The following is a 72,089-nucleotide window of genomic DNA, read 5'->3' as shown; positions in this document are numbered from 1 at the left end:
CATTTTATGCCCGTTTTGAGGACAATAACACCACCCTCGCGGAGAGAGCACTCGCTGCTGACGCTACAGAGGTTAATTCACTCTCTGTCTCTGTTGTGGATGTAACCCGATCCTTCCGACGGGTGAACATCCGTAAAGCCGCGGGTCCAGACGGCATTCCGGGCCGCGTCATCAGAGCGTGCGCGAATCAACTGGCTGGTGTTTTTACGGACATTTTCAATCTGTCCCTCTCCCTGTCTGTAGTCCCCACATGCTTCAAAACATCAACCATTTTGCCTGTACCGAAGCAAGCCAGAATCACTTGCTTAAATGACTGGCGTCCTGTTGCTCTGACCCCCATCATCAGCAAATGCTTTGAAAGGTTAATCAGAGATTACATCTTCTCTGTTCTGCCCCCCTCTTTGGACCCATTGCAGTTTGCCTACCGCAACAACCGCTCCACTGATGATGCCATTGCATCTACACTACACACTGCTCTCTCCCATCTGGAAAAAAGGAACACATATGTGAGAATGCTGTTTGTAGACTACAGCTCAGCATTCAACACCATAGTGCCCTCCAAGCCTGATATGAAACTCCGGGCTCTGGGCTTAAACAGCTCGCTGTGCAGCTGGATCCTGGATTTCCTCTCAGGCAGACGTCAGGTGGTTAGAATGGGCAGCAACATCTCCTCATCACTGACCTTCAACACTGGAGCCCTGCAGGGCTGTGTTCTCAGCCCACTCCTGTATTCCCTATACACGCATGACTGTGTGGCAACACATAGCTCCAATGCCATCATTAAGTTTGCCGATGATATGACGGTGGTAGGTCTGATCACTGACAATGATGAAAGAGCCTATAGAGAGGAGGTGCACACTCTGACACGTTGGTGTCAGGAGCACAACCTCTCCCTCAACGTCAGTAAAACCAAGGAGCTTGTGGTGGATTTCAGGAGGAAAGACGGAGAACACAGCCCCATCACCATCAATGGAGCACCGGTGGAGAGAGTCAGCAGTTTCAAGTTCCTCGGTGTCCACATCACTGAAGAACTCACATGGCCCGTCCACACTGAGGCCGTTGTGAAGAAGGCTCACCAGCGCCTCTTCTTCCTGAGACGGCTGAGGAAGTTTGGAATGAACCACCACATCCTCACACGGTTCTACACCAGTACTGTAGAGAGCATCCTGACTGGCTGCATCACTGCCTGGTATGGCAATAGCACCGCTAACAACTGCAAAGCCCTGCAAAGGGTGGTGCGAACTGCCAGAAACATCATCGGAGGTGAGCTTCCCTCCCGCCAGGACATATACACTAGGCGGTGTGTGAAAAAAGCTCGGAGGATCATCAGAGACTCCAGCCACCCGAGTCATGGGCTGTTCTCACTGCTACCATCAGGCAGACGGTATCGCAGCATCAGGACCCGCACCAGCCGACTACATGACAGCTTCTTTCCCCAAGCAGTCAGACTGCTGAACACTTGATCTATCACGATCAATAATTAGCACTGCACTTTATTCATCTATAATCTCACACTGGACTGTCAACATATTCTCCTCAATATACTACTTCATATATATATATATATATATATATATATATATATATATTTCATATACTCTTTACTTATTGTGTTGTATATTGTGTATTGTATATTGTGTGTATTGTTTACTGTACATTGTATATAATTATTGTGTTGTGTAAGTATGTGTACATTTGATTTGTAAATTGTGTTGTGTAAGTATGTTGTTTACTGTAATTGGTATATGTCTCGTCACTGTCACGACTGCTATGTTGCTCGGAACTGCACACAAGAATTTCACCTACTGTTGCACTTGTGTACATGGTAGTGTGACAATAAAGTGATTTGATTTGATTTGATTTGATGTGTCCAGCCTCTGTATTATTTGAGGTATCTTTTCATATCATTACAAATGAATAAATTGTGGATGTTACATATATTAAATAATTAGTTTTTTTCAGTAATTACTTAGAAAAGAAAAGTGAAAATCTTGGTTAACCTTTAGTAATGAGTCAAGTGTTACCACATACATATGAAGGAATTACTAATGATCTGGAACAGTATTCTAAAGTGATGTCCATGGTAATGCATTACTAATGAATTATACCTTATTGTGTCCTTGTGAGTTAGTGGTTATCTTGAACAGTATTATAAAATGACTTTAGTAACTGAGTAGCAAAGGTAGGAATTGAGGTGTTACTTGTCAAATAATAGTGAAAGTTTACTCACTAGACAAACAGTAAACTGGCATTGGCAGTTGTTTGGTTATATGCTGTAAAGACAATTTGTGTTAAACATGTATTACATTGGAAGTTTGATGCAGGTCCAATGAATCCTGTCACGTCTAGTGAACAGCTGCCAAATCCAAATCACTCCAGTAGAGTGTGAATTTATGTCCTTTTCAGTTTTTCCAAATACCCGGCAAACTTTCATATTATTTCTTCTCATTCATATTAGCATACTAAAGGAAGCAACTGGAGCACCACAGGTACTGTATATAGTGCTTTGAAAGGTACCTACGCCTTTGTCTGAAGGATGTCTGAAGGAATATTGTTATTTTGCAGAACAACAATATCGTCAAACACAAAACCAGGTGAAGGGCAAGTCTGGCACATTGTATGAAGGTGGCTATAAGTTTTAATGCTTTAGATATTTCAGAAAATTGCACATCTTCATAGGTATTGTGTATTCCTTAATAGTTTTGATAATCTGTATGTTCTCAGCCAATCTTTCATTTGTTCTCAGTGTAGTAAAGAGAAACTTCAATTTGATGATGATCATTTAGTTGAGGAAAGAAACTAACTGGTGTTACATGTGATGTGCAATCTGAAGTATAATTTATTAATAATAGATGTCTGTTGGAATTTACAATGTTCTAAAGCCATTTTTTGTGTAGGTTTACTACATTTATGCACAGAAGCCCATTATTATAACTCTGCATGCAGACAAATATTAATAAAATCCACTATTGTTGTGTCATGTTCCAAATTATGTTTTTGTAATTGAAACTGAGGCTAACTATTTGATATGGTTTTGCCTATGTCTCAAGCTGTTGAATGATTTTATAAGCAAATAATTAATTAATTTGTTTAAGAATCTTGGTTCGACCACCAAAATAATGTAGGGATGTATATGTAAGATAAATGACAAATGAGTAGGATAGAAACCTGACTAAAATTCTTCACAATTAAATATTTTAATACGACAGGCTCGTTGTATCTTCTCACAATTTATATGCAAGAAATTTAGCTCAAAAGAGGAATTAACAGTTTATTTGGGGAATATTCAAATAATCAATGTTTACATCTGATCAAAGTCTTCGGCCAGCGATGAGTTGATCGGAACGTAAGATTAATTCTTACAGTAATACTCCTTTCATGGCCATTGAAAATAATATCACAAATAGATCAAAATACTTTTTATGAGCGTGTAGCATTTAGGATCGACAGATTTCATGGGACCGATAGGATTTAATCAAATACACACTCAACTACTCTTGGAATACAAACAAGACTTTATTAACTAAACTAAAACATACAACTAAACTAACAAACATAACATAACATAAGTTCGGGTTGGTTAGTGAGTTTTGACAGAAGATAAATTGAAAATTATTTGTAACAGAAAAATTAACTTTAAGGAGTCTATAGACCTTGATTTAAATCACCAATACTTCATGTAGTATGGTGTGATTTGAGATCGGGTTCCTCAAATTATATTAAAGAGACACCAGCACTTTCAGCAAAAGTTTTGAGCTCTGCACTTGAGTTAATTTGTATAGCGTTGAAGTCCTTGATGTCCTTTGGCTTGACTTGTGTCTTTGTCTGTTGCGTCGATGGATGGGTGATGGAATGACCCTCGAAAGCAAGGACTCCCGCATGGGAGAACTCCCCGAAACCAGGGATAATAATTCAGTTATAATGCATGGTAAAACTTCCTACTATTTAGTTTGTTCATTTTAAGCATGGATAATACATTTCTCGTTATGAGAAACATACTTGTCAGGGCTATCATCTGCATAAGATGCATTTGTCATTTTTTGGTAAAATCCTACACATGGCTGTATATTTGGATTGTGGTGAAATAAGGAAAGTCCAAAGTCCATGTCAAATGTTCATGAATTAAGCTTCATGTGAGAGTGCAAGCCAAAAACATGCCTCATAATTAGTATAATAATTTTAAGTGTAGAGAGTTGGTTATATTGAAGAACAACGGAATGTCTTTGGTCTGAAATTTCCATGGCAACCATGGGGAAGTTTCATAAGCAAATGGAGAGGAGAGGGTTTTTGCTGTCACACCCCATTTTAACTGAAAAGTGTTGTGGATCTATCTGAATGGCAGGTGAAATACTCATATTCAAATAAAAGTACATCAAAACCAATATATATATATATATATATATATATATATATATATATATATATATATATATATATATAACACCCAAAAAAATGAAGCCTTTTCCACCCATGCCACAGTCATTTTCATCTTCACTTATCATGGTCACTCACTCAACACAGGTATATGTTTATCCAAAGCAAAACAAACTGAATAAACAAATGCCATGTTCTTAATCATGCATGCAAACAAACCCTTCTCCAGTTGTGATCTTTTCTTGTCCTCTATCTCAAACCATTTAATTTATTATTATGCTTTTAATAACAATTTGTTGTCAGTTTTGGTCAATGTAAATGAAACTTTCCTTAGGCAGCTTAAAAAAATTAGGAACGTGTGACACTATAGAAAATTCATGTCATGTACATACTGTATAATGTAACATTTCCCTCAAATTATTTTTTACATTTGCATCAATGTATTCCCTCCTCTGTAAATGAGATTGATATTCTTGTTTCTGTGTGTCCACACAAACAGCACTCATGCATTGCAGGAGATACATAACTGAGCATGGGTTCAATCAGAAAGAAAGTCCCAGAAATGTGTTGATGCAAAATGCAATCTTGCAATACAATTTCCCTCAGTCGCATCCAACACGAATGGAGGGACTCATGAAAATTGAACCAAGGATTGCATTTATGCCAGCTCATATGACAAAATAAAATAAAAAATAAACTCCTAATTGTATATTTTTTATGTGTGGCAAACAACATACATATAATGTGTTTCAATACTCACAAGCTTTTGGTTAAGAGGGAGTTTTAGGGCACGCAATGTGAAGTTCTGCACGTTGTAAATTTGGCCCACCCCTTTTGTTAGATTGTGTCCACAGTATGATCCTGCCCTCATCAAAGAATCCCCTGGAGGCTAATATCCATTTTTATTACATGTTGTCTTTCTTCTCCAAGACACTACAGAGAATTCTTTGGCAAATACTGCAAGAGAGTGACAATAAAGATACTTATGAGTAACCTAGGGGATTGAAAATCATAACAGTGAGCTGATCATCTCATATTGTCGTTTTCATTTTCCCTATGTTAACATATTTTTTTCTCTTTTTGATATGCGGAGACAAGTGTAAGTAAACCATTTAGAGGTTGATTCCACCAGAAGTGTAAACATTGTAGCTCTATGGACTATCAAAACATTGCTCTGTTTGCATCCCATTCATCCTGGTAGCAACATTTTCTCAACCAATGATGTGAGGTTTGGGCAGGACTTTTTTTTGTTTGACTATGACAGACTGGGGGAGTGTTTAAGAAAGCTGTTTAAAAACAGTCATTATTTTCTAATGTTTGCTTTGTGATGCATCACCTTCAGGGCTGCTACACACTAGTGCTTACGGTGCATTAGCGAGCCCTTGAAATAAAAAATCCAGAGGGCAAGTGCAAGGGTTTACAAAAGTGGTGCTCTGTCATCAGACTGATCTCACTGTGAAATCAGAAATGATTGGTTGACTTTTCTTTAGCTGAAATCGGTCTGTGTGACTTCCTATGTGATCATTTTGCCGTCATTGTGGCCTAAATTCACACTTCTCACAGTGCCTCACTGACACTGACCCTGCTTTTCCCACACCAAAAAACTGAATCTCATGCATTCCTATGTGTCAAATGCTAAAATAAGTTTTTACCAGTGTGTAGATGCCCTTTAAGACACAAAAAATAGAGTGAATGAGAGACAGAGGATAAAATAGACAAAGAAAGACCTACCAAGGAAATTACTTTTACATTGAGCAAAGTCCCCATATACTTCAGGTTGGGCAGCACCTTGTGGGAAAGATTGTATGCCGGTTTACTCATTTGACATTAGTGTGGCTTTGTTGGGGATAAACCAGTGGGAGGTGATAGAGAAAATGGGATTTAAGCAAGTGGAGGGGATTTGTCCAAGGTCTCTTTCTGTCCAGCTCATGAAAGTAGGGTATATGTTACTCTCGGTCACAATTAAATTGCAGCTGTCAGCAGTCGTGATATAAAACAAGTGAGCACAGCCCTCTTTACTCCGACCTTGGTAAAGGAGAGAATAAGATATGGGGATGGGGTGGGGGGTGGGGGGGCAGTTATGTATTCTAATACATTCGATTTTCTCCCATGCAATTCAAAGTGAATTTGCTCTCTTCAGTCTACAGTACATAACTCAGTCACTTAGGTCTCATTTCACACAACAAGCACACACAGGTACACATAGACACAGCTGATGTACACACAAACTACTTACAAATGTCAACAGCTATGAAGTGGCACACGCTGCAGCATATACAAGGACAATGCCCTAGTGTCAACACACACTGGCACATAAGAACAATATCAACCTCCTTTTTTCACCTTGGCTGCAGACCACTAAATCTTTCAAATAATAAAATGGTGTGTTAGGACAGGGGTCGGCATCCTATGGCACGCGTGCCAGCATTGGCACACAGAGGGGTAATCACTGGCATGACAGCAACAACGAGAGGGGAATAGACTATTTTATTTATATAAATTCTGCACATGCATTCCAATCTACATATTGATGTAATCCTTCCTCATTATCACACAGCTTGTTTTCATGAGCTGAATGGAAGGCTTAACAAAAAGTAAAAATATACCATTGACCAGGAAAATAAAAAATGTCACTTCATGTCAAAAAGGTTGCCGACCCCTGTATTAGGCAATATTATTGCCTTAGTGAAACTGAATCTACTGAAAGTAGATTTTCATTATTTCTTCCATTGGCTTTAGAGTAGGGAATAAGTGTAGTGAGAATTTCATAAAAGTCTACATAAAAGTGTTCTAAGCCATGAAACAAATAACCAAATCAGAGGTAAATCACAACATATATATTTTTTTTAATTCTGAAAAATAGACATAGGTACAAGACTGTGTACTTACTGAGTTTAATAAGGGAATTAACTAAAATCCCATTAAGCATGGACACAACAGAATCTTGTAGAACTATTGATGAACAGAATAATGTATTCTAACCCTAAAAAGGGCAAGCATATAAAGGTACCTCTGAAAATATATTCATTGCTGTTTCCCAACACATTGGGGCCCCTAATAAGACATTTCATGTTTGTTTTTTTGTCAATAGTACTGTTTTTATTTAAAATTGTATAGCTTGTAGAAATCATAAAAAATAAAAAAAACTTTGAAAAGATAGGAGCTTCTACTTTGAGGTCACTTGTCTTCTCAAAAAATGCAGCCTTTTTACTTTTAGATTGTTAGTTGATGCCAGCCTTTTATACAAAGCTGGGACTTATTAATATTTTCAAAAAATTTCGCCCAACTCACTCATTGCTCCTCTACGGAAGAGGATTAGGGCCAAGCAATAATAAAAAAATAAAACCATCTCGAGAATAAAGTCATTATAATGCGAGATTAAATTCGTTAAATTTCGAGAAAAAAGTCGAAATACAATCTTGAGAATAAACTCATTAAATATCGAGATTAAAGTCATTATAATGCGAGATTAAACTCGTTAAATTTCGAGAAAAAAGTCGAAATACAATCTTGAGAATAAACTCATTAAATATTGAGATTAAAGTCATTATAATGCGAGATTAAACTCGTTAAATTTCGAGAAAAAAGTCGAAATACAATCTTGAGAATAAACTCATTAAATATCGAGAATAAAGTCATTATAATGTGAGATTAAACTTAACGAGTTTTTTCTCGAAACACAACGACTTTATTCTCGATATTTAATGAGTTTATTCTCAAGATTGTATTTCGACTTTTTTCTCGAAATTTAACGAGTTTAACCTCGCATTATAATGACTTTAATCTCGATATTTAATGAGTTTATTCTCAAGATTGTATTTCGACTTTTTTCTCGAAATTTAATGAGTTTAATCTCGCATTATAATGACTTTATTCTCGATATTTAATGAGTTTATTCTCAAGATTGTATTTCGACTTTTTTCTCGAAATTTAACGAGTTTAATCTCGCATTATAATGACTTTAATCTCGAGATGGCTTTATTTTTTTTTTATTATTGCTTGGCCCTAATCCTCTTCCGTACTCCTCTCCCCAGCCTCTTAAATATTTGTATGCCCCAGGATACAAAAAAAAAGAAAAACTTTTTAGGGTTAAAGAAAAAAATTCTCTCATCATTTACTCACCCTTATGCCATCCCAGATGTGTATGACTTTCGTTCATCTGCTGAACTCAAATTAAGATTTTTAGAAGAATTTCTCAGCTCTTTTAGGCCTTACAATGCAAGTGAATGGGTGCCAAAAATGTAAACTACAAAATGCACATAAATCAGCATAAAAGTAATCCATAAGACTCCAGTAGTTAAATATATATCTTCAGAAGAGATATGATAGGTGTGGGTGAGCAACAGATCACTTTCACATTCTTCTTCTTGTGTTTTTGGTGATTCACATTATTCATGCATACCGCCCCTTACTGGGCAGGGAAAATAATTTCAAGCAAAAAATGATTTAAATATTGATCTGTTTGTCACCCACACCTATTATATCACTTCTGAAAATATGGATTAAAACACTGGAGTCATATGGATAACTTTTATGATGCCTTCATGTGCTTTTTGGAGTGACAATATTTTGGCACCCAATTATTTGCATTGTATGGACCTACAGAGCTGAGATATTTTTTCTAAAAAGAATAATTTGTGTTCTGCAGAAGAAAAGAAGAAAGAAAGTCATACACATCTGGGATGGCATGTGAGTAAATGATTAGAGAATTTAAATTTTTGGGTGATCAATCCCTTTAAATTTATTGCAAAATGTTCATATATTTAAATATAGGCTATAAGTAGTTTGAGAGATTATGGAGAACGACACTTCTGCATTCCTCGCTTTGGGGGGTGCCCCTCGCAGGGTGAACTTACTTCCAGTATCAACAACGGCCATTTAAATGTGTGCAAGATCTGCTGAAATCAAAGTCTTCCCACAAATTAAAGTGTGTGTAAATGTTTGATCTGACTCTTTGCTTTTTGTCAAATCTAAAGAGCTCTAATAAGGATATTGATTAAGGTAAAGAACAGATTGACAACTTTGAGGAAGGCATAACATGACTGAATCCAGCATATTCAGTTAGCAATTCGAGCTGCTAGGTGCCCTAGACTACACCAGTTATAAATAACTTATGAATTTGCTGTTATTTAATTCTCTGTGTCTGTTTGGGTCAGCTTTACATTATGGCAAGTGAAAACAGCATTTTTGTGTTTGTAGAAAATCATCAGCAGCGTGCTCCCCTCCCTGTACAGCTGATCCCTTGCACAATGGACACTTTCATAAACAGGGACACTTTTGTCATCTCTCTCTCTGTTTCATCTTATTCAAATGCTTCTGACACCATAACAAAACTGAGAGTGATAAAGTTAAAGTTTGAGTTGACAATTGGGGGTAGTATTCATAACTCTGTGCTTTTCACATCATGAAGCCAAACCAACTCAGATATGCAGGTACATCTGTTTTTTATAGCACACGACACAGATTTTCTTTTTTTTTTATCATCCTTACAAATAAAATAATAGATCAATGACTGAAATGTTCTAGAGAAAGATCCATTGTGACTGTTTCTTCATGAGATTTTGTTTTCTTCTTCTTTTTCTAATTTTTTATTTATATTTTCAATTTAGCTAATATTCTTACTCTCTTAAACTGTAAAAGCCCTTATGGCTACTCATCATCATCATAAACCCTGTAAACCTGTGCTGTAATATTCAAGTGCTAACTGCCCACATTATGTAAATGTTGTTGTTATAATTAGTATTAAATACAATGTTTATTGCACAGTTCCTTATTGTTGTCTGTTGATCTTTTACTGGAATGGCAGGGTTAATGAACATTTTACATAATTTATAAAAATAGGTAAATACATTTTAAACGGGACAAGATGACTCAGATTCATTACTAAATTTGATTATTCTTACGAGTTTCATATGAGGTTCAGTTAATAATATGAATTTTATTTGTATTTTTGCATCTGTGCTGGGAGTATATAGAGCTTTTTAAAAATGTATTTCCTCTGATACGGTGATGAGAGTAGGGAAATGGTTGAATGATTATTCCTGTTAAGACAGGAGCTGGCAAAGAAACCAGTTGGGAAAAGATGAAAAATAATTTCTGTGTATTTTATGTTGTGACTTGTTGAAAAACCAACCATACAGAAGAGTTAAGAAACATAATTAAAGGCAAATGTAAACAAAAGCGATAGCTGCAAACTCGTAGCTGAAGTAGATTTAACCTGTTGTGTCATAATTTCAGATTCTTGTGAAAAAGGCTAATTGAAAAAGGCATCAATCACAGCACTTCATGGAATTGGCCTGTCATTGCTGAGCTCGTTTGCAACAGCTGGTATGCTGCGACTCTGATTGGTGGATCTTTGTTTTCAGGATTCACAGGTTGTGCAGTTCATCACCAGGAATTTCACTATTAAACAAGTTTTAAAAAAAAAAATTGAAATAAAATTGACTGATGGCTTTAAGAAAGGGAAAGAGAAAGCATATACTTTCGATTAACAACACAGCAGGTCAATTTTTAAAGCTTTATATGTTAGCATTAAAACTTAATTCCCCTATGGTAAAAAAAAGTATAATAATAATAATGGAATTTTTACTACTGGAACCAGACTGTTGTGTTCTATTATATTTTAGTCTGCTATCAAATTAACAATTTTAAACTGCTATAAACGTATATAATATACGTTTTGTGTTGGTGAAGCTATCATTATGAGGACTCTCCATAGACATAATGATTTTTATACTGTACAAAATATATATTCTATCCCCTAACCCTAACCCTACCCCTAAACCTAACCTTCACAAAAAACTTTCTGCATTTTTACATTTTCAATAAAACATAATTTAGTATATTTTTTAAACAATTTGAATTATGGGGACACTAGAAATGTCCTCATAAACCATATTTATAGCATACTACCCTTGTAATTACCAGTTCCCCTTCTGTCGCTCTCTCCACGTTGTGTCGGAGAAGCGACACTAGGGGTCTCTCTTGAGCGCCGATATCCACCTCTGATCTATGAAAAAAGGCCAATGAGAGTTGGCAGCCGGTATTTGCATGTCCCGCCCCCGGACATACGGGTATTTAAGCGGTGCAAATACGGGAGTTCATTCAGAAAATTTCTTCGGAGCCGATGGTCTTTCTGCAGTTTGCTGCGAGTTACACACCACTTTAAACATTCCTGTTTCCTCTGACGATCTGCATGCTGTTGGATCTTGACGGCGCACAACAGCGGCTTTCTCCTTCACATTGCACGGCGTGCATTGTTGCCCCTGAGCGCTTCGACAGCGCAGACACACACACATACTGTGTATTAAAAGAGTAAATTCCTATTAAAAGAGTAATTTCTCTAAAAGAGCAAAACACAGCGGCGTTGAACATCCTTTTCAGGACGCGTCTTTTTCAAGATGCCCTTCCGCCCCTGTGTTGTTCCTGGATGCGGTAGAGTGCTCTCCGCTTCAGACGGCCACAGGCGCTGTCTCGTGTGTTTGGGCCGCGATCACACCGAGGCGGCGTTTGTGGATGGCTCATGTTCTCACTGCGAGAACATGACCATGACCACGTTGCGGTCGCGGCTTGCTTTCAACAGAAAGCAAGCCACCCCAGCTGCACCCCGCATTGCTCCTTCTTCCCACGGGATTGAGGACAATGCGGTTGGCGCTGGGGGCGATTTGGGGGCGGCAGCGGGTGCAGTTTCGCCGGGTAGCCCCCCGCGAACCTCCCGTTCCCCGACACGCTCGCTGGTCCCCGTCTACGCTCGCGGCGATAGCGGCTCGCCTCATGGCCCGGCTGTCTATCCTCCCGAGCCCGAAGCAGATGAGCTCGCCGCTGCATCGGAGAGTGTGATGTCTGATGCCGAGGACTCCCCTGGACTGCCGCCTTCGGGCCAGCAGGCCCAGGCTGAGGCCGACGCTCAGATGTCTGACATGCTTTCCCGGGCCGCCGTGAGTGTGGGGTTGGATTGGAACCCTCCATCCTCCCCACAGCCTTCACGGTTGGATGACTGGTTCCTGGGGACAGCGCACCGTTCGTGGCCTCGCATCCCCCCGGTTCCGTTTTTCCCAGAGGTGCATGACGAGCTGACGTCTACGTGGAGAGCCCCGCTCTCCGCCCGTCTAGGTGCCACCCGCTCCACTCTCACCACCCTCGATGGTGGAGAGCGCCACGGATACGGGGCGATTCCCCAGGTCGATAGGGCAGTTGCGTACCATCTATGCCCCGGTAGCCCTACCTCCTGGCGTGGCCGCCCCGTACTCCCATCCAAGCCCTGTAGGACAACATCCTCGCTCAACGCGAAGGCCTACAGTGTGGCTGGACGCGCTGCCTCCGCCCTGCATGCGATGGCCCTCCTGCAAGTCCATCAGGCCAAAGCACTCAGAAACATGCACGGGGGGTGGACCTGATCCTGATGTGCTGCAGGAACTGCGCTCAGCGACCGACCTCACCCTGAGAGCGACGAAGGCCACAGCGCAGGCACTCGGACAAGCGATGGCCACCCTAGTGGTCCAGGAACGCCATCTTTGGCTCAATCTGGTCGAGATGCGTGAGGCCGACAAGAACCGCTTCCTGGACGCACCTGTCTCTCAGATTGGCCTTTTTGGCGACACCATCGAGGACTTCGCCCAACAGTTCTCCGCGGTGAAGAAGCAGATGGAGGCCATCTCTCACTTCATGCCCCGCCGCAGACCTTCCACTACGGGCCCTGCCCCGTCTGCCCGCCAAGGGCGTCCCCCTGCGAAGAAACCAGCTCCTGCTCTGCCTCAACCCGGGCCCAGCTCTCAGCCCCAGCATCGAGCGCCCCGCAGGCGGCGCACGCCCCCTGTCTCACGAACCCCCTCTAGGACCCGGAAGGCTCCCAAGCGTTCCTGAGACAGCCGACCCAGAGCCGAAGACGTTAGCTCCGGAGGTGGTAAGACCGCTCCGTCCCCCGGTGGAGGGCCGGGAGGAGAATACTTTGTTTTTTCATTTGCTACACCCCCTGACGGGGGCTGTGGTACCCACATTCTCAATAAAAGAGCTATTTCCTTTGCCTCTGGGTCACCTGGCCCGCAAATGCCGTTCTCACGGCAATCTACTTTCAGATTACGACAGTCCCGGTACACCGGACGCGGCGATCCTGCCTTCCGCCTGCCCACGACTGTCCCCCGGCCGGCCGGTTCAGACGAGTCCAGAGGACGCCAGCATCAGACCTCCTCCTTAGTCAGGAACCCGCCCCCTGCCGGGTGCGCGGAGCAAGGTAAGTGCTTTGAGTCTATTCTCAGCACCTCAGCCTCAGGCCGCAACGAAGCCGCCCCGACGCTGCACTACCTGTTCCGCCCCGCTGCGAGGCCCTGCCGGGTACGTCCAAAATACTCGTCCCTTTGGTGCTCCTAGCGCAGAGCTGGGAAGCGTGGCTTTCGCTTCCCAACGCATCACGCTGGCTGCACCGGACCATTCGACTCGGTTACGCAATTCAGTTTGCCCGGCTCCCGCCCCCCTTCAGGGGCGTACGCTTTTCCGCAGTACACGGCGAGCATGCCAGTTCCCTGTGCACGGAAATCGCGACCCTCTTAGCCAAGGGCGCGGTAGAGCCTGTCCCTCCAACCAAAATGAGGAAGGGTTTCTACAGCCCTTACTTCATTGTACCCAAGAAAGGCGGCGGCTTACGACCAATCCTGGACCTGCGAGTTTCCAATCAGGCCTTGTTAAAACTCCCGTTCAAAATGCTCACGCAGAGAAATATTCTGGCTGGTGTTCAGCATCTAGATTGGTTCGCAGCGGTAGACCTGAAGGACGCGTACTTCCACGTCTCAATTCTGCCATGACACCGACCCTTCTTACGGTTCGTGTTCGACGGCCAGGCGTTTCAGTACAAAGTCCTCCCCTTCGGCCTGTCTCTGTCCCCTCATGTCTTCACGAAGGTCGCAGAGGCGGCCCTTGCCCCGCTACGAGTAGCCGGCATCCGCACAGAGACCAGGTGCTCCGGCACCTCAGCCGCTTGGGGCTTCATGTCAACTGGGAAAAGAGCAAGCTCACTCCGGTTCAGAGCATCTCTTTTCTCAGGTTGGAGTTAGACTCAGTCTCAATGACAGCACGTCTCACGAGCGAGCATGCTCAGTCGGTGCTGGACTGCCTCGCTTCCCTCAAGCCAGGCACAGTGGTCCCTCTAAAACTTTTCCAGAGGCTCCTGGGGCATATGGCATCCTCCTCGGCAGTCGCGCCGCTGGGGTTGATGCATATGAGACCACTCCAGCACTGGCTCCAGACTCAAGTCCTGAGACAAGCATGGCACCACGGCACGCATCGGGTAAGGATCACCCCCGCCTGCCTCAAAACACTCCGACCCTGGACAGACCTCTGCTTTTTATGGGCAGGAGTGCCCCTGCAGCAGGTGTCCCGACGCGTTCTGGTCACAACCGATGCCTCCCGGTCCGGGTGGGGTGCCGTGTGCAGCGGGCACGCAGGAGCGTGCCGTTGGAAAGGGGCCCCGCTGCGTTGACACATCAATTGCCTGGAGTTGCTGACCGTCCTTCTTGCTCTCAGGAAGTTCCTCCCGTTAGTTCGGGACAAACATGTCCTCGTGAGATCGGACAGCACCACGGTGGTGGCATAAATAAATCGCCAAGGCGGCGTACGCTCCCGCCACATGTCACAACTCGCCCGCCGTCTCCTCCTATAGAGCCAGCAGCGACTCAAGTCCTGCCCGCTGCCCGCTCTGGTACGCCCTAACAGAGGCTCCCCTCGGGACAGACGCGCTGGCACACAGCTGGCCCTCGGGGCTGCGCAAGTACGCATTTCCCCCAGTGAGCCTTCTTGCACCGGTGCTGTGCAAGGTCAGGGAGGACGAGGAGCAAGTCACGTTAGTGGCCCCCTACTTTCCCACTTGGACTTGGTTCTCGGAACTCAGACTTCTCGCGACAGCTCCTCCCTGGCGAATTCCCCTGAGAAAGGACCTCCTCTCTCAGGGACGGGGCACGCTCTGGCACCCACGCCCAGACCTCTGGAACCTCCACGTCTTGTCCCTGGACGGGATGCGGAAGAGCTAGCCGGCTTACCGGTGACCGTTGTGAATACAATCATCCAAGCCAGAGCCCCCTCTACCAGGCACCTTTACGCCTTAAAGTGGCGCTTGTCCGCAGATTGGTGTTCTTCCCGAACTGAAGACCCGCAGAGATGCGTGATCAAGTCAGTGCTCCTGTTCCTACAGGAGAGGCTGGACAGGAGGCTGTCCCCGTCCACCCTCAAGGTGTATGTTGCTGCCATTGCCGCCCACCACGATCCTGTAGATGGCAAGTCTTTGGGTAAGCACGACTTGATCCTCAGGTTCCTGAGAGGCGCCCGGAGGTTGAATCCCTCCCGGCCAGGCCTAGTTCCCTCCTGGGATCTCTCGGTAGTCTTGGCAGGACTCCAGAGACCTCCCTTCAAGCCGCTTGAATCAATTGGACTCAGGGCCCTCTCTCTTAAGACGGCCCTGCTGATCGCGCTCGCCTCTATCAAGAGGGTCGGGGACCTGCAAGCGTTCTCTGTCAGCAACACTTGCTTGGAGTTCGGTCCGGCGGATACGTCTGTGATCCTAAGACCGCGACCGGGCTATGTGCCCAAGGTTCCTACCACACCCTTCCGAGATCAGGTAGTGAACCTGCAAGCGCTGCCCCAGGAGGAGGCAGACCCAGCCCTTTCGTTGCTATGTCCAGTGCGCACCCTGCGCATTTACCTGGACCGCACACAGAGCACCAGACGCTCTGAGCAGCTCTTTGTCTGCTTTGGGGGACGGCAGAAAGGGAATGCCGTCTCCAAACAGAGGCTCGCCCACTGGGTTGTCGACGCATCACACTGGCTTATCACACCCAGGCCGTGCCCCTACCCTTGCGGGTCTGAGCTCACTCAACATGGGGTGTTGCGTCCTCGTGGGCACTGGCCAAGGGCACTTCCCTAGCAGACATCTGTAGAGCCGCGGGTTGGGCAACACCCAACACCTTCGCGAGGTTTTACAACCTCCGCGTCGAGTCAGTTGCGTCTCGTGTTTTGTCAGGTCCGAGCCCGTAGAACTCGGTAACACGTAGACCGACCGGCCGGGTGGATCGCTTGCGCCCAGCGCCCTTTTCCTGACGTCAAGGTAAAGTCGTGCGCCTTCTTCCCAGGGCGCCCCACTCCGAGTCGGGACCCTGGTCGATTCCTCCCCAGCCCTCCGGGTCCGCGGTTCAGCGGAGGAACTTGCCGACCCAAGCCACTGAGGGTACCCTGATGGCTACCCTGTACTGGTATAGGTGCTCCACAGGTAAGGCCTCCTGCTCGGACTCCCCCTGTGTGTAATTCCACGGTTCTGTCCCCTTACGAGCGGACCCCCGTGTCTCCCTTGGGCAGTTACAGCTGCCCCGGTCGCCGTGCTGTAGCAACTCCCCCCTTTCGAGGCTGGATCCACCACCGCACCATACTTTCCACACGAGCCCTAAGACGGCCGTGTGACGTGTCTACCACTTTTCCTCCCCAAGAAAAAGGGCAGGTGTGGTCTCCGCAGGGTCTGGGTAAGACCCCCTTCACTATATGAGTGTAAGGGCCCCGGCCGTGATTGCTCTATGCGAGAAACATAGAGAGAAAAGAGGCCCAGCCAGGCTTGTACAGAAGGGGAACGTTTGGTTACGTATGTAACCTCCGTTCCCCGAGGGAGGGAATGACACGTTGTGTCTTTCCTCCGCCATGTCGCTGAACCGAGCCACTGTTGTGGCCGGACCATTTCTGGCTCCTCAGAAAAATCCTGAATGAACTCCCGTATTTGCGCCGCTTAAATACCCGTATGTCCGGGGGCGGGACATGCAAATACCGGCTGCCAACTCTCATTGGCCTTTTTTCATAGATCAGAGGTGGATATCGGCGCTCAAGAGAGACCCCTAGTGTCGCTTCTCCGACACAACGTGTCATTCCCTCCCTCGGGGAACGGAGGTTACATACGTAACCAAACGTTTTTAACCTAATAAATTGTCCTCGTAAACCACATAAACATTCCCACACACACACACACACACACACACACATATTATTATAATCGTCATTTATTTATTTATTTATTTTTTAAGATACCTTGGCTTACTGGACTGAATAAACATTACTATTATTATACATTCCAACCATCAAGGTTGCAGGGAAATGTGTCATTTCTCCCAATTTCCACAAAATTGTGATGCTAAAGTAGTAACTTCAGTGGATAACTTTGTGGAGAAAAGTCCTTGATTATTTTCTTTGAGAGACTGGTTTCCCTTTGCCAATGATCCCTCAGATTTTGTTTTTTTCAATGCTAAGCGTTGTCCATATTAATTAGTCACTGTTACAGCTTACCCCACAGCATCTGGCACACTTACCCCCAACAACTGCTTTGGTTTTGTGCATTTAAAAGGTGGGATTTCTTATCATATTTATTTATTTATTTGAGTGCCAAGTCCTTTTGGAAGAAATTCTGCTTCAATAGCAGCAATGAAATTTCATAACAACAATTTGTCTTTACAATTTCATAATCACTTATGGAACAATTTCCTCTATTTTCAGGAAACAGAGCCGAGCCCCCATTCATTCAAGGAACTGAATGATTTCCTTGAAAGAGTGAGGAAAAAGGCTGTAAAAATCACTCTGGATCCCACTCACCCAGCCCACTAAATTTTTGAACTGTTGCCTTCTGGCTGACGCTTCAGAGGGCTGAGCACCAGAACCATCAGGCACAGGAATAGTTTTTTCCCTCAGGCTATCCATCTCATGAACAGTTAACTTGCCCCATTGAGCAATAATTATGTGCAATACACAGTTTAGTCTTTTTTATATTTATCCAACACATCTACCTGTTCTGCCATTTCTGTCATTTCATTCCTCTGAAAAAAAAAGAAAAAAGAACATTAGCACTGTACATAACAGATTTGTATTTTGCACTGTACATAACAGATAACAGACTATGTGTGTGTGTGTGTGTGTGTGTGTGTGTGTGTGTGTGTGTCTGTGTGTGTGTATGTATGTATAGGTATAATTATTTTTTATTATGCTGTTTTTGTATTGTTTTTTGTATTGCTGTGCACTGGAAGCTCCTGTCACCGAGACAAATTCCTTGTATGTGTAAACATACTTGGCAATAAAGCTGATTCTGATTCTGAATTGACAGAATGATAAACATATTCATCTAAATGAAAGTACCACCTGGATCATGACATATCTGCAGCGAGTGTGCAGTAAACCGCTGGTACAGACGTGTCTTTTTGCAGGGAAGGCTCTCGAGAGCAGCATCTCACAGAATTTGATTCAAAAGGCCCAGTGGCTCTGAAAAACTAAATTTTCCTAATCACTGGTGCAGTTTCTGTCTGACTGCCTGCAATTCCCCTCACATAACAAAGCAGCATACATCTCACTCTACAAAGGCAGCCAACATGCAGGCAGATTCTCAGCACTGGAGAAGCCAGCAGTCACATCTGATTCATATTTAGCAGAAATACCTGTTCATGATAATGTGGTGTTTGATCACACAAAGTAAACTTTGAGAGTTGTAAGAAAGCTGAGGCTTTAATTAGACACTAGCTAGCTGTAGAGCTGAACATAGGCTCACTGGGGCAGTGGTGGCTCAGCGGTTAAGGCTCTGGGTTACTGATCAGAAGGTCGTGGGTTCAAGCCCCAACACCACCAAGACACCACTGTTGGGCCCTTGAGCAAGGCCCTTGAACCTATCTGCTCCAGGGGCGCCGTATCATGGCTGACCCTGCACTCTGACCCCAGCTTAGCTGGGATATGTGAAAAATAAATAATTTCACCATGTATATGCAGAAATGTATGTATAATGTGTGACAATTGGTCAAATTAAATTAAATTAATTAAAACCCAAGGTACTTTTTGTTAAATGCCTTTTTATATTTTCTCTATTTTTATTATTTATATCTTGTTTTGGCACATGAGAAAACAACTTTCCTCTGTAAATATTCCAACAGTTTTCTATAAGTGTGGTTCTTGTGTGATTATTGTAAATCTGCTTTAACTATAATTTTGTTGGTTTTGGACCTCTAATCTGATTCAACATGCAGTGTCCCAAGACTGCTGGTATTTAGTATAACAGGTCTCAGACATTTTTACTGTTTGTAATTCTCTACTTATTTATGTCACTCCAGGCAGGATGATTGGATGTGCAGTGCTTGATCTGGCTTTAGGTTTGGAACTATTTTCGTTTGCAAAGCAAAAAGAGACAAACTAACTGGGCATATTATGTCTAAAATGTAAAGTAATATTTACTCCTTATTTATAGAACTGTTTCACAAAAGTGATAACAAATTGTACAATGTTTGTCTTCTGATGTCAATGGAATCTACAAAAAGCTATCTGTGATTAATCAACTTGCATTCAGCATTCACAGCTAACACATTTCAGGTGTGTCAACCCTGTATAAGTATGTGTAATATATATATTATCCAAACAGTTCATATGAGTGTGAAAGGGGAGAGCTTTTTTGCCTGTGTAGGCTTAATGCATGATTTTTAATGTTGACTGGCAGCAGCAGTAGTGCTGAGATTGTGGCACACCCCTGTCAGCCTGAAAAATTGAAAAATGTCAGCTATGCCCTCAGGTTTGCATTCAGAGTGTGCGAATGAGGCATGGTCTGTGGAGCAAGCTGGACTGACAAGATGGAGAACAACCAAAGACATAGCTACCCCATACAACAACACTCAAACTGACAACAAGCTGCATACAGTTTACTGTATATGTGTACGCAGGGGCATAAAAATGGGGTATGCAGTATATGCAGTGCATGGGCTCCATTGTGCACGCCATTGTGAAAATCTTAGTTCATAAAACGTTATAAATAATAATGAATAAATAATGAAAGAAAACATGTTTATTTAACTTTTGTTTAGCATTTTAAATGAGTTCAAAAATTTATTTTATTATGTCAAGTGATTACATATCAACCACTCACCCTCTGACATTACTCACAGACACAGTCACATGACCAAAATGGATAGCGGAGGGAAGCGTTGTGGGGCGCAGAACAGAAAAAGAAAAAGAAAAACAATGCATTAAAATGAGGACAGTATTGTTCAAGTTGCTAAAATTGTATCACTGTACATTTTGAAGTTAATCAACATTTAACATTGTTGCCTGAGAGGGCAAAGTGATTAACATTAATATCAGTTCATTTCCGAGTATCTCCGTCACTCAAATAATAAAAAAGTCATGGTATGTTTGTGAATGGCCGTTCGATTTACATTCGAGACAAACAGAGGCGATTGTTAAAATTGAGCCTCCCAACACTAAACACAACCTAGTTATTGGGCTTTTCACCTCATCCTCCGTTAATGCAGATGAGCATGTTATGTCTTGCAGTTTGCAGTCAAACACAATATCAGGAACCATTGGATGTGGTGTGAGTAAATTACCTCATCCAGTTGTAATAATAATTCCAGATGCTAAATCACTGACTTGTGATTGAGAGGTTGGAACCAATCATTTGGAACAATTATGCATTTAAAAATAAAAGATAGGTCTTAAAGACCTGATATACCATATCTTTTAGTTTTTCATATTTTAATAGTTTTAAGCACTTTTTAAATATATATTTGGTAGTTTTTAACCACTCTTTCATAGTATATATGCAAGTAGTTTCATACTGGAAGTTAACATTATAGTATGTATAACACTAAGGTAATGGTCCATTTACTGAGCCATGAAGATGGAGAGGACAATGAAGAGATGACAGAAAATGACAAAGCAGGTGAAGAGAACAGGTAGTAAATGGTAGTACTATGAATAAAAAGTATCAAGAAAGATTGAAAGAGTATTGCAGATTTAAGGTATATATTTTGTGGAATTTCTGGTCTGTTTTCTCAGCCACGAAGACGAAGAGCCCAGAGCAGGTGAAGAGAACAGGTGGGAACTGCCACACAGGATATTATGACTGAAAGTGTTCATGACATACTCTTTTTTTGTTATTTGTTTCTGCATTAATTGGTAATTTCATTTCATCACAAGTATAGACAAACACAATATGCTTAAGACAACAATACACAAGCAATTATAATCTTTCATGTCTTTATTGAACACACAATTGCTCTTGATGCATCATATTTCCTTCATGAGCATCAGTGAATGTTTTCACCTAGTTGTGTAGGAGTCCATCAGATGTCCCCAGTGTGAAAATCTGGATCTCAAAATCATACAGTCACTGTTGGAAAGGGGTCAATATGCAGAAGATGCTGGAAAACCAAAGAATGTGCAGGACCTGGAGGATTTTTATGAAGAAAAGTGAGAAGTTTAACTGTTCAGGACAAACAAGGACTCAAGAACAACCATCACAAATCTAAAAGAAAATTGTGGATCATCCAGGTAACAACAACAAGGTAGTCAAATGCAAAGTTCCCTTTTTCAACAGCACTGTGAATGTTTAATAGGATGTGTTTAATAAAGACATGAAAGATTATAATTGTTTGTTTTTAATTGATAGCTGATGCACATTGTGTTTGTATATAGCTGTGACTTTAATGAAGCCCATATGACATTATATGACAAATTAATGCAGTAAACCAACTAATTCCAAAGGGTTCACATACTTTTCCTTGCCACTGGATAGTTTGTACAGAACAGAACATATTATGTCTATGGTATGGTAGTCAATTGCAAAGTTCCCTTTTTCAACAGCACTGTGAATGTTTAATAGGATGTGTTCAATAAAGACATGAAAGATTATAATTGTTTGTTTTTAATTGATAGCTGATGCACATTGTGTTTGTATATAGTTGTGACTTTAATGAAGCCCATATGACATTATATGACAAATTAATGCAGTAAACCAACTAATTCCAAAGGGTTCACATACTTTTCCTTGCCACTGGATAGTTTGTACAGAATAGAACATATTATGTCTATGGTATTGTTTGGTACCAACAATAATGCCACAGTCTACATCACTGAGATCACATTTTTCCCATTCTGATATTTGATGTGAACATTAACTAATGCTCCTGACTCATATATGCTTGATTTCATACATTACACCTCTGCCACACAACTGGCTGATTAGATAATCTCATGAATAAGTAGGTGTACAGGTGTACCTAATAAAGTTGTCAGTGAGTTTATATACTACACAGTATATAGTATGCGTGTGTGTGTGTGTGTGTGTGTGTGTGTGCATACGTGTGTGTGTGTGTGTGTGTGTGTGTGTGTGTTTTATCAACTCCTAAATCCTATTTTTGTAGTTAGATAAAGTTATCCTACCATAAGCAGTTTTCAGGCTTCTTCTCAGCAGAACTCTCTCTCTCTCTCTCTCTCTCTCTCTCTCTCTCTCTCTCTCTCTCTCTCCTGCCAGTTCTAGACAATAAAATAGTTGGCTTGGATTTTTTCAAAATCTTTAAAAATGTCCTTGGAATGAGCAGTATCTAAAAGTTTCAATTGTTGAGCTGACACAGTGTGAGCCAAAAGTGGGGCAGTCAGCGCAGTGATTAACAAAGAAAATAAAAAATGCCAAACTCAAAAAGGTTTCCAACCTCTGACATACAATTTAGAATCTTTTTTTAATTATTTATTTATACATTTATTTATTTGATTTAAACAATTGATTAGAATGTAAAAGTCATATACTGAATCTTTTGACCGAGAAAAGAATTGCAAGGATTTACATTGAATAATTTTCTCCCCAAATGCAGCAGGCTCATTCTCACCTCATCAGTGTGTATATAGGATGTATATATATATATCATTTCAGAGTGATCCGCATTACTGATAAATACTTTCATATAATAACTGCATGATTTCAGTTTCATAATTTGCCGAAATCAGTGAAGTGGCAAGTAATTACACATACTGTAATAGTAAGATAATATCCACTCTTCATTATCAATATCCCTTTGGAGATTAGCACTACCCTCTCTTTATGAAATTTTAATGATCTAAGGTTCATTGCACATCATAACAGTGAAAGTTAAGCTTTAAATTGTGATTAAAGTATCGATTACATAAAGGAGAATGATTTCTGAGTGCCAAGAAGCAGTTTACGAGCTGTGTTAAAAGATCACTTGAGACTGAAGCTCTGCGACCAGGATGTTTGGCAGTTCATGGTCCTCACTCATTAGAAAAAGGAATTAAATGATATCTTCAGTGCCCAGGACAGAGCATCATTCTCTCTTTTTCTCTCTAATGAAAATATTTCATTTCCTACCATCTAATTTTTCATTCTGTTCCAGTATATCTGTCACTATCCCCACTCTTGCTTTCCCTTTCTCTCTCTCTCTCTTTATCTCTCTCTCTCTCTCTCTCTCTCTCTCTCTCTCTGTTTCTGTGCACTCATGTGTAGGTGGACACTGTAGGATGGGTCTTTCTGAGCATTAGTGAATGATGATCCCCAAGCTTTGAACATTAAAGCCACAGTAACAGTGAGCTGTAGCCAGAGTGGGAGGTGGGCAATATCTTCCACACACATCCAAACCACCAAAGTCAGAGCAGACTTTGTTAACATGCAGACATAAGGTTACAGACTCCTGCTGCACACTGCTTGGTCTACGTATTCAAAAATGTGGCAGGTTTAATAACATTGACACTGAGAGTGAATTGATTTTACCCAGTTAGTAAATTGATCTGTTTTCTGGCATAGATTGTTGTTTATTTTTTTTATTTTGTCAGGAGACTAGAAAATTCTTCTGTATGTTGAATCTAATACATTGTTTATTTCCACAAATTTCCACAAATGATTTTGTAGATCAGCAGTGCAGTTATAGATTGTTGAGCAGCATGAATGAAAAATTCAACTGAGCACTAGATTGTTTTTGCACAGTGGAAACAAAACTACATTTGTGTTTCTCATAGTGCTTGGCAAAAATTGAAGGGCAATTCTGCTATTCCGCTTTTGTTTTCTTTCAGGTGTACACATTAGAATGCTTATTACAGTAAATGTGTAACAAATTAAAATTAAGCAAATAGAATAATTACTGGGGGATGTTGATCATAAATGTAAAATTCTGTGACATTGTGCATTTTATAGTAAAACAATTTTCATGACTCACTTCCTTGTTCTTTCAAGCAATGTTTGACAATACTGAAGCCATTTTACTATAGTCACAAGACTGCAGTAATTAGTAAAAGGGAGAGACTGCAGAGTGATATGAGAGACACAAGTAGCATTGGCACAGCATGTTGCAGTGGACGATAGTCAAAGCATACAGTTGAACATTCATTGCACAAAACACTATTTGACAGCTAAATGCAAATTGATTGAGTATTCCAGAGAACTGTGTAATAAACATTTAAATAATTTTGATGTTTTTTAACATATTTGTTTTTATTTATAATAAAATAATCCATTTTGTCTTCTCTCTTCTGCAACACTGTTGTGATTTTGTAACAGTATGGTAAGGAATCACAGAAAGGATGAAAGACATGTAGAAGTACATTTTTATATGACAAACCATGAAACAGAATATAAAATAGATTTAAAAAAAAGACTTCGAATTTAAAATTTATCTTTTTATCCTCCAGAAAATCCTGAAATCAAAGGGCACTCTTTGTGATCTTGGAGCTCTTTTGATTATTGTTTTATGACATGTTTCTCCCAATCTCAAATTTGTGTTGTTTGTCTAAATTTTTTCTTTCTGTATAACAGATCACAGTTAAAGGTCACAATGAATAATCAGTGGAATGTTTTTTCCCAGATTTCAGGGGATTCATGCAATATTAAACCTTCTCACTGCGTCTGTTACTTCAGTAGGGCAAATAATAGCCTCGTATTTTTTCAGCTGTGTAAATCATTCTGAAAAGCCAATCAACTGCCTACATGTCTATTTACGGTTCATTTCAACAAATATCAATTTAGCAAATATCCATCATAGTTTAGGAGCATCCGTCTTCAGATCAATATTTTGTTCATTAGAAATGTAGGTAGGTTTCATCTACCTCATGAGCGGAGTGTGCTGTGGTTTACTGGGTTGAGAGTGATGTGGTATTGGTGTATTGGGCAGAGTGTACTGTGGTTTGCTTTGCTAGGCTGACTGTGGTATGTTTATATGTGCAAAATGTGGTGAAATTTGCTTGGCTGTGTGCATTTAAGGTTGTCGAGCTACACATCGTGCAATTTTCTGGGCTGAGGTTTTTTGTGGTTTGCTGGCCTGAGTGTGCTGTGCCCTGCTGGGCTGAGTACAGTGTATTTTGCCATGTTAAGAGTGATGTGGTGTGTTGCATGGGCTGAATGTGTTTGTGGTTTGCTGGGCTGAGTATGGTGCCATTGCTGGGTTAAGTGCAGTAGAGTTTGTTGTTTTGGGCATGGTTTTCTGGGTTCAGTGCAATTTAGATAGTAGAGCTGAGCATGGTGTGGTTTAGGCTGATGGTGGCGCAGTTTCACTGGGTTGGGTGTGGTGTGGTTGCTGGGGTGAGTGAAGTATAGTTTATTTGATTGGGTGTGGTGTGGTTTGTTGGGCTGATTGTGGTTTGGTTTGCTCATCTGAGTGTAGTCTGATTTGCTGAGCTGAGTGTTGTGTGGTTTGTTGGGCATAGTGTTGTGTATTTGCCCCATCTGTCGGCAGGTCATCGCCGTTTACCTGGATGAGGGAGGGGACAAGGGGAGGGAAAAAGAAATAATAACTTCATGTAACATTGTTGTACCCCCCCTGAAAAAAACACTGTAAAATTTAAAAGAGAGGGTAAAGGGATATAAGGGAAAGGATGAGGCGAAAACCTGCTTGACAATATAAATAATAGTTTAATGACAAAATAAACCAAAAGACACAAACACACATGATGGTCATCTGACCGTAAACAATCTCTCTCTCGTCGCACCACCTTCTGCAGTTGGCCTTTATCCCTCTAGGAGGCTTAATTAGACTGATAAGGGACCGGGAGTGTATAATCACGACCGGCCCTGCCCTCCGTCCTGTCACAAGTGCATTTTAGTTTGCTGAGCTAAGCATGGTTTGCAGGGCTGAGCAAAGTGTGGTTTGATGGGCTGGGTGCAGTTCAGTTTTTATGGGTTGAGTGTGGTGATGTTTGCTGGGCTGTCTGGCTGATGGTTCAGATATTATAGTGCTGTAAGTGCATGATTAGTGTGGATGAGCCACACTGACTCCTCCTTCAGCTTCAGGCTCCCAGAGAAAAGGTGCTGTATAAAAAGTAATCCATCATAAGCAGACTTTATTAACTGTGAAATGATTCACACTGTGTTCCAATGGAGGTAAATTGCTTTTATGTTCATTCATAATAAAGAGGAAAGTGAAGGAAACATTTGAGACTTGAAACATTGAACAGTGTGTTAGAAACTTTTGTGGAAGTTAATGATATTGTATAAGTGATACTCAAGAGCTTTAAACCAGTAGTGTTTTCTGCAAGGAGGCAAGGGAGGCTGTGCCTCCTTAAAAAGTGAATGTAAAAATAATTTACTCTTCAAAAACAAAACAAAGCAAATATTGTGAAACATCAGATACAATAGTGTGTAATTTCTACAGTAACACTATCCAAAAGTGACACCAGTGGATAAAGTATCAGAGGGAGTCAGTTTCATTGCCTCCTTCTCAGCTCAGAAGTCCACCACATGGCACTTAAGCATGTTTTTTTATAGTTGGCAGAGGCTATTTGCACTTATTTTATAGTTGGCAGAGGCTATTTGCACTAAGTGCAAACAGTAAAAGAATGGTATTTACACTCTCCCTTTCTCTCCCGTTTTTGGAGCACTGTTGTGCACAGGGCGAGTACCCACATGATCAGTGCTCAGGCCCAGGGATTTAAGAGGCTAAACAAAGAGCTTTCACAACACAATATTGTGAACTGACGTGCAGGATGCTTTGTCGGCATTACTATTCTCCCTGGGTCCCATCAGGAGAAGGCGAGTGTGTGAAACTCAAATGTTTGTGCAGCCGTCTTTTCTTTGATGGGTGAAGAGATGCAAATGCTATCTCTGTCCCTATTCAAAGGCAGCACATACTTCACGCTCCTCGCTCCTTTTAAGATGTGTTAGTTCTGTACTCGCTGATTTTGCAGTCTTTCTGTTGTTAAGGAGTTATGTTTTGAGTTCTCCATCGATAACACTCTTGCTTCTCCTTGTGCGAGTCCACCATTTAATACACTTGAGATTTAGCATGTATGATCAAGTAGGTAACAATTTGTGTTTGGAGGACCAAACATTTAATAATTTATGTATGGATTGGATTATAGTTTCTGCTTAAGAAACCATTGGGCATACTTTTTATATGGAGAAAAATTGGTATTAAAATTCTCCTATGGAGGCCAATTGGTATCAAAATTATCCAATTGTGGCCAATTGGTATCAAATTCGCCTATTAAAGTAGGTTATAGCTCAGTTTCCCCCCATGACTTAGGCTGGGGAACTACTTTAAAAAAGTAAAATTAATGTTAATTGTCTTAGGTAGGATTGTCTTTTGCTACTGTTAGTGGCACCGTATTTACCATCTCAAGTATGGTTTTCAACTCTGGTCTCTCTGCGGGAGAAAATGCCTTTGGAGATGGTGCACAGCGTGGAGTGAAGATCCAGTCCAATGCCCGGTTGGTTCGTTTTTTTTGCAAGAGCGTTTTGGGGCAAGGTTACACTAGCAACACTTAAAGTGTATTTGGCCACTATAGCGGCTGAGCATACACTTGTGAATGCAATTTCTATTGGAAGACCTTTTCTTGTCTCTCGTTTTATGCATGGAACACGCAGGCTTAGACTTTTTCGTTCTGTCCACATCCCTTTATGGGATTTATATATGGTGTTAGAGTCGCTCTCGGCTGCTCCATTTGAGCCTTTGACATCAGTATCTGATAAATTTTTTACTCTTAAAATTACCCTGTTATTAGCACTGGCATCGTTTAAGAGGGTTAGTAATTTGCATGCCCCATCGATCAATCCATTGTGCATGTATTTTGCGGCAGGGTTATCTAAGGTCATCCTGAGACCTCGTTTGGGCTATATGCCCAATGTCATCTCATGTTTCATTCGATTGTGGATGCAATCTCGAATGCTTATGATGCGTGTGGTTTGCCTTCGCCTCTGGGTATTCAAGCCCATTCCTAATTGCGTCATTACGTAATGTCTCATTCCCTGTCAAGGAACCAAGGTTACACTCATAACCGAGATGTTTTACTTTGAGTACATTGTGTACACATTGTGTTCAATAGACAATTTTATAGCTTAATACTGATTCATCTGCTTTTTTTTTACAGTAACTTCATTTGGAATATAACTAATATATAATATGCTAAAATACTGTAGGTGCTTATAAGAAAAACCATATTTGCTAAAAACTGTTGGATATCCATTTTGGATCATCTGATTTCTCCATTACACTCTGATTTCAGTTTCACTCAGATATGGGAATGCAATGTGCCCAACAGTGTCCAATTCGGTGCTTGGAATAGCGTACTAATGTAGTCAAGTGAAGAAATTCTATGTAATTTAACTCTAGTCATAAATTGGATGTGGCTCCTTTAAGACCAGAGTTTGCGACACCTGCTTTCTGGCACTCTCTCGTGTTAGAAGTATGAGAACATACATTTAGCAAGATAGCTCCCAGTTTTGTTTATAGTTTGAGAATTCTTGGTTAAATATAAAATGTTACATTATATGCTGTAGAATATTATGGGCAGAACAAACAATTGCTATGCAAAATTACTTGAAACCAGAAAAACCTGGAATTCCTCAACATCATAAATTAAAAATTCTTAAGTCTTAATGAACCCTGTGCAAAATGAGATCAGAATGCCCATCTGTGTAACTTCACCATTTTGAGAACAAAAGAAGATCAGTGAATGCAGAAGACCCCTTTGAATTACTGTTGTAAATCAGGAAATAATCCCACATTTAATGGTCATCACATGACACTGCCATCTCGACCATCTCAGCAATGAAGAACCCAACTGCTTTTAGGGCAGAAGTGATGATCAGACACAGAGTTAAAACAAACTCCCCTTAACACATAAGCCAATACTTATACTTGTGTTCTTGAACATAACACTTTCTATGCTTTAAGTTAAACTCAGAGGGATCATGACACATTGTGATAATTTCCTACAAACAGCATTTCAATCTAAAACCTCTGACATAATCGCAAAATTTACTTTAATGTAATCTTATCCTGTACGTAATCTGAAAAGTTGCCTAGAACTCTCACTCAAGGTTTAACCTGATAATATACTCTGACAATCAGGTTTCTCATAACGTATATTGTATTATCCATGTTGTAAAACCAATTAGTATATTTGTAACCAGGGATTGTCATGTTTTTTTTACTTACACGTATAATATTCATGAAAGAATGTCATATTTATTATGTAAATGTTTGCTTGTTTATGAAGAGAATGTTGATGACAATGAATGTCATGTCAATATATACAAATTCATGATTAAATATGCACTATTTTTGAGCGGGAGTTTGTAAGAATCCTCCACACAGGATCGTAAATCAACTTTGGAAATGGACAGACCAGTCAACCATGTGACTCTGAAAAGCCAGTTCTGATTGGCTCAAGACACCTTTGGGGTGCGGACAATTTCAGATCAAATATTTACAAACAGGAAGAACACGCTCTAGCCTCTCTAGTCTCTCCTTCTCGGCTCTCCTCTCTTCTGCCTGCATGTGCTTCGTCTGGTCGCTCCGCTGACTGCCAGGTCCAAGCCATGTGAGGCCCAAGGAAGACTCGACGTCCCGAGAAAGCTCATCACTCTCTATGCCCTCGCTTCAAAGCTAACATCATCATTCATACAGACAATAAATTTGATCATACAGAAGTCAAAAATATCGATGGAACGAACTTTCGGCCAAGCGCCAAGAACCAAGCAACACAAAGAAACACCACAAAGACACGCAAGTACATCTCAAATATTGTGCTCAATGTGCTGGTGTATTAATTAAATAATTTGGGTAATCCGATTGCAAATCGATGTAAACTCAAAGATGGATAAATGGTTCTTAAGGTATTGTCAACAGACTCCATAAAGTTAATTTTCACTGTACTGATAATTTATTTCACATTCTGTCACTTTTCACAAACCTGTCTAATGTATTTATGTGTTAGATTAGATTTATGTTTAGAATAGTAATAAAGTTTGTCTGTGTTAAAAGATGATGTGACTGTGGTACATTTTGATAAATAATCTCATCCCTGTTTGTAAAAGATTTTGCTTCAAAGCTGTACATAAATACGTGTGATATTATTTTCAATAAGCCATGAGAATAATATATTGTATAATGATTTCAATGGTGGAGAATCTATTAATCAGAATCAGAATCAGAATCAGCTTTATTGCCAAGTATGCTTACACATACAAGGATTTTTTCTTGGTGACAGGAGCTTCCAGTCTACAACAATACAAACAATACCAAAAACAGCAGCAAGACATAGGTAATTAAAAACAAAAAAGAACACAAAATAAATAATTATACATATACATACACTCACCTTCATACATACCCACATACACACACGTGGTGCAAATCTAATACAATCTGTATATAAAGAACAAAAAACAGTATATTATGTACAGAGCAATGTAAGTAATGGCAGAAGTGGATATGTTGGATAATATAAATGAAATTAAAATTAAACTGTGTATTGCACATCATTATTGCTCAATGGGGCAATTTAATTGTTCATTAGATGGGTGGCCTGAGGGAAAAAAGTGTTCCTGTGTCTGACGGTTCTCTTACGAGAGGTTCTCTCGTATTGCGTAAGCTAGCTTACGCTACGGAAAAGATTCATCTTTTCTGAGATATTGAAGCCAAAAAATTATCCTTAATTTTGTATCCATTGTCAACGCAGTGCGGCAGCTGCAGACCTTGAGCGGGCTAGCTAGCGAGCTCATAGGTTGCTCTGCGGCAACTGCTGCAGCCTATAGACGAGCTTGGGCTAACTCGCGATCCAATGAGAGGCGCCCGCGGCCACTGCATCAAAGCCCGCTAAAATGGGCGTGACTAGAGTGCATATAAGCGTAGTTCAGTAGGCTGGAACCCTGATTTTCATCTCTTCAGCTGAAGCTCTTCGCATCTCTGAACCAGAAGCCGCGTCGCCGCTCGAGGGGCATCAAGCAAGCGTGGACAGCGCCGAAGAAGCCGGCCGTCTTCGCCACCTTCAGCCGTCCTGCGAGCTACGCCATCCGGCGACGTATCCTTTTTAAAGCAAGCTAGTTCTTAAGAACTTCACAAAAGAGTACGAGCGTCTTTTTAAAGATGCCTCGCTCCACTTGCGCCTCATGCCGCGCCTCTCAGCACCGGAGACCGCCACATCATCTGGCGCTCTCTGCCTGGGACTGGGGCATGCAGAGCTCGCCGCTGAAGGCGGATGCGATCTCTCCGAGGAGCTGCCGATGTCGACTCTGCGGGCTCGACTCGAGCGCCAGGACCGAAGCCGCCGCCGCCTTCTATTCAGCCACGCGAGAAAAAGCGCCGCTCTCAAAGGCTGCCGGAACCAGTGGTAGAAGCGATTGCCTTGCCGGAGCCCATCCCTCGAGCATCGCCTTCACCCACCCCCCCCACCCGGACGCCAGCAGTTGCCGCCGAGCGGCTGCTCTGCTGCCATCTCGGACGAAGAAGCGTGTTCCATCATGGCTTCGGACAACGAGGAGTGGTCAGGCTCACACGCCTCCTCCTCGGCCCAGGAATCCAGCAGGACCCACGCCGGAATCGAAGGGGAACTAACACGCCTCCTCACACAGGCTGTCGACCGCCTCGGGCTCGAGTGGTCACCGCCCCCTGAGCAGGCACCCAACAGACTCGACGGCTGCTTTCTTCAGAGCCGCCGCCACGCAGCATCCGCTACCCGGCCGCTCCCTTCCTGCCGGAACTCCACGCCGAAGCTTTCCAAATCTTGGAACGCCTTTCTCGCCAGGGTCCGATCCCACGCCTCCACATCTCTTGCTTCGGTGGACGGCGCCACCGAGAAGGGCTACGCTTCCATCCCTCCGGTCGAGGATGCGGTAGCAGCACACCTTTGCCGCCCTCCGCGAGATGGCGGTCTAAACCAGTGCTCCCGCCTAAGGCCTGCAGAACAACTTCCGCCTGTGTTGGCCGCGCCTATTCCGCCGCCGGCCAAGCTGCATCTGCTCTGCACTCTATGGCCGTTTTACAGATCCTCCAAGCGGACCTTCTACGGGAGTGGGATGAGGAAAGCAGGCATCCAGAGGTGGTTGCAGACATAAGAAGTGCGACGGACCTCGCCCTCCTGGCTACCAAAGCTGCAGCCCAAGCTATAGGGAAGTGCATGGCCGCGCTGACTGTGACCGAGAGACATCTGTGGCTAACGCTAGCCGACATGGGAGAAGCAGAGCGCTCTATGTTCCTCAACGCACCGCCTCTCCATCCGGTCTCTTCGCTCACGCTGTGAGTGGTATCATTGACCGGTTTTCAGAGGTCCAAAAGCCACACAAGCCATGAATCTCTTTCTGCCTCATCGCTAACTCCTCTGCAGGCCGCCCACGTGAGCCTCCTGCACGAGCCTCTTCACAGCGCCCAGCTCAGCAAAGCCAGACTTTCAGCGTCGACAGGGCGGCCGCCTCGATCAAGGCTCAGACAGCCGCTGCAGACCGCCGCCCCACGGGCCTCGGCCTAGAATCGCCTGAAACCTGAACAACCGAAGTCCTCTTAGCTTTGTTGACAAAACGACGGATCAGTCCCGCCGCGGCCGACCACCGCCAAAGCTTCGCCCCTGTCAGTCCCCTTCTCGCAGGCTACTACAGTGGTAGATTCAGCAGCCAACAAGCCGGTGTTAACACCCGCTTGCCTGCGCTCAAACGCCGTTTTCACGGCGACCCAAAGAAATCTTGTAAAAAGCAAACATGCCCTATGTGTAGAAAATGTGCCCACAATCCAGTGTTCACCCCTACACACAAGCATTACACATCCCGTGTCCCTATCAGAGCACACTCACATAAAGCGGTTACGAACCACTCGAGTGTTAGAGTTAATAAACGCGCCCACGAGCCCATGCGCGCGCCCCTCCTCTGCCCGCTCTGTCACACGGCCAGCAAACACCTCTCCGCATGTAAGTCCCGTGCCCGTGACTATGCTCGCACATCACTTATCAGATGTGACTCTTTCCCCATTTACCCCAATCGGGAAGTCACTCACAGAACAGCCTGTCTCTGCTGTCTGCAAGCAGTCATGCATAAACACACTAAGCGCGCTCACACATTATGTTCAGCGCACTGTGTGCGGCAATCAGGGCGATTTGGCCATTCACCCTCTAACATTACGCTTCAAAGCGTGGGAAGATATTCCAGGGATATCCGAATGGGTGTTAAGCACAATAAAACAGGGCTATTTCGCCGTCCTCCTCGCTTCAGAGCGCGGCTCGAAACTACTGTGAACACGGAAGCAGCATGCATGCTTTGTTCAGAAATAGCAAACCTTCTGTGCAAAAGGGCCATAGAGAGAGTGCCACCGCCTCTGAGCTGAAGTCGGGTTTTACAGCCGTTATTTTCTTGTTCCCAAGAAAGACGGCGGCCTCAGACCAATATTAGATCTCAGGGTTTTGAACAAAGCGCTTGCAAAAAGACCGCTCAAAATGCTTACAACCAGCAAACTCCTCGCAAGATGTGCGCCAGGGGACTGGTTTATTTCTCTCGATCTGAAAGATGCATACTTTCAGATTCAGGTAAATCCCCGTCACAGGCCATTCTTGAGATTCGCCTCGACGGCCAGGTTTATCAATACACCGTCCTTCCGCTCGGCTCTGTCCTTAGCACCCCGTACTTTCACGAAGTGCATGGACGCGGCGCCGCACTCCCTGCGGAGTCAGGGTTTGCGAATTCTGAACTATTTGGACGATTGGCTGATTTTGGCACAATCACATACGGAGCTCCTGTCTCACAGGACAGTTCTCCTCAGTCATCTGAACAGTTTGGGCCTTGCAGTCAGTTGGACCAAGAGCTCACTACAGCCCAGTCAGGCAATTTCCTTCCTTGAATAGAACTAGACTCAGTGGCAATGACGGCTCGCTTATCTACACAGCGCAGCCTTGTTCAGCTGACTAGCCGGCCCTTTCAGATGAACAGCTCTCACGCCTCTGAAAAAATTTCAGAGAGTGCTAGGTTACATGGCCTCAGCCGCAGCAGTACTTCAGCTGGGTTTACTGCGCATGCTCCGCTTCAGCATTGGCTAAACACCACGCATCTCGCCGGGCTTGGGCCACAGGCCGGCAGCCGATCAGAGTGACTCAGACCTGTATCTCAGCTCTGCAGCCCTGGACAGTGGCCGAATGGTACCAGCGGGAGTGACGATGGGAGCTGTATCTCGCCGAAAAGTCATTTCGACAGACGCGCCCAACACGGGTTGGGGCGCGGTCTGCGAGGGCTCTCCGGTTTTTGGCCTATGGTCAGTTCAGGAAAAGCTCCTTCACATAAATTGTCTGGAAATGATAGCGGTCGAGTACGCCGCGGCGCTTCCTCCCGGTCATTCAGGGTCACCATGTCCTGGTCCATTCGACAACAGATCTGTGGTATCCTATCTAAACCGCCAGGGCGGTGTCAGATCCAGGAACCTCTTCCATCTGACTAAACGCATACTGAGTTGGTCCCAGTGCCACCTGCGCCACTGAGGGCGACGCGACGTGCCAGGCCACCTGAACGACGGCCCAGACAGACTGTCCAGAGACAATATTCCCCCAGGGGAATGGTCCCTGCACGCTCAAACAGTCCAGACATTATGGCGCATATTCGGCAGAGCAGAGATAGACCTCTTTGAGTCAGAAGAGAACTCTCACTGCCCAATATTTTTCTCGAAAAGCGAGGACGCACTGGCCCAGGACTGGCCCAACCGCCCGCTTTACGCCTTCCCTCCCGTCTCGCTATTGCCACAGGTAATGCAGAGGATCAGGGAAACGCGCCACTCGGTGCTCCTCATAGCCCCGCGCTGGGAGAATCAAACATGGTTCCCGGAGCTTACGCAGCTGTCACTGACAGCCCCGTGGCCCATCCCAGTGAGAGCAGATCTCCTCTCGCAAGCTCGCGGCACGATCTGGCATCCCCACCCAGAGCACTGGGCACTACACGCATGGGTGATCAACGACTACCCGTCGCTTTGCCAGAAGGAGAAATAAACCCCATCATACACGCTAGAGCCCCTTCCACGAGAAGACTCTATGCGTCAAAATGGTCTGTGTTTTCAAAATGGTGCACCGACAGAGACCTGGACTCACGGACATGTGGGGTATCGCCGCTGCTCGTGTTTTTACAAGAGCTGCTGGATAAGGGCAGATCCCCATCCACGCTCAAAGTGTACGTGGCGGCCGTCGCGGCGTTCGCTGAACCCCTGCACGGCCAGTCACAGGGTAAAAACGAACTGGTCATCCGCTTCCTCAGGGAAGCTAGAAGGATGAACCCTCCGCGCCCCCCATCGGTTCCTATCTGGGATCTTTCTATAGTTCTCGAAGCTATGAAAGCCCCTCCCTTTGAACCGCTTCAATCCGTGGATGTGAAACACCTCTCACTTAAAACCGTTTTTCTAACTGCCCTATCATCAGTTAAACGGGTGGGAGATCTTCACGCGCTGTCTGTTAGCGCTGCGTGTCTTGAGTTTGGACCAAGTGACTCCAAGGTCATTTTAAAGCCTAGACACGGCTATGTCCCCAAGGTGATCGGTACTCCTTTCAGAGCACAGATCATTTCCTTGTCGGCGCTACCAGCATCTGATAGCGAACGCAACGCCAATCTCCTTTGCCCAGTCAGAGCACTGAGATTGTATACTGCACACTCCGCATCATTCAGACGCTCTGAGCAGCTTTTTGTTTTGTCTGGAGGGCGCACCAAAGGTCTCGCCGCCTCGAAACAGACACTGTCCATGCCCGCTAGGCATTAGGGCTCACTCCACTAGAGGCATGGCCTCCTCGTGGGCATGGTCCAGCGGGATTTCCATTCACGACATATGTGTGGCAGCGGGCTGGGCTTCCCCCTCCACCTTTGTCAGATTTTACAATCTGGAAGTACCCGCTCTGCAGGCTAAACTGCTAGCGGTTTAACACAGACCGGCACCGCCACTCTGTCTATGTGCTTATGTACTACACACACACTGGCCCGCACTCTTGCCGGCCAAATATTAATTCCCCACTCACAAGGGCTCCCCCGGGTCCCCCTTAATTCCCTGGGGCTCATGCAGTGGATGCTTGGCGCGCACGGCGTTGACAAAGGGTTCCCGTAGCGTAAGCTAACTTACGCAATACGAGAGAACCTCTACTAGAAACTCTAGTCACGCCCATTTTGGCGGGCTTTGATGCAGTGAGCGCGCGGACGCCTCTCATTGGATGCGAGTTCGCCCAAGCTCGTCTATAGGCTGCAGCAGTTGCCGCAGAGCAACCTATGAGCTCGCTAGCTAGCCCGCTCAAGGTCTGCAGCTGCCGCACTGCGTTGACAATGGATACAAAATTAAGGATAATTTTTTGGCTTCAATATCTCAGAAAAGATTAATCTTTCCCGTAGCGTAAGCTAGCTTACGCAATACTCGTTCCGTCATCTAGAGAGAACCGAGGTTACATTAGTAACCGATTCATTCTGGTGTTCAGAGCTCTGAAGCGCCGGCCAGAAGGCAACAGTTCAAAAAGATAGTGGGCAGGGTGAGTGGTGTCCAGAGTGATTTTACCAGGCTTTTTCCTCACTCTGGAAGTGTATAGTTCTTGAAGGGGGGGCAGGGGGCAACCAATAATCCTCTCAGCAGACCAAACTGTCCTTTGTAGTCTTCTGATGTCTGATTTCGTAGCTGCACCAAACCAGACAGTTATTGAAGTGCAGAGGACAGACTCAATGACTGCTGAGTAGAACTGTTTCAGCAGCACTGAAAACAATCTAGTAATTTGTCATTTATCTCATTTATAATGGTTGTCAAACGCAACTAATACCATTATACATTTCATTACCTAATAAGGTACAATAAGGACAGTTTAATTTAGTTCATAGCTCACATATTTCAAGACCCTAAATTCCCTTCTAAATTTTGCATAACAAATATCCTTACACATATTGGTGTGAGATTGAGATCAATTTAAAGTTCCCTCAAGTGAAGTTTGATCAGTGGATGAACGTGTTCAGACGGTTCCCTTGTCCCTGAATGAATGGCTCCTTTCCATAATAAAATTAAATATGCAGAAAATCACAGTATTACTGTTCTTGTATAGTGACAAGGCAGAACGTCTTGGAGAAGCAAGAGAAGGGAGGACACCAGTGGCAGTTTATGCAAGTTGCTGTGCTCATTATGCTGTGCCCTGCGGGCTTCCATTGCGCTGCACACAGCACATTTAGAGTATAAATAGATTTAACCTGCCAATTTCTTCTTCCCCCAACATTAGTAAATATTATGTATTTCTTGTCATTTATAATGAAAAATAACAGTAGCAAAGTTGAATACTTGCCATTGAATACTTCAACTCAAGTAAAAGTACTGTTATTAATTCATACTTAAATTAGAAAAATGTACTCAAGTACTATAACGAAAGTAGTTGTAACTTGTTACTTTCCACCTCTGCAATCTTGTAATATAAGCTCAAGATGGAATTCAGCGGCAGCCGTGCAGAAATAATGTGCATCGCTAGAGAGTAGAGATTTAGAAATAAGATCCTGAATCATGGCCCAGTAACACACCATTAGATTAAAAGTATTGATGTAGAACTCACCCCTGGTTCCGAAATGAGGATCAGACTCCTCTGCCTATGTCATACAACCAGATAAGACTAAAAGATCTTTATCATGCCACTAGAAAACCAGACAAGCCAGAGGGATATTCTCATTGCAGAAGTTTGCCACTCCTGAAACCTGCAACTTCTAATGCGAGAGGGTTTTATTTGTGAGTTAGAAAGCCTCTGATGATGCATTTGGATCTCCTTGCACAGACTGCCAAATTAAACTTTCAACACCACATTAGAGGATTGCCCTGCGCTTGCATCAACATGCTCGTGGCCTCTTAAGTTCTGTTAGCTACGCAGGGTGTTGGCAATGCGGAGCTTTCAGGCTGATTCACTCTGATTACAACTATAAGTGGTGAACTGAATCAACACAAACCTAATTTGTTCCATATAACTTTGATAAGCATGTATTGCTCATTTGTGGCACATTGACTCTTCTATCTTGACTTAGTAGATGATAAAACACTGCTGGCTAACACACTAAAGTGCAATAAGGAGGCTGAAAGTTACAGTAGTTAGCTTTTTAATAGCCACCGTGGCTATTCTTGACACATCTGTGCCTGACCAAATCTGAACAAAGTAAGAAATCTGAACAAATCTGAGCAGAATTATTTTATAATTATTTATATATATATATATATATATATATATATATATATATATATATATATATATATATATATATATATATATTTTTTATTATTTATTTATTTATTTATTTATTTAAATTATTATTATTTTCTTATATATATATATATATATATATATATATATATATATATATATATATATATATATGTGTGTGTACGTGTATGTGTGTTTTTGTGTGTGTGTGTGTGTGTGTGTGTCATTGGTCTTTGGTATAAGCTGCTGTCTTGTTAATTTGTGTGTTTTGTTGAATAAAACTGTTTTTATAAATAAATAATAAATACAGGACACGCCCACAACATATTGAGCCTATGAGCCAGTGATATATTGGTTAGATTTACCTGTTTTTACGCTGCAGAGTTGGCACTAAAGGCACAGCACTATACCGTGACAAATACTTTTGAAGAGCTTGTATATAGAACAGTCATATAACACTATTAAACACTATTAATGTTGCAGCTTGCATCATGCAAGAGGAATTATGGCTTACAAGCAGCTTACGACCTCCCGAAAAATTTTAAACATGTCAAAAATTTTGGGCACTGCCAGCTTAAATTTGAGGTGTGTGCATTTGAACGAGCCAATTTGGTTATCTGCCTGAAGCGGACCAATCAAGGAAGGCGTCACAACTTGCACTATGTATGAGTGTTCAAAAAGCTTTTACACATTGGGCATGTAACAACTTCCCATATTATTCACAACCACATTGCTAAAGCCCCGTTCACATTGAGGATGCAACATGAGATCATTGATTTTCAATGAGAGCAGGCAACTTACGGTGACACGAGCGACAGAGACCAATGGCAACAGGATGTGTGCATGTCAAAAGACACAAAGTTGAACTTTATTCAAATGCAGAGCAATATTGTGCAGTGACAGCCAATGAGAAAAGACAGTGGAACTCACGTCATCTGTCTTCTGTGAGATAATGGAGTCTAGTGTAGGAAAGACAGAGTTGTTGTTGTCATCGATTTCACTGTTCTATATCATGTTTCTGTAACCACTTACATGGATATAATAAAACAACTATGCATAGAAAAATTAGTCAGAAGTTGTCGGCATTCTGAGAGAGTTTGTTTGATACACCAATATTTATGTTGATATAATGCATTGAGTATTGCTGCAGTTTACAATTCCTTCCCATCCAGAATGTTAATTTTTGCAGCAAGTAAACTGATCTCTTATCAAATTGGATAATGTAATTTGTTTTAGACTTAAAACAAGAAAAAAATCTGCCAGTGGGGTAAGAAAAATACATTTGTTTTCTCTTTGAATTAAGTTACCCCATTGGCAAACAGCTTTTTTATTATTATTATTATTATATATCTCACTAAATTCTGTCAGATTTATCTCAAAACAAGACTTAAAATCATATGCCAGTTTGCTTGTCAAGTAAATGAATCACGTTTTAAGAATGTTTAGATATTTTTCGCTAACTTTCGAGTGTCCGAACTTACACAGTGCACCTGACCAAACCCATCCCTAAAAACTTTATTTTAGAGCTTACATGCCACCTCTGAATCATGCTCACATTTGTTTATGTTTAAACGATTACTTCCTGGTTCCAAAAGTACCACAACCTGTGCCTCTGTGGCATCTCACTCATTGCACTATCAATAGTGCCACACGTTAAGTAAAATTAACGGTTGCTATGTGGTTTACTATCCAGAAACAGAAAGTGTTACCTTTGCTTGGTTGTTTGAGATCCAAAGGCTTTAAAATTAAGATTTGCAGTGTATTTGTATGCAAGGTCCAGACTCACTTAGCCTAACAGCAGTGCAGATATGGCCTAATGCAAGCATTTAATTTGGCAGGTTTGAATTCATCCCAGACATCAGTCCTTCTCTCTACACCGGGATGTCAGTAAGCCCAGATGCTTTGTGCACTTCAAAGACGTTAAGACCTGGCTTTCTATCTGTACGTAAAACAAAGGAGCTTTACTACTCCTTACTTTAAGCTTTTGAGGGGCACACACCCCCACACACACACACACACTCACACACACACACACACACACACACAATCACCTCTAAGTAAAGATTAAGGAATAAAACATTAGGCAACAAAGGCACACACACACAAAAAAAAAACAGTCCCCAAGTGTTTCAAAATTCCCTCATTTCTCCTCTCAAAGTTCTTGAAAGGGGATTGAATTTAGCTAAAGGAGCAGGCATGAAGTTTAGCAAAAAAGAGTTGGGGTGGGAAACGGATAAGTCTTATCGTCTGCCTGAGCAGCTCAGCTTAGTAGTGAACAGGACATGGAATGAGGAGTGGGAGAGAGAGAAAAAAATACAAAAACTGCTGGGTGATATTAAAACAGACAGTTGCATTAGCCTGGTAATAAGATGAGACAGTACAATACTGCAGCTAGGAGCAAAAATATAAATACCTTTCTTTCCTTCAGTCTCTCTATCTTTTCTTATTCGGAGAAAAGGCTTTTTCCTGCAAATTCTGTCACTAGCATCCAAAGGCAGGTAACTGATAACGGGGAGTTGGGGTGGGAAGAAGACTAGCTTTAACAAACAGGATATTAATTATGGCCGTATAGCCCCAATCTCAGCCAGGGCAAATAATCTAGCCCTGAACTTTGGCTTGCCCTGTCTGCAAATGAAAACTGAATGTATCCTGTCCGAGTGGGGTTATGAATTATGAGGCTTGTGTAGGCTAATCACTGCAGAGATGTAGAGGAGCATCATGGGGATAAACTCCTACTCACATGCGTTCAGCTCCACTGACTGCAGGATGATGTGGTTCATGTGAAGCATCTCACGTGTCTTTCATCAGCCCTGTCCTTTCCTCTCTCGTTCTCTCTCTGAATTTCACTCACTAGGAATAACCTACTCTACACATGGTACTAAGGCTTGTTAATGAATTTTTTTTGTGTGTCTGTGCGACTACATTTTTTAAATGTCTTAGGTCTGTTTTTATTTAATTGGTTATACATTTGTTGTGTCAGTTAATAGGTGTAAATTACTGTCCATTTGTCTGGACCACTAACGAAGCAGTGCTTTTATACAGTCAACAGCAAAGCATTTTTATATATATTTTTTAACCCTTTTATTAACAGTGTAGTAAAACAAATATTTTAGAGTGAAAATGCAACCTCCAAATTGCGGTCTCCATTGTTAAAAGGATAGTTGATCCAAAAATGTAAACATTCTCATAATTTATTCACCCTCATGCCATCCCAGATGTGTATGACTTTTACTTACTTCTGCAGAACACAAAGATTTTTAGAAGATGGTTTCAGCTCTGTAGGTCCTCACAATGTAAGTGAATGGGTACCAAAATATTTTAAGCTCCAAAATGCACATAGAAGTAGAAAAAAAGTAATCCATAAGACTCCAGAGGTTAAATCTATAATGTCAGAAGCGATGTGATTGGCGTGGGTGAGAAACAGAACAATATTTTTTTTATATATTTTTAACTATAAATTATAAATTAACTTTACATATTCCTTGTCCAGTAGGTGGTGATATGCAGGAAGAATGTGAATCACTAAAACAAAAGAATATGAAAGTGAAATTGGAGATAGATAGTAAAATAGGACTTAAATATTGATCTGTTTGTCACCCACCCATTATCATTTTGCAATGTTAGTGGAACATTCCATAGTTACTGTGATTACAGTTATTACTCTGCTAGGACCTCTGTGTGAACATGAAGGTTGGTGACTTCATACATCAACTAAAAATCAATTGGAGCCTTGTTGGCTAAAATGCCGAAATGGCTCAGAAAAGTGAAGTTAGTTCTAAGAAAAGGTCTAGCATTTTTTGTTTTGCAGATGCCTCTTGGTTTAATATTTTGTTTTCTAATACAGTGAGATTTAGGCCTTCTTGATTGTGACTTAAGACACCAAATACTTTGTATGTGTGTGTGTGTGTGGCCCCTGTACATGCTTGTCATGTGTGCATATATAGACCACTCAAGTAAAGCATATCATCCACCAGTCATAACAAAGGTATGAGCCCGATTTCCTGAATTAGATGAACCAAGCACAAATTGCCACATAAGAGGTCTTAAGCTTTCAGCACCTAGAGAAAGCGGAACTGAAGAGATCTGAGCCTTCAATTACTTACATTTTTAGGGTCTGAGGATGGGGGAACAGGTGGATGAGAGGAGAGAGAACAGAGAGGCACAGAAGCAGTTGATAAAGGGGAACAGAGAGTAACTCCCCACAGAAAGATTGCACAGGCTACATTCGTACACCTGTCGAGTGTGTTGCTCTGCTGGTGTGAGAAGAATCTTAACTTGGGGGAATCATGATATTGAGACACACACTTTTTTCCTCCCTCTTCTCTATGTTGCCTGTTTAAGAGCAACCCAGATGCTAAGGATGCTCCTGCTGCCACCAGCTGCTGTTATCAGACCCTCCATTTTCTCCCAGTCTGTCACTGGTTGAAGGCTTTTTGACAGACGGGGTGATGGAGGGTGACTAAAGGAAGGAGGTGTTGCTCTAACAGACCATTAGTCCAGGCATGTCTCACTCATGTCATGGTTACTTCTCAGAACACAAGCATACACATTCACGCACATCCATATATATATATATATATATGAACATGGCAATTGCTTCACATGAATATTCTGAGTTAAATACAAGTTAAGTTTAATTGACAGTATGTGTGGCTTAATGTTGAAACCACATAAAATTATATCGACTCGTCACTAAGAAAAAGAACAAGTCAAGGTTGCAGTAAGGCACTTTCAATGGAATTGTATGGGGATATTTTTTGGAGGGTTTAAAAGGCAGAAATGTGACACTTATCATTTTATAAAAGCACTTACATAAATAATTTTGTTAAAACTTGTGTATGGAAGAGGTGTTGATGAGGCCAGCAGAGGGTGCTGACTCTGTTGTCCTAACACCCCAGTATAGTGATGGGAACACTGTATTGAAAAAAAGGCACAGTCTTTTGGATGAGATGTTAAACCGAGGTCCTGACTCTGTGGTTATTAAAAATCACAGGGCACTTCTCATAAATAGTAGGGGTGTAACACGGTGTCCTTGCCAGTTTCCCCCCTTTGATCCTTATCAATCATGGCCTCCAAATAATCTCCATCCATGAATTGGCTATATTACTGTACTCTCTCCTCTCAACCAATAGCTGGTGTGTGGTGAGTGTACTGGCGCACTATGGCTGCTGTTGCATCATCGAGGTGGACTATGTAAAGTGTTGTGTAGTGTCAGAAAAGTGCTATATAAATGTAACATTCATTCATTCATTTATATTTTTTGAGCAGTACATTTTTTAAATCTTCGGTTCTATAATTGGATAGAACTTTACACAGATAAGTTTACTACATGATTTGATCACACCAAAATAATTTGAACATGTAAAATGTTTATATTCTTTGGCTATACTTTTGAAATATTTTAAAGTATTGATGGATCGGATTGGTCCCATTCACTTCTACTTTAAATGTCTCACTGTATCCCAGATGCTTTTTTTTAAGTAAAAAGACGGACAAATCAAAATTATTTTTTGTTGTACATCATGCCACCAAAGCTATCGACTGAACTTCACTTGTATTAAACCCGGAATATTCCTTTAAGACTCCATATTTGATGTACAGGTAGAATGATTTCCCTTAAAATGTAATCAAAACTGCGGCAAGGACATTTATCGACTTATCTATGTATATGACATAGTATTCTTAATGCATTTTATTTAGCTAATTTAGCTAATAACTGTAATAAGTGTAAAATGTCAAGCTGTTTGATCCGTTTAATAAATATAGTTTGAATCTAGCTTACGTAATCTTACTCTTGCTTATTGCCACTTGTAAATATTGTAAAAATGCAGTTCTAAGCTTAGTTAATTAATTAATTTCATTATTCAATCGTAGTTTAAAAGCACTGCCTAAATAAATAATTACCCAATTACATAGTGACATTTGATTAGTGATTAGTTACATCTGTTCTTTCTCACTCTTGTGACAGCCATCACTGGTATATACAATACAGTAAGAACTCCTGAAGAATGGTTTGTTTGCACCTGGTTGTTATTGAATGTACAAAATGAAATTGCACTATTATAACAATGGCATAATTGCTTTAAACAATACTGATTGTTCATCAACAGAGCAGTTGATAAGAGGAGTGTATTGAGGAAGAAATTACCCTCTCAACCACATAAGTACTTCTGAGAAACTTTGTTTAATGGCACCTCCACTTTACATAACTAAATAATTGGCTCATGCAAGTGGGCATGTTATAAAAACATTCAAGGATTCTTTTGTCTACAAGACCTCCAGTCAACAAGTATATCAATCATCTCAGGATTTAATCCAACCAATTGGCAGCAGCTAAAATAGAAACAGATTTCAATATACTGAGAAATCCATAAAACAACTATTTATTATGATGCCACTATGATATGCTATGGACTGTCAAGAGGAACTGTCTTTGTTTAAAATTATCAGATGTCATTATACACACACACACACACACACACCAACATAATAACATCTAATAAAATGTAAATAACGTACAGTATGTTTAAAATATACATTTACAATACACACACACACACACACACACACACACACACATATATATATATAAATCTTTCAATTTACTAAATGTTCATTACCTCACTTGATTATCCTTTCTAATTTTATTCCACTCTTTATTATTGTAATTATTATTAAAATAATTTGCTCAAACCACACAATTTAAATGTTAACTGCCTCAAGAGCAAGTAAGTGCATCATTTCTGCAATGTAGCGATGAGGGAAAATCACATGACCATGTCTGTAATGTTCTAGAGAAAGAAATTAACATTTCTAAATGCAATTGTTTATCTGGATGTTTATTGCAATAACAAAAGCGGAGAAGACTGCTGCATAGAGCACAGACCTATTAACTGTTACTCAATCTCACTGTAGCATTATCTCTTCTAAGTGCTTGTTCCCGCTCTTCAGAGAGCATTTGAATCAGATAGTGATCATAATGTTTATTACAGACGCAGTGGATAAAAGACTAAACAGCAATGGGCTGGCAAAAAGCAAGGAAAGAACAAGAATTTGAGACTCAGATATGTTGTGTGCTTCATACATTTATGTATCAATTTAATACAAAAAACATAATAATAATAATAATAATAAGTGGTTTAAACTACTATGTTGAATGGCCAATTTCTCCCCGTTTAACGCTATATTGTGGAACAGGATGAGAATTCATTATTTTAAAGGTCATTTCTGAGACAAATAAATTAGAAAATATTGTCAGAAATAGAAAAATAGGCAGGCCAAGAAGCCCATAAAAGCCTTTGGGCCAGAAACCCAATAATTCAGACCTATGGTGTTCTAATCCAGACTGTAGTCAAGCTTGATTCAGCCATCAGCCACCGTGTCTCACAGTTTACAGAGATTTTAAGGAGCCTCTCCTCATGCGTTAGATCTAATACCATTAGCAACTTCATGGGTATATTGCCTCCTAATCTTTTATCCTTGAGATGCTGTGAAAAAACCCAATTCTTACCTTGAGAGAAGAGGAAACTTAAAATTCGTCCCTAAAGGGAAAATAATTTATTATTCTTTGACTTTTTTTCAACTTAAAAAATTAAATAAATAAATAAATCCAGCTGCAGCCAATTACATCAATGCTGATTTCTGTTTTGCCATCAATATTAATATTCACCTCCATGTGCTAGCTATTTTTAGGTCTGTCTTATTCACTGCTTCCGACACAGGTTGGCTGTCTCAACTGCAAATTATTTACAGCCTAGAATGGTGTAACGGAGACTTCACAGATATGTTTTCCCATTCTTAGTTAAAAAAAAAAGGTGTCTGCATAAATGCTGGAACAAACAATGGGATAATGTGATGCCAACTTGTTTGTGCATTAAATGTTTGCTCAAGAAAATTTGAGACTAACAATACACCCTTCCCTAAAGCCTAATTTCATAGTGATAACACACCTGATAACATTAGTGTAAGTGAACTGAACTGCTCATAATATCTTTATAACGTTATATGGTGTTGCATAATCTTAATTTACTATCACCTCTACTATGACCTGAATCGAAACATCAGTTAATTAATGTTGAGATGTTTTTAGCATTAATTTGCCTTGGAGAAATAGTAGGTGTCTCTACTAATGTTATAAATGCTCATTTTAACACATACCCTGCATCCAAATATGAATATTTTCCTGCTACTGTATATAGTATACCAAAAGCAGGATGCCAATAGAGTAGGGTGTCCGAATCCTTAGAATTCATAAAAACATTGTCCAGAATTACCCAGATGACCTCTAACATCCTCAGAGATACTAAATTGCGCATCCATCCGCAGAGAAGGTCATGGAAGCAGCAAAGACGCCACATACAAAAATGCCGATTTAAAAAGCAAAAAAAAATTGTTTCAATTTATACCAAGAAAGTTGTGTCTTTTGGTTAAATTGTACTTGTTTAACAAAACGTCATGGTTACTGTTGTAACCTCCATTCCCAGAGGGAAGAAACGAGATGCAATGAAGTGACACAAGGGGTCTTCCTGGGACACCAAATGTACCTCTGAAACTGAGAAAAGGCCAATGTCAAGTTGGCAGACAGAATTTGCGTGCCCCGCCCCGGACATATGGGTATAAAGGGAAGCTGGGCAGCAAGTGCCAGTCAGGATTTTGCCCTGAGGAGCCGAAAATAAGGTACAGCTTTTTACAGTGTTAGGTCTAGTGCTGTGGCAGGAGGGACACAAAGTCTCGTTCCTTTCCTCGGGGAACGGAGTTTACAACAGTAACCATGACTTTCCCCTTCTGTCACTCACTTGAATGAAGTGACACAAGGGGTCCCATCTAAAAAATTCACGCACTGACAGTTTTACGTGAACTGTCGAGACAGGTGTAAACAGGCTACTGCGTGCTAGAGGCAACTGTGTTGGCTGCACATAGCCCTCCCCAATGTCCCAAAGAGATGTCACATACAGACATTAGGTTCCCCTCACCCCTGAGGGGGAGAACAGGTGCTACATGACTAGCATGGGAGCAAGTCTGGCAGCCGCAGCCTTCTCTCTTATTATGTCTCTCACATAGGACGTGAAGCGGCTGGGGCTATCTTAACGCTATGAAATGTGTCGGGGAAGGCGGTCTTTCCCGGTCCTATTCTTTCAGGGGGAAAAGACCCTGCGGAGGCCACATCCTGCCCAGTCAAGGGGGAGGTAACATGTGGCAAATACACACCGAGGGTTGTGAAGCCGTATGTGGGAATGGCGCGGTGGTAGGTACAACCTAATGAGGGAGGACTCTACAAGCACGGCGAGCGGGGTGCCCAAGGGAAACGCGGGTCTGCCAACAGGGGGGCTGTGCCACGTGAAATACATCACGGGGAGTTTGCCTGAGAAGGGAACTAAGCCCGTGGAGCCCGAACCCAGTAGAGAGCACCTGTGACTCGTAGTGGGTCTGGACGCAAATTGCTCTGCTGAATTCGCAGGCCAGAAGGCTAGGGAGGAGATCTAACCTGGGATAGAAGGCGTACTGGATCAACTTGGTGAAGGGTGCTGTGTGCAAGCTGAACACCCGGTCGGTTGTGCTGCGTTACTGAGTTCTACCGGCTCGGACCTGACAAAACACGGATGAGACCAACTCAACCCTGAGATTGTAAAATCTGGCAAAGGTATTGGGTGTTGCCCAGCCCACTGCTCAGCAGATGTCTGCTAAGGAGGTGCCATGGGCAAGTGCCCACGAGGATGCCACACTTCTCGTAGAGTGTACTCGAACCCACAAGGGGGCAGGCACGGCCTGGGTGTGATAAGCTATGGAAATAGCATCAACGACCCAGTGAGCTAACCTCTGTTTGGAGACGCCATTACCTTTCCGCCGTCTGCCGAAGCAGACAAAGAGATGCTCCGAAAATTTTGAGCTTTGCGTGTGGTCCAAATAGATACGCAAAGCACATACCAGACACAGCAATGAGAAGGCTGGGTCTGCCTCCTCCCAGGGCAGTTTGCTTGCAGGTATACGACCTGGTCCCTGAAGGGGGTCGTAGGAACCATGGGCACGTAGCCCGGTCGCGGAATCAGGATAACGTGAGAATGTGCCGGACCGAACTCCTGGCGGGTGTCGCTGACAGAGAATGCTTGCATGTCCCCAACCCTCTTGATGGAGGCTAACGCGATCAGGATGGCCGTCGTCAGGGAGAGGGCCATGAGCTCAACTGAATCAAACGGCTCGAAGGGGGGTCTCTGAAGGCCCGAGAGGACCACTGAGAGATCCCAGCAGGGGAATAGGCTAGGCCGGGGAGGGTTCAGTCTCGGGGCACCTTTCAGGAACCTGATAATCAAGTCATGCTTACCTAGGGACTTGCCAACTGCATACCTCTGTGGATCTTCGGCTCGAGAAGAACACCGATTCACGAACAAGCACCACTTTAGGGCGTAAAGTTGCCTGGTGGAGGGAGCTCTGGCTTGGTTGATTGTGTCTATGACTGCAGGTGGTAGATCCACTAGACCTTCCGCATCCCGTCCAGGGGCCAGACGTGGAGGTTCCAGAGGTCTGGGTGCGGATGCCAGAGGGTGCCCCGTCCCTGAGAAAGAAGATACTTCCTCACAGGAATTTTCCAGGGAGGTGCTGTCGCGAGGAGCGTAAGATCCAAGAACCAGGTCCGGGTGGGCCAGTAAGGGGCCACCAGGATGACCTATTCCTCGTCCTCCCTGATCTTGCACAGCACCAGTGCAAGAAGGCTCACTGGGGGAAATGCATACTTGCGCAGCCCCCGGGGCCAGCTGTGTGCCAGCGCATCTGTCCAGAGAGGAGCTCCTGTCAGGAAGTACCAGAGCGGGCATTGGGAGTTGTCCTGGGAGGCATGCCGAATCGGTCCCAGATCAGCTGGACCACCTTGGGGTGGAGCCTCCACTCTCCGCTGTTCCCCAAATCGCCTTCATCGCCAGCTGGATCGTTCTCAATCCCGTGGGAAGAAGAAACGATGCAGGAGGTGGCTGAAGTGGCTCTCTCTCATAAGAAAAGAAAGCCGCGACCGCAATGTTGTCATGGCTATGTTCTCGCACTGAGAACATGAACCATTCATAAAACGCTGCTTGCGCGAGGCAGCTTTTATGTCCTTCAGAAGTGGAGAGAAATCAACCGCATCCAGGAACTACACAGAGGTGGAAAGACATTTTAAAAAGACACGTCCTGAAAAGGACATTCAACGCCTGCTATGTATTGCTCTTTTATGAGTGGGAACTCAAACTCTTTTAGAGGAAATAAACTCTTTTTAGGAGGAGAAACACTCTTTCAGGCAATGAAAGCGCTGTCGAAGCATTCAGGGGTGTGGACTGAACAGCGTGCAGCTGGGCACATCAACTGCGCTTTCATTGCCTGAAAGAGTGTTTCTCCTCCTAAAAAGAGTTTATTTCCTCTAAAAGAAGTTTTTCTCAGGTTCAGAGGTACGTTTAGCTTCCCAGGAAGACCCATTGTGTCACTTCATTCGACACAACATCGAGTGTGTGACAGAAGGGGAACCAGAGTATACTTTTGTGGTTGTTGTTACTATACAATATTTAGGCCATTGACAATGCCCAAATCCCATTTGAAGAATATCCACAAATATATTCATACTACTCGTCTGCATACCTAAAGAACACATGTTTATTAATGGTCAAAAGATATGTTCTTCATCAAATGTAGTACAAACTGTATTCTGACAATAAGTGAATTCAGAAGCAGCTTATGTTTATTCCGCAGCAAGCTCTTCTCAAGATTTATTTAAAGATTAAAAAAATAGAAAAAATGCTGCATGTTTCTTTTCATGGTACTTGTGTCACTATAATAGAGTACATTTCAAGGATGTAAACAATAACAAAGGAATTAGAATGCTGATGAAATTTTTCACGTTTTCCTTGTTGTCCGCCCCGTGTTTCACTGTCTGTGTATAAAACTACAATTCCCACAATTCCTGGCCTCTCTCACTGCCTGCACTCTTCATTGTTCTCACCTGTGTCTCGTTTAGTCTTCATTGTATTTGTGTATTTAACCCTGTTTGTTTCTCCATTCCCCTGTCGGTCTTTGATGTATGTGGACGCCTGTTACCCGTGCTCTCTGTCTTGGTTCATTCCCCGGTACCCCTTCTGTAAGCCTTCCGTGTTTTGTTAACCCTTTGTATACCTCCGTGTTTTGTTTTACCTTTTCCCATCGTGGATGTTTCCTTTGTTCGTGTTTATTCGTGTTGCCTTTTTATTTAATAAAAATCATCGCTGCAAGTAGATCCTCGTCCCGTGTCTGCCTTCACCGTCAATCATGACAGAAAGACCGACCCATAATGGATCTAGCAGCGGTTTTCACCACACTGGCCCAGGCAAACCTGACCATTCGCGAATACTCACGTCTCTTCTCCACGGTCGCCATCCACACCAGGTTCGACGATGCTTCCCTGAAGACTATCTACCGGGTCGGGTTACCATCATCCCAGCTGAGGGAAGCGCCGGAACCCGGAGACCACACATGGAGGGAGTACGTGAGTCTCGCTCTGAAGAAACTTGCGGCCGACGAACCACCCCTCGTGATTCCGGCTTTCGAGCCTGAGCGCATGCCTGCCCTGATCGATGAGCCAGCGCTGCCAACTTTGTCTGCGCGGAGAAGGAGGAGAAAAAAAGCTTCCGCTCTCCAGCTCACGCCGGCCACGGTCAGCGAGCCAGCGCCCACGCCTGCCCCGGTCTGCGAGCCAGCGCCCACGCCTGCCCCGGTCTGCGAGCCAGCGCCCACGCCTGCCCCGGTCTGCGAGCCAGAGCCCCCACCTGCCCCGGTCTGCGAGCCAGAGCCATTAGCCCCCGATGTCAGTGAGTCAGCGCCTGTCGCCTCAGCCGTCAGTGAGCCAGCACCTGTCGCCACCGTCAGCAGAGAGCCAGCGCCTGTAGTCTCGGCCGTCCCTGAGCCAGCGCCTGTAGCCTCGGCCGTCCCAGAGACAGCGCCAGTAGCCACGACCGTCCAAGAGCCAGCACCACTTGAGCCTTCTAGGGCTCCTCCTCCCGAGCCTCCCAGGGCTCCGCCTCCCAAGTCTCTCAAGTCTTCCAGGGCTCCTCCTCCCGAGCCTTCCAGGGCTCCGCCCCTCAAGCCTCTCAAGCCTCCTAGGGCTCCGCTCCTCAAGTCACTCGAGTCTTCCAGGGCTCCGCCTCTCAAGCCTCTCGAGCCTTCCAGAGCTCCGCCTCTCAAGTTACTCGAGCCTTCCAGGGCTCCACCTCTCCGGCTTCCTGAGCCTTCCAGGGCTCTGCCTCTCAGGCTTCTCGAGCCTTTCAGAACTCCGCCTCTCAAGCCTCTCGAGCCTTCCACGGCCCTTCTCCCCGAGCCTCCTACGGCTCCACCCCCCGAGCCTCCTAGTGCTCTGCTCCCAGAGACTACAGAGCTTTCTAGGGCTCCGCCTATCGAGCATCCTACGCTCCACCTCCCGAGCCTCCTTCGGCTCCGCCTCCAGAGCCTCCTACGGCTCTGCTCCCAGAGACTCCAGAGCCTTCTAGGGCTCTGCCTCCTGAGCCTTCCAGGTCTCCGCACCTAAAGCCTCCTATGGCGCCCCCTTCCTCGGCTCCGCCTCCTAGGCCTTCCTCGGCTCCACCTCCTGAGCCTCCAGAGCCTCCCTCAGCTTCGTCTCCAGAGCCCCTCTCAGCTCCGCCTCCGGGACCTGTCCCTGTCCTGGGGCCACCTCCCGGGCCTCCTGGACCTGTCCCTGTCCGGTGGCCGCCTCCCAGGCCTCCTAGACCCGTCCCTGTCTTGTGGCCGCCTCCCAGGCCTCCTGAACCTGTTCCTGTCTTGTGGCCACCTCCCAGGCCTCCTGAACCTGTCCCTGTCCTGTGGCCACCTCCCAGGCCTCCTGGACCTGTCCCTGCCCCCTGGACTACCCTCTTGCCCTCTGTGCCCCCCGGACTTCCTGTCTGCCCTGTGTGCTCCCCTTGGACTGCCTCCTTGCCCTTGTACCTCCTTGGTTTGTCTCTGTGTCCCTTGTGCCTCCTTAGTCTGTATTTGTGTCCCTTGTGCCCCCTTTGGTCTGTCTTTTCTCCTCTGCATCTAGCCCCCCTCTCCTGGAACTTTTGTTTGTTTTTTCTATTTTTTTGTTGTTACTTAGAACCGTCTGGAATCCGGTCCTTTTGAGGGGGGATTATGTCACGTCCCTGTGTTGTCTGCCCCGTGTTTTTAACCCTGTTTGTTGCTCCATTCCCCTGTCGGTCTTTGATGTATGTGTGTCACGTGTAGAGATCCAAAAATATCACTAGGATATTTATATATATATATTGTATAATTGGTCATATAATGGTATTGAAATTATGAGCCTGTGATGCTGCAGTTATGTTGCCTGTTTGTAAGTCATGAAATTACCAAAAAGGATGAATAAATTATGTAACTGGTATGTCATGTATTAGCAGGGTATGTATCCCGAAACACATCTAACATGATGATTCATTTGCGGCAACATCATCCACATGTCACTTGAGCTTCTGTAGTGCCCACTCTATATAAACAAGCATTTGCTGTAACTGTCCAGCACATTGTCAATGCTAACAGATCCACTCTCTCCTCTGATTTTCCTGAAAACAAAACAAAAAAATTTATCTTGAAAATTGAGTGATAAGTACAAATGGTGAGCAAAAGACAGAAATCTGCACAGCTAACGTCTTAATTTTTTTTACAATTATTATAATTGCACTTTTTAAATCAACCTCCAAAGGGCACTTGAATGTTGAACAATTATGATTGGCTTGCTGTAACATCGCTTCAAAAAGAATTTCCAATTAAAATGACTTAAACGTGAGTTCCGAATTACCCTTATTTTTGAGCCCCACACCTTTTAGCCCTCTAAAGATCTCACAATAAATTGTTAAGTCATCGAACGGAATAGGGCATAGGAATGATCACTTCTGAATGGAACAAGAGTTTGAATATTACAGGCACAAATATGTAACTTCCTTAAACCGACGAATAGCCCTTGGAATGGTCTATATGTTACCCAACAGCTTTACATGATTACTTTGTGTTACATGTTTCTGAGGCTGCTGATGTAACATGCTATCAGTTGAGCTAGAGGAAAAGATAAACACATTTGAATTGATGTAAAAATGTCTGAAAGGAGATGCTGCTTATCAATAACTCAGCAGAATGGGGTCAATGTCAGGGTACTGGAACATTCAGTAGTAAAAACTCGACTTGCTGTGTGATAATGTTTCAATTGTTGGCTTCCTGAAATCTGAAAATTGGTAATATTTTCCTTGTGTTCCTTTCCCATTTCTATAAGTGCTAAAATGTGTTGGGTACTTTTAGTTCCTTGGCTGTGACAGAGTTTAAAATTCCAGAATTGCATTGTTAATACTGAGACAAGTATGACTTGAAAAGGGCTTGCATGCATTCACAAATATAGAATATTTTTTCTCCATATGAGAATGCTGAATTTCTCTGTGTTACGAACTGTGCTATAGCTGAAAATGTTGACAATTTATTTTCATGGCCACTCACTTGTCAATGTATCTGTCCCAGCATTTCAAAATATGGGCAGAGCTAAATGGACCTCAGGGTATCCTACTGATTCGTGTCTTATATTGTTGTGTCTGAACAGACTAAAGACAGGGTTAACATTTAAAAAATCTACATAAACGTATCTGAGAAGCTACACACAAGTCACACAGGTTTTTTAAAAGTTAGCCATATCTAGCTGTTAGAGAACAATCTAAGATAGCTGTGCCTGTCACAATTCCACAGACCAAACACCAGTGAGTTGTTTTAAAAATTCGATAGTGTGAGGGATGCAAAGGGTAGGTTGCAGTGTCACTAAGCTGTGTAGTTGTGGAGACCTTGTCTTTGGTGCCATTAAGGAGTTCATGATTGACGCATAATCAGGATTTGAAAATAAAATAGAAAACGTGGAGTAATAGAAAGACCTGTATATGGTACACACATGGAAGCCAGGAACAAAATGTATTGTCTGAGCCAATAACTCTAAATTCTAAATTGTTTTTGAAACGTCTTGAGGTGTGACATGCTGTACTCCAGGGCTAGTCAACTGGCGGCCTGTGGGCCAAATCCAGCCCGCCAATCATCTTTGTGAGGCCCTCCGAATGATTTTTTATCAAATTGTCACGCCATCTGAAATGGCACTCCTTCTCAATGGTGTTGTACCTTGCCTCTCTCGCCAAGAGCTTCCGACTGATGTACAGCACCGGGCGCTCCTCCCCCTCAACTCTTTGTGACAACATGGCTCCCAACCCCCTAGCCGATGTGTCGGTCTGTTAAAAAAAAAGGGAGAGAGAAATGAGGTGCATGTAACAACGGGCCGACAACAAAGTGCAGCTTTCACCTGCATAAAAAAACTTTTGGCAAGGCTACGTCCACTGGACCAGGTCTGGGGCTCCCTTTCTAGTAAAATCAGTCAGCGGGCTGGTGATGTCCGAATAATTAGGCACAAACCTTCTATATTAGCCGGCCAGCCCAATGAACTGTCTCACCTCCTTTTTGGTCTTGGGTCACGGGCATGCCACAATCACTGCGGTCTTATCAATTTGGGGACACACCTGCTATTGACCCAAATGGAACCTCCACCCATCCACCCATCCACTGCATATGCCACTGTCAATCAATACTGTATATAATGATGTCATCCAGATAGGCAGCACTATGCGTGGTGTTTGGTCCAAGGGCTGGGTCCATAAGGCACGTAGCCGGGGCCCTGAACAAACAGAATGGAAGGGTCACGAATACCCTCGCCAAAGACATGTGGACCACCTGCCTCCTAGGTTTGAGAGATTGAGGTGATACATTTTATGTGCTTCACCCCCATCCATACGTTTAATCTCATAGCCAAGTTCCCCAACTCACCTTGTGACCTCAAAGGGCCCTTGCCACTTTGTGAGTAATTTAGAGCTTGATGTGGTAGTATTAAAAGGACTTTATCACCCGGTGTAAATTCCTGTAGTGGAGCTACCCTGTTATACAGCTGGGACTGACGTTCTTGAGGCTGTAGCAAATTATCCTGTGTAAATTGCCCCAATGTGTGGAGTTTTGGATATATGAGTGCAATGTCTGGCTGAAGATTTTGACCATCAATCACTTTCACTTGGTCGAAGGCGTGCCTAAGCGACTCGTCTCGTGTCTGCTCCAGAGGGAAATCCTGTAAATGGTACTGGAAATTCCCAGTGTCCCTGCGGCACCAGCAAACCGGCACAGAATCCACGCCTGCACCTGTGGCGGCGGATCGATCAACCTGTGAGTTAGAGTGAAGAGAGGCAGGGAGAGGGACAGTGTGAACCTGCAGGCTGCTCAAACTCTGGGAATTCCAAGTCTCCAGGGAGGAGGGATTGGATGGGAGGAAACTGAATGTGTAGAATGAGGGGGCAGAGGGAGAGAGATGAAGGGGGGGGCTTGCCAGCCTTTCCTCCGCCAGGTGGGCGGCATCATCCAGCGATGCCGGGCAATGGCACTAGACCCACTCCACAGTTCTCCTCGGTAAATGTGCAGTGAGTTGCTCCAGTACCATCAGATCTATCACATCCCCAACGTTGCGACCCTCCTGGGCCAGGACCCACCTCCAGCAGGCATCACGGAGCAGCTGAGCATACACAGAGAGGCGGCCGACGTCCTCCAGCCTCAGAGAACGGATCTACTGGTGGTGTTGTTTCCGGTGTATGCCCGACCCACTGAAGGATGGCCTTCTTCAGGTCCTCATAGGCCAGCTGAATTTCCTCTGGAAGCTGATCAGCTGCAAGTTGGGACTCCCCGGAGAACAGTGGCAGAAAATGAAGCACCAATTGAGACTTTGGCCAGCTATAGGCGATAGCCGCTTGTTCAAATAGCCTGATGAACACCTCCGGGTCATCCTGGGGTCACATCTTCATCAGCTGCAGATGAGGCATGGTCGCTAACTCTGGGTCCGTGGCTGAAGAACTATCCTGGGTCCCCACGCCCACTGGTCCTCTGCTTGGGCCCAGAGGCTTTCCTGGAATTGCTGTTTCTGAGCCAGGAGGGCTTGTTGGTGAGTTTCTTGAATCTCTGCAAGGGCAGGGATGACTTCACCCAATGGGAAGGACTCCATGGTTACACTCTTCTTCCTTTTCCAGTGTTTCGGCACCAGTGTAATCGAATCATATATATATATTTTTTTTTTAAATAAAGTGGATGAAAAAACATTTGTCAGTAAGCAGTAAAATTCACATTTGTTCTTCAGCCATATCTTATAAAGGAATTTATGGCCAGACCTTAAAAATTTTAATGCAATATACAGAATAGCCTGTGGCTATTTTAATCTAAATAAATGCACTGTATTCAGTTTTTTAACTAACATGTTACTTGCGATGAAATTGTTAGCTTGAAACAAATTTCATCTGGATTATCTGGCCCCTGCAAGAAAGTAGTTGAAGACCCCTGCTATCCTCAATACAGCATACAGCTTCACTGTCATAATGTCTATATTTTTCATACACTCACAAGTCAGAACACTTTTCTCCCTTACAATGACTCGTTATAGGACCCCTCAGTGTCACAGAAACACAAACAGACGTACTGTGGCTTCTTCCCGCAAGCAATCAGACTGTTGAACACTTGATCTATCAGGATCAATAATTAGCACTGCACTTTATTCATCTATAATCTCACACTGGACTGTCAACATATTCTCCTCAATACAACTACTATATATATTTCATATACTCTTACTTATTGTATTGTATATTGTGTGTATTGTTTACTGTACATTGTATATAATTATTGTGTTGTGTAAGTATGTGTACATTTGATTTGTAAATTGTGTTGTGTAAGTATGTTGTTTACTGTAATTGGTATATGTCTCGTCACTGTCACGACTGCTATGTTGCTCGGAACTGCACACAAGAATTTCACCTACTGTTGCACTTGTGTACATGGTAGTGTGACAATAAAGTGATTTGATTTGATTTGATGTGATTCTGTGCTGTATTCTACATAAATAATATTATTTTCAAAATATGTGTTACTCTAGTAAAGTACTTAAAAGTAATTAAATTAACTGAAAGTCAGTAAACAAACTCTGATTACAAGAATTTAAAATGTAGTGCATTACATTACTTCTTCCTACCTAAGGAGTAATTATGTATGTCTTGTATCACCCTGAAGGGGTTTATTTTGTGATAACAACTGGTTGACTATACATTATCCCCCACTGTAAAAAAATGTCTGTAGATTTTACGGTGAAAAACTGCTAAACCGTGACAGTAAAAGACCGTAAAACGATAAATGGTTTAATTCAGTTTTAGTAACAATGAAACACCGTAAATGTATTTATCAGCCAAAACCGTATTTTGGACAGTTTTTTGGGGGGAAAAAATACATTACTCCACTGTAAAATACACTGGCACCGTATTTGTAACAAAAATATACTGTAATATATATACAGTACATTTAACTGTGAGAAAAAGTCTTTTTTACAAAAAATAAATGTAAAAATTACAGTGTTGGCTTGTATATATATTACACCATATCTCTAACAAAAATATACCGTAATATACATATACAAGCCATCACTGTAATTCTTGCATTTATTTTTTGTAAAACATACTTTCTATCACTGTTAAACGTATTAAACACTGTATATCTAACAAAATATACCGTAATATACATATACGAGCCATCACTGTAATTCTTGCATTTATTTTTTGTAAAAAATACTTTTTATCACTGTTTAACATAATGGCCACGCCATGTTGGATGTACTGCTACTTCTGCTTCCCGGTTAAATTAAATATCGGAAAGGAGGTGACCTAAGGTGGGGCGAATGATGCCTGGGGCCATTTGTACTGACACCCACCTGTAATTCACATTTACATTTATGCATTTGGCAGACGCTTTTATCCAAAGCGACTTACAGAGCCCTTATTACAGGGACAATCCCCCCCGGAGCAACCTGGAGTTAAGTGCCTTGCTCAAGGACACAATGGTGGTGGCTGTGGGGTTTGAACCAGTGTACTTCTGATTACCAGATTACCAGTTATGTGCTTAGACCACTACACCACCACCACTCGCAATGACAATGACACCCACCTGTCAATCAAGCGGTCAAGTGGTCCGCAATCAAGCGGTCACACTGATAATTACCAGAGACTTAGGATGCGGTCGAATAGTGAAAAAATGTTGCTATTTTGCCTTTCCTAACCACTTCCTTGACCTTGATGGAAAACGTCACGGAAAGATGTGAAGGAGAATTCATAAGGAGTTAGGAGAAGATGACCACGGTGTTCAGAGAATCCAACTGCATGCACTAGACTACGTCATGATGCGACGGTGAATGTTATTGACGTGATCTGTGGTAAAACTACAAAGCTCTGGAGATGGACTACAAAACGCTCATCTGAGATACTTACTAAATATGTTCTTACTGTGTTTTTAATGCAGGAAATATAAACGTGGAAAACCCTGTGAAAAATATGACTTCATTATCAACATCAGAATTCAATAATAAATGAATATTGCCCACCTGTCACAGAAGTCAGTGTTTGTTATGCTTGTATGGTCGCTCACCCTCCTGTCCACTCATATAAACATATTAGCAAGTCATGGCAAAAATATATGATTAATCAGCAACGGTAACTTCATGATGATCTGCAGGACGCTGGATGTCACAGTTAGAAACAGTTTTTACTGTGCGTGAACGCAGCTCGACAGTCAATAACAGAACACACTTCATGATCAACATTTTTACATCAGGTCAACACGTATGTTGATATTCACATTCTCTCTGCTGCAGTCTGCATCACGCTGTTTAAATACATTGTTATTGTCTTTCTTATGTCTGGTTGTGAATGACCGAACGGAGGAGGAATTGTGGTAATTTCACTTAGTTAGGAAGGTTCCTAAGCAAAATTGACTATTCAGCCGCACCCTTTGCCTCTGTGAGCTAGATTAGCTAACATTACAACACAGGTACCACACGGAAACTTCTACGAACTGTCGTATCAAAGCTCCAACAGACTCTCTGTACTTCCAGTGTGGCAGTGTGGACAAAAAAGAGGGTGAGGGTGACAGCACATGCTTGTGCGTGTAGCATGTAGCCACAACTGTCCTGTGCAGGCATTTGCTAAATGTTTTGAAAATTTGCTGAGAGAGAAAGAAAGAGAGAGAGAGAAAGAAAGAAAGAGCGAGAGTTAGGGGAATTTGAGGCTTTACTTACACTTGTAAATGTATTTAGAGTTACAAATGTCTTGAATATAATTTTCATAATCACCAATTAATCTGTTTAATATATATATATATATATATATATATATATATATATATATATATATATATATATATATATATATATATATGTGTGTGTATATATAGAGAGAGATAATATCTTTCACATGAAATGAACAGGTTGTAGGCTTGAAGTTTGCATTTATAGATGGTGCACTATTGTGAAAAGTTGAAAAAAAAAAAGTTTAAAAAGAACTTGCACTTGTTTTTTCTGATTTTTTTATTTTGCAGTAACCCTGTTCAATAACCACCAAAGGTAAAGATAATTGTGTTTAGCAAAATAAAACACATCAGATTTTTTGAGTTTTAATTTGTAGAAAGAAAGGGTGCCTGAATTTAAACACTGTCTGCATCTTTACACGGCGTTCAATCAGCGCCTTGCATTTGGCTCCGCTACCAGTTGAAGTAACGGCAGCACAGCGGCACAGCGTCGAAACTTTATGGACTTGTCTGGACTTGTAATTTTGGATTCAGCTCATTTTCAGCATTTTACTACGGTAAGGTTTAAGTTTTATATGATTTTATGATTATGATTGATATTTCCCTGTTTGACCTGTAAGATGTATTCTTGTTGTGTTTGTGGAGAATCTGTTCATTCTCTTAAGGCGTATGTTGTACATTGTAAACTGCATCGCAATGAACCCCGTTGTATTTTCAAGTGTGTGGAAATTGGCTGTAAGCAGGTATTTTCTAGATATGCAGCATTAAAATCGCACTTCTATCGCCACCATAGTGCTGTGTCGTCGGTTGCTCCGGATCATGCTAACGTTATGGCTTTAGCTACACTGAAGTGCACGGTTGCACTTTGTGAGCGCCAGTGTGACGGAGTCAGGGAGTTGGTTGCTCACCTTAAGGAGCACATAGCAGAGGGACGTCCCGTAAACTGCCCAGTGAGAGGATGCAAAACCTTACTGTTTACTGTGAAATCTTCATTTACTTCTCATATGTCCAGAAAACACAGACATTGTTCAGTAAATGTGATTTGTGGCCAGTTCAGGGATACAAACTCAGAAAGGCCTTCTACAAATGAGCAAAACATCCCTACCGTGCACGAAACTGCCAGTGTATCAGTTGTTGCTGAAGACACTTTTGGGGACTTGTCTAATTTCAGTGACTTGTACCTCAGAAATGTGTGTTTATTTTACATAAAACTTCAGGGGCAACTTCTTATTCCAGCATCTACTATTCAAACCATTGTTGAAGAGATTCAAAACATACATGAGATGGGGCACACATATACACTGAACAGATTAAACTTGCTTCTGAAAGATTTGTCAGTATCAGATGAAGAGACTGTAAAAATCTGTGATACAGTGAAGGACTCTGACTTGTTCTCAGCTTGCCACACAGGGCCTATGAGAACAGCATACTCCAGAGCACAGTGTTTTAAAGAAATGTTTAAATATGTTGAGCCCAAAAAGGTGTTTCTAGGCAGAGATGAGAACAGAACAGAAAGATTTGCGTACTACGTTCCTGTGTTAAACACACTGAAGAATATGTTACAATCAGGGCTCATGTCAGCAGCTCCTTACGATAATGCTGTTTCAAAACCAGATGTTCTCTGTGACTGCCATGATGTAAGGTGTTTAAATCAAACACCTTTTTTCAGGAAAATGCATCTTGCCTTAAGCCGATATTATACCAGGATGCATTTGAGGTGGTGAACCCTTTGGGTTCTGCACAAAAGAAGCACAAAGTTTTGGCTGTGTACTTCTCACTATTAAATTTGCCCCCACATCTTCGATCAAATGTTGATCACATGCAGCTGGTTTTGCTGTGTAGAGAGAAGGACTTTAAAGACTTCAGCCATGCCAAGGTTTTTTCAGAGCTACTGGCTGACTTGAAACTACTGGAGGAGAATGGGATAGCAATGGCAGATGAATCTGTTGTTAAAGGGACTCTCTACTGCATTGCTGGAGACAACTTGGGATCGCATTGCATTGGTGGCTTTACTGAAAATGTCAGTTCTTCACAATATTTCTGCAGATACTGTCTCATTTCTCGAACTCAATTTCAGGGGATGACCCAATTTCTTGTGGACCAGAGCGAACTCCTGAAAGCTACAAGTCAGCAGTGGATCAGTTACAAGCTGAAGACGTGGCGGATGTTCATGGAGTAAAGTTCAGGTCAGAATTTAATTCCTTGAAACACTTTGATGTTTGTCTGCCTGGTTTGCCCCCTTGTCTTGGTCATGACATCTTTGAGGGTGTCCTCTCTTATGATGTTGCACTTTACCTGAGGTACTTTATTAAAAAAAAGAGATGGTTCACATACACTATTTTGAACAGACGCATTAAGCAGTTCAAATATGGATCTGTAGATGTGTCCTCCAAGCCATTTGAGGCCAGTCCTAAAACACTGCGACTTTCTGGTCATGCTGTACAAAACTGGAACTTTTTACGACTGTTGCCTTTAATCATTGGAGACCGAGTAGAAGACGCTCAAGATGATGTGTGGCAATTAACTCTGCAACTAAAGGACATAGTTGACTTGATTTGCGCTCAAAAAATTTCTGAGCCATAAGTAGTTTACCTGGATGCTCTCATTCAGGAATATTTAGATTCCAGGAAGGCACTGTTTCCAGATACCAACTTGAGACCAAAGCATCATTATTTGCGCCACTACCCAGGACTGATTTTGAAATTTGGCCCACTGATGAGACTATGGACTATGCGCTTTGAAAGTAAGCATAGTTACTTTAAAAGATGTGCAAGGCATTTGAAAAACTTTAAAAACCTGTGTCTCACTCTTTCAGAAAGACATCAGATGTTTCAGGCCTATCTTTCAGCTGGGTCAGTGAGTCCTCCAGCCTTGCTTATGTAAGAAGGCGTGCCTTTCTACTCTGAGCTTTACAGTGAACAAGTTAAATACGCAGTCTTGCAATTTGGCTTCACTGAAATAAATACAAAGATTCCTGTAGATGTGCAGTATAATGGGATAATATACAAGAAGGGGCAATTTGTTGTCACTAGGAATGATGACTCGGTGGAGTTCGGTGAACTCATCCTCCTTGTAGTTAAAGATGATTCTGCACTTCATTTTCTGATGAGAGTATATTCAGCAGAATTCCTTCCACGCTACCAAATGTACTCAGTGAAAAATGACAGTGGAAGATTGCAGTGCCTACACATTAACAAACTGATTGACGTGGCCATTATCATGTTACATGAAAAATGGATACCAGATAGTTCCACTGAAGCACAGTGTATTGTAGTAGATGCTTTGATGTCAGTAGACCAAAGGCCAACTTCTTTGTGTTTGTGTATCTGATAGATATGGCTGAATCACAGATACAGACGATAAGCAGTGCCATTGCTGCAGTGCTTCCAGACCTTCCTCAAGCAGTTCTTACTTCAGTGGAAGATACATTGAAGGGATTTGGTTCAGAGACCATAGATGATCTGCAGTTCATTACAGAAGGAGACTTGCTGCCGGTGTTGAAGCCAGTCCAAGCCAGAAGACTTGTTGCTGCCTGGGCCCAGAACAGTAAGTGTATTAAATTTAACATAATTTCACAATATTTCTACATTGCCATCACACCATAGCACAAATTATCTATTCATTTAACAGTTAACAAGTGACCAGTTAACTATTTTGATCATTGTTTTGAGTCAATTTTAAAAAAGGGGGGAAAAAGGAAATTCTCTGATTTCAACTTCTCAAATATATTATAATATTTTCTGTTTTTTTTTTTTTAGTCCTCTGGACAAACAAGACATATGTGGCCGTGCAGGCAGTGATCTACATTTTTTACTATTTTCTAACATTTTATGGACCAAACAACAAATTAAAATTGATATTTGCAGCCATATTAATGATACATTATATTTTCAACAGAGAAGCATGGCATCCTTCAAGGTTTAATGTTTCCTTTGTTCTTCTGTTACAGACTCAAGCACTCCAACTGCAGCATTTTCCTCTCCACTGTCCGTCTGTTCCTCTCCACCCTCGGTCTCTCCCTGACCAGCATCCTCCTCAACCACCTCATCAACCTCAAGTAGCTGTTCCACTTTTGTGGCAAACTGGGTAGAGAAGTTCCAGATACCATGGCAGAAGCTCCCTGAAGAGTTAGTGCAGAGTTTAGAAAGGAAGGCGAGACCTAGTCCGCGGCTGTGGCGAGAGATGGTAAGGATAGTGGTTTCTGAGATGATAAAGATGTGTAATAATCCAACCAAACACAACACTACAGAGATAGGCAAAATAATGGTGGCCAAGTATCCAGAAGCCCTCCAAGATGTCATAGAGGGCAATGTCATTGGACCTGGATATCAGTCACTGGTAAAGCAACTCCAAGCCCGAGTTGAAAATGTGAAACGACCCAACACACCAAAGATAACGAAACGCAATTTTACACCAGATGAGTATGATACTGAAGAAATTCCAGCTGAACAAAAAGCCAGAGTTCAAGACACATATGGCTGTGTCAACTGGGAGCCGAAATATTTGCTACTCTCTGAGACTATGGAGAGTCAGCAATAAAAAAAAAACAAGATGAAGGAGATGTTTGAAGAGATTGACTACAATGCAGACAATGTAAAAAAGTTAGTACAGTCCACCTATTACACACAGCGTAAAGACATCAACAAGGGGACAAGCATTCAGAAACTCAGCCGAGAGTGGCCCTTTTTGTTCAAGGAAGCTGGTATGGTAGCACACTTCCAAGAACTTACTGGTCTGAGTCTAATGGATACCTTCTCCTTGGCAATGTGGAGAAAAAAGGAAGACGTCTCTTAAACTTCTTCAAGAATGTTGATGCACAAAAACGCAAACAAGTCCTGGATGCTCTTCTCAAGTTTCAGACTGAGCGGGGCCATTTGGATGGTTGCTCACAAGACATCGTAAAGACGGTACTTCTTTTACTGGCTAATTTTTTTTTTGACCCACATAAATCACGCTTATGTGGGTCACTCCTTCGGAGCCATGCAGTTAACAGTTTGAATCAAGTATAGAGTCTGTGTTATGTGTAGCTCTGGCCATGTCTGACTTTTTAAAATGGACAGCTGCGGTGCTGCCTTTCTGGAGTGTTTCTGGGCTGGGCAGAGTGGACAGGGCGGGCTGCCCTTCAACAGAGACAAGCATTTCTTTGCCTGGAAAATGCAGCTTACAATCCACTGTAACACAGCTGCTGGCTGTTTGCAGTTACACATAATACAGCCTGACTCAAACTATTGAGTCAACACTCAAGCTGTCATATGTAGTTTTGTCAATAAAGTTTGTAAAAAAAAAAAAAAAGCTGTCATATGCTGTTGAGGCTTTTTGTAATACAGAAGTGGGTATGGTTTAATGTAAATAAGGTTAAGCTAAATTTTGATGCTATAAAAACAGCTATGGCCATTTTCTTTCAAGATATTTTTGGGACTTTTAACCTTTATTTGAGAGAGACAGCTGAAGATTGACAGGAAGGTGGGAGAATGACATGCAACCACAAACTAGAGACCTAGAGCATTTAGAGGATGGATGGTTGACAATAAGGGAGTTTCTAAGCAATTTACATAAGTGAAGTGCTCCCCATCCAGTTGCCGAAAAAAAAATTCTTATAGATTTATCCAAATGTTTTTGATACCAAATCACAAAATTTCTCTGGTGTTTCCCAAGGTCTTGGTGTCTTAATGAGGCATTTTGAAGTGAACCTTTTTTATCCATTTTCAACTGGTCAAAAATGGTTACATTTGTCATGTCTATCGTATACTAATATCATAATGTGCTAAAGTTTTATACACTCTAAACTTGAATTGGTGACTGGACAATGTTTATTACATATTTATGAATAAGAATTAATACAGTTTCCCAACTTTTACATTATATATACCATTTGTGTGGAATACTGTTGACCTGCTATCTCTCCCTATATGGAGGGGTGGAGTGGAATGTTAAAGAACTGAGCTGGTAAGTTGGCAACTTATTTAAAATATATTTAAAAATATATACATCAGATATACATCTGTCTCAAACCTCAAACTATTGTTTTCCTTACAATAGGCCAAGCCAAACATCTCCAAAGGTCCTGAAATTAAGTTGTGACATCATTGTCTCAACTCAGCATTGTCCTCCTTCAACGTGGACCTGTTTCTTCATTCAGTCATGAAGTTTATGGTAAGTAATTCCACACAAACAAGTTTTTCCTAACTTACTGCTGCTGTAGAGTGACACTGGTGGGACATTTGTTCAATAGGATGTGTGGTTTGATTATAAAATAGAAGTGACAACTAGAACTTACTCTAAAATGCTTGCTCTTGCTCTATAATGATGTTTAAACTTACTGCATTCCCCAGACAGAGAGTGAGAGAGAGACTGATAACACTCATAGACGAGAGAGGGGCATGTAAAGTATGGACTGAAGAGAGCCAACGACTACCACGTTCACCATGCCACTGCACATACAACAAAAGTCCTGTGAGTAATGGCCAATAACTCTAATTTATTATGTATGACAAGGAAATTGTTTATTCTGGTAACTCTGGCAAGGACTGGTTTTTATAATATCTGATTTTAGGATATTATACCTTTTGCCCCCACAACAAACCTTTCATTCCACAGGGAATACTGTTACTCATACAAAGGCGGGTTGATTGCACATTGGCAGGTCCATGTTATAGAAGTCTCATGTATGAAATGGCTGTATCCTACTCACAACACTGCATTTTTATAAACTATGACTACTATATCAAGTCATGGTTCAACTCTCTTGCCTCTCCCACGTACTCCCCCAAGGAGATATATTAATTTTTTTTATTATTATTTTTTTTTTTTTTTACTACTTTTTGGTTTTCAAAGATTTTGCCATAGCAGGCCATCATGGCAAAATGTTACCAGCAGAAACACTGTGTGATTGTTCTCTCTGCTCTCTCTCTGATGCTGGTGTTAGGTCCTGGGATCCGGATCTGCAATAACTCATTCCACCGAAACTGGCGGGATCCTCAATGTTCACATACTGCTCCCTTCAGGAAGACAGCACCGTGGGAACATCTTGACAGCTTGCTTATCTATTAAGGTCACTTTTATGCCGATGGACTTTGAACTTTTGTCTGCCTGTGGACTGTGGGAGGAAGTCAGGGCAAACCTGGTAATTCTATTCAAGGACATTCATTTCATTACTCTCAAACATCCAGCTGAGCTGTAAGTATCATACTGAGTATTATATAGCATGTATTTTTATTTTATTATTTAAAGAAACATGCTTTAATATTTTCAACATTAAAATATTAAATAAAATGTTTACATTGTATGTAATTTTTGGTGAGCTAAGTAAGACATTGAGGTTTTACTAAGAAAATTATTAATTATATTATTATATTATAACAGACTGTTAATTGTACAGTAAAACACTGTCACATTTCATGGCAAAACCTTAGTTTTTGTGTGCCATTTCAAGGGAATTTATACAGAATAAAGTAGTATTTTATATTAAATACTGTTAACTGTACAGTAAAACACTAATATTTTTAGTCAAAACCTTTATTTTATATAGTATTTTTATGTAAATTATAAAGCAAAACTACGTTTCTTTTGATGGAAATTTTTTTTTATTTATACGGTAAAATATGGAATAAAATGCCAACATTACCTGTAAAATCAAAAGTACAAATATCCATTTAACGTAATAGCAGAAAAAGTTCTACCGTATTTATTACGGTAAAATTTTGGCAACCACAGCTGCCGGTTTTTTACCGTTGAAACAACAATTATTTTCCCCTTAAGTATACGGTGAATCACAGTCATATTTAATGGAAACCTTTATTTATATGATATTTTAATTGAATTTATACAGAATAAAGTAGTATTTTATATTAGATACTGTTCATTGTACAGTAAAACACTGTAATATTTCTTGGTAAAATCTTTATTTTATATAGTATTTTCATGTCAATTTTAAAACAAAACAGTGTTTCTTTTGATGGAAAAAAATATGTATTTATACGGTAAAATATGGAATAAAATACCAACATTACCTGTAAACTCAAAAGAACAAATATCCTTTTTACCGTAATAGCAGAAAAAGTTCTACCATATTTATTACGGTAAAATTCTGGCAACCACAGCTGCCGGTTTTTTACCGTAAAAATAACTGTTTTATTTTTACAGTAAAACACTGTAATATTCAATGGCAAAATATTTAATTTATGCGGCATTCATACTGTATTTTCTTGTCAATTATATGGCAAAACACTGTTTCTTTTGATGGAAAAACCTTTTATTTATATGGTAAAATATGGAATAAAATGGCAATCTTAAAACGTGAAATCAACAGTGATAATATCCTTTTACCGTAATATTAGAAAATTTTATACCGTATTTATTACGGTAAAGTTCTGGCAACCACAGCTGCCGGTTTTTTACCGTAAAAACTGCGGGGTTTTTTTTTACTGTGCACATAATACTTAACAAATAAATAAATACATGGACATATAATATTGATTTGTGTTGAAAGTATGTCACTTGAGAAAGAAATAATCAGTGAACAGCTGAAATCAACCTCCAGTTTTCATCAGATTTCTGTTTGTGTTTATTTTGTGAAAATGACCGTCTGACTCATTATTCAGCCTATTACAAAACTACATGCCAAATAAACAAATAAATGGACATGCAACATTGTTTTGCACTGAAGTTTTGTAATTATGTGAGAAGAAATAAATTGAGTATTTCAGAGAACAGTGTATTACATTACAGATACCAATTACTTTGTAATCAGATTACACCAAACACTTGTCTATTACCAAAGAATAACCATTGTGTGGTCTTTCACAGTTATAGAAATGTTGCTTTTTTTCAAGCGCAAATCACAAAAAACTGTATTGGCTGGTCCAGCTAATGTGTATGTGTGTTCTAGAGAAAACAAACAGGCAACATCTATATAAAAAAGATGAAAAGCAGGGCTTCCATTTCTACAGACACATTAGCATAACTTAAGTGTTATGATTTTTCTCATTCATTTTCCTACAAGTGGTCCGTGGCACCTCCCACTGTCTCTGTAATGAAGGGGTAACACTTTACAAAAAGGCTCCATTTGTTAACATTAGTTTAATGCATTAGGTATCATAAACCAACAATTAACAAGATATGTTTTACAGCATTTGTTATTCTTTGTAAATGTTACTCAATAAAAATACAATTGCTCATTGTTAGTTTATACTACATTAACTAATGTTAACTAATGCATCTTTTGATCTTAAAAATGTATATGTTGAAATTAACATTAACAACATAAAAACGTAATAAGTATTGTTCATTGTTAGTTCATGTTGACTGATGTTGTTAACTAATGAAACCTTATTGTAAAGCGTTACCTATGAATTTATGTAAAATGGTGGATGAAAACATATTAACATTATTAAAATATTAGTAATTATGCTCATGATATTGAAAGTAATAAAGCTAAACAACAACCTGTGTGGGATTTCAACAAATACATAAGTTTATACAAATCAGCATTTAGAAAACCTCTTACAACACAAGATCATGGGGGCTGGATATTCATGCTTCTCTGTAGCAGACCCAGATAATTTCCTGCAGTACACAAAACACACACAGAGAGCAAATGGTGGAGGCATTACAAGCATGACAACAACTCTAGGGGTCCTGGCAGACACAGCACTGCTTCAAACAAGACCTATAGTTAAGCAACAGGGGTCTGAAAAGTCCTCCTCATAGCAATGATGGGAAACAGCAGGCAGATTATTATACATCCAGCTTAAACTGAGGGTGCTTTCACACTAGCACTTTTGGTGCACACCCAGGGTCGAATGATATCAAAGTTCGGTTCGTTTGGATAATGTGAATGCCAAATTCCAAACTCGGTGCATACCCAATAAATGCACCCGGGTCCACTTGAAAAGGTGGTTCTGTTATATGGTTCATATGAACTCCAGTACGGTTCGCTGCTGATATGAACACAATCATACCAAATCGAGGAAGTGAACTGCTTGTGATGACGTTAAATTTGCATCTTTGCAGGCTCCCTCTCACAATTATTATGGCGTAATGCATTTCTCCCTGCTTGTGTCCAAATACACTGCCTTCAGAGAGCAGCTAACATTCTTTGCATGTCATGCAACGCATTCGTGGGCTCGCGCAGACTAATGCTAATATTCAGCACATCATTGCACATTCAATGCATCTGCGGCAGACAAACACAAGTGTTGATCTGTGCACGGCAAATTTTCATGGTACATCCAAAGAGACAAACTTTAATCCTTCACTTAACACAGTGACGTCTTCTCGAGTTGTTACCTAGATACAGTGGTAAACAGCCGCATCTTGTATTCATGTTGATGACGTAATCGGACTACAGTTAGGACCCAGAAAATATGATGTGAATGGAGACCGGGGGGGGGGGGGTTGTAAAGCGCTCGGGTTCGGTCCAAGCAGTCGAACCAAGCGTGAAAGCTCCCTGAGACCCTTGGTTGACCAAGGGTCAACCCACTATTTTGACCAAGAAATAAATAATTTATGGGGGAGGGGGATATACATATACAGGAAAATCTGAATCTGACGAAATGAATGTAAATCATAAAAATATATTGCCAGGCTCTCTCTACTTGTTAAATATTATCATGAGAGCTACAGCCAGAAAAACCAAGCTCATAATTTGCCCTAGGGCCGCCCCATGGCACTACTCTAATCAAGTTCATCTTCTGATGTGCAATAAGTGTCTCCAGACTCAGAGAGAGCAGGAAAGATTGAGGGAGAGAGTCATAAACCATGGCTCATGTAATAAGACAAACCCAGCATGCTGACTACCATGCATGAGTAATAGAAACAGTCGTAAAGTAAAGAAAAATTCATAAGGAACATTACTTTAAGATCTACAGCTTTAGGCTCTATTTACTATATATATGCAGAGGACGAATAATATTTTATTTTATTACCTTGTCATGTTAAGAAGTAAGCCAATTAGAATGAAAATGTTGATTCTTCAGAGTTGTTCCTCTCTCTAATTGTAACGTTGTGGGAGGCAAACAGGAGCAAGATGAAGACGAAGATGAATGTGATATATTGAGAACCTAAATGCATTTTAATAAACTTAAAGTTACAAAAATGAATAAACAAAAGACTTAACTTAGACTAAGAAACCGAGAACAAGACACAACGGACCAAACCAAGAGCAACATTACACAATCAGTACACAACAAAGGACAATGGCAAACATGAGGGCTTAAATACACAGACATGGGTGACAAGGTAACAAGACAACCAATAAATAAACAGAACTAATAAACAAGATAACAAGACTCATAAACAAACCAATGAACAGACTGGACTATTAAACATGTTAATAATACAATGGCTGTGTCTCGTTTGGGTATCCTCTGGAGGTCGCATTTGTCAGTTGCATACATCATCGAGGGTGTCTCATTTCAGAAAAGCGAGTAGGACACTTCGAATACAGCCATCGAATGCGACCTTCTTTCACAGGAATTCGGAGGATGCATGAGGTGTATCCTTTGTGGGCAACTTTGCTTCAACAGAAATGTCTAAAAAAATTATGCCAATTTGCTAAAGTACCTCAGTAGATGGGTGCAGAGTATATAATATGTATAATTAAATTAATATATAATTAAAATAAAGTATTAGACTAAAAGTACACCTGTAAAATCTATTTTAGTTTATCTTTACATCATTATAACTCACCTAAAATGTACCTCATACATTCATCCCAGAGGGACTTTGTTCCCTTCTCACTCAAAGCAATCCGCTTGTTAAAGAGTGGCGTGCTGTCATAGCAGGCTCGTTTAAACAAGGCTTGTTTATACCGCTGCCTTCAAAGGACGTGTCCAACCTAGCATGCAGCCTTCCAAATGAGACACAGCCAATGATTATAAAACAATGAGAACAAAAACACATGAAACATAAGGAAACAGGAAATCAAATGACATGTAACAGGAACTGAATTTCAATATAAAAGACATAAAATCAAAACATGAAAACATGAGAGTGAACAAAAATTACACATGCACGTGACACTAACACAAATAATCTAGGTAACACTACATTCTTTTTCCCTTTAAGGGTTTGAGAAGTGGTTCATTAATGAATAATTCATTTACAGATGCATTGTAAATCACTGATATGCATTTATAACAGCGTGTATAAAAAAGAGACTTTCATGCAATATCTGCCAAATAATAAGCCAAAAAAACCTTATAAAAAGCCTTAAATTGTATGCATGGTTAATAACTCTTGTTCAAAATTAGTAACATATGAAAAGGTATTTTAATGTAAAGTGGACATATATCTAAGCATTTATTAATGTAAAATAAATGAATGAATAGAGTTCGGTATGATTTAATGGTCATAAGGTTTATTTATATATATTATACTGTGAAAGA

This window comes from Xyrauchen texanus, chromosome 23 (genome assembly GCF_025860055.1).
Source record: "Xyrauchen texanus isolate HMW12.3.18 chromosome 23, RBS_HiC_50CHRs, whole genome shotgun sequence".
NCBI classification, from domain to species: domain Eukaryota; kingdom Metazoa; phylum Chordata; class Actinopteri; order Cypriniformes; family Catostomidae; genus Xyrauchen; species Xyrauchen texanus.
Note: the sequence above shows the minus strand (reverse complement) of the source record.